The sequence below is a fragment of the Nestor notabilis genome, unplaced genomic scaffold (genome assembly GCF_000696875.1).
Source record: "Nestor notabilis isolate BGI_N333 unplaced genomic scaffold, ASM69687v1 scaffold3902, whole genome shotgun sequence".
NCBI lineage: Eukaryota > Metazoa > Chordata > Aves > Psittaciformes > Psittacidae > Nestor > Nestor notabilis.
This window is the reverse complement of record NW_009919499.1, coordinates 9774-81862: the sequence shown is the minus strand read 5'-3', so window position 1 is coordinate 81862 and position 72089 is coordinate 9774. Positions and strand designations below refer to the sequence as shown.

At 45.3% G+C, this 72089-nt stretch overlaps 2 protein-coding genes across 2 annotated transcripts; both read right to left on the bottom strand.

Annotated features, from left to right (window-relative positions):
• Positions 1-3839: 3839 nt before the first annotated feature.
• Positions 3840-7432, bottom strand: LOC104402372 (leucine-rich repeat-containing protein 32-like). Its single transcript, XM_010010242.1, has 3 exons — positions 7338-7432; positions 6482-6530; positions 3840-5792 (listed from the first exon to the last, which is right to left on the bottom strand). The coding sequence occupies exons 1-3, from the start codon at positions 7430-7432 to the stop codon at positions 3840-3842; spliced, it is 2097 nt and encodes a 698-aa protein (XP_010008544.1).
• Positions 7433-12339: 4907 nt separating this feature from the next.
• Positions 12340-40803, bottom strand: EDA (ectodysplasin A; the record flags this gene model as incomplete). The annotated part of the gene is made up of 7 exons (XM_010010241.1): positions 12340-12954; positions 14958-15088; positions 17938-17989; positions 18388-18422; positions 19682-19861; positions 23498-23527; positions 40698-40803. Coding segments are annotated over 7 exons (786 nt in total), but the record flags the coding sequence as incomplete, so codon positions are not given.
• Between the last annotated feature and the right edge of the window lie 31286 nt (positions 40804-72089).

Sequence of the window (72089 nt, the reverse complement as noted above, 5' to 3'; positions counted from 1 at the left end):
AAAGCAGCAGTGGCTCAGCCCTACAAATGGGAGGGACGCAGCGGGTGATGTCCCAGAGATGACACACTGGGACAAGCCACTGCCACCAGCCCTCTGTCCCATCGCAAAGCTGCAGAGCAACTGCTGTATTAGCCAGGAGCACGTAAAAGGTACCCTGCCATGGGGAGCCAAGCTGTGGTTAAGAGGACAGTGGTTTATAAGATCAACCACGTTTGGGAACACATATTGTAGCAATATCAGCAAAAACTAAATGAAACAGTACTTTCAGGAGCTGTTCTGTGTCTATGCATGGAGTTGGACTTACCTGAGCTCTTTGGTTGGTGAAACACAGGGCAGGAGCTGTTGGGCAGAGGGAGGGAAACAGCATTCTCTGCTACAGTGATTTCATGCCCTGCAACAGCACAAGCACATTATCTTGCATTATCTTATAAGAGAGTTGGGGAGTTTTAGGCTAACCTGTGCTCCTTCTAAACACAGAGGATGAGAAGTGCTTTTCCTGCTTGAGAAGCAATACCTGCCAGCCAGAAACCAGGAAATACTTCAGCTCTTGAAGCTGATGAAGCTCCAGCTCTATCTCCATGGAAAGGGAAAAATGAAAAAAAGTGCCCCTGAATAGAAGTTAGTTGCAGACAAGGTAATTTCCACATGAGTTAGCAGAACAGCTGGTTGGAAATTTTTGATAAAATCTGTTTTTTCTTTGAAAATGCAGATCCAGTGAAATGTGGAGGCTTTCCACTGGAAAGAATGAGTTTGGCTGGATTTCTCAACTAGTGTTCCCTAGAAAATTTGTAAATGGTCACAATATTTTAACCACCACTGATGTTTTTTTCAGACCAGAATTTATACTCCTACTGCCTTACAGCTGTACATGAAAATGCATCATTTTTGGCATCATCACTTTATTTGTTTGAACTTCAATATTCTACAGATCTTTTGTCCTCATTTTAGGTCAAGAAAAAGCTCAAGATGCCAAGACATCCCTGGGATAAGTCAACCATTTCCTGTAAACCATGGGAAGCTCAGCCTGAGGAGCAGTGTACAACACAGGACATACTCCCTGTACCACCAGCCAGGACCCCAGCCGCGTCTTCCTTGACCTTGTGGGTAACTTGTGCTGGTTTCTGCTGACGCAAATGCAGGGGCAGGGTCTGGCCAGCCCAGTCACATCTCTTTGTCCCCTCTGCCAGCCAAGCCCTGGGTGCTCACCCTGTGCCCTGCTCCTGGCCAAGCTGGAAGCATGACGCTTTTCCTGTTGGTGGGAGAAGGGTACATTGTCCTTGGAGCTGACGTAGATTCAGTTCTTGTAGTACCTGTGAGATCACAACCTGGAATCATGTTTTTCTTTGAATTGGGAAAGCACATGGAAATCAATAAAGATAATAACCCAACATGCCATTTCCTTGGCTCAGTTCCTGTACCTTCACAACCCTTCTTTGGCCTTGGGGATTGTCCAGGTTTTCTTGTCAAAAGAAACTTATCTCCCCTTCCCTTGCACTCTGGCAGCCTCCCTGTCCCTCAGCAAGGCCAGCATCTCTGTTCTACCTCTCTTTCCCTAAACTTTATGTATCTTTGGGAGCCCTCCCTACAGGGTAAAACCAGTACCAGAATACTTTCTCATTTTTAGTGTGTGCTTTAAAAGATGCTCTAAAACCTGGAGAAAACTTTAGGCACCAGCAGCCCATTGTCCCTTCATGGGTCAACTACCAGCTGCTGCTGGTCCACAGGGACACAGCACAGCCTTGTGTCAACAGTGCTGGATAAACACGGCTCTGGAGCGTTTGGGAAGCCCAAGGCAGTGCCTGGCACTGACTGAGCACCCAGTGGCATGCAGTGTCCCTGAACACCCACCTCTGTGTGACTGCAAGGCTCCAAATCTCTGCAAGTCTTAATGCAAGGACGATGCTGGTGGGAGCCGGTGAAGCAGCAGCACAAAGGGCAGGACATCCTATGGTGACATGCATGGAAAGTACAGCCTGGGAGGGGGTTTAAATGAGGAACAGGCCACACAAAATGTACCAGAAACACCCACCGAAGGCAACCAGCATCTTGGGTTCTGTCCAGGCAGCCCTGGAGAGTGTCCCTGTAATGTCCCCAAGCGCCTGGGCTGGAGAAGGGGGCTGGCACAGCTTTAGGGACTGGCCGAAGCTGCACTGGACTCACTTGGTGGGCACGCAGGAAAGCCTGCCCAATTTAGAGGTTCTTGCAGGGTGGTGACATGCAATGCCAGGCTTCCCAGGGATGCCCCAGACACTGGCATGGCCAGTCACTTGCCATAATGAGGTGCAGAGAGTCAGATCAAAGGGAAACTGAGGCAATAATAGAAATATGGGGCCATCAAAGGTGCTGGGAGTCCCTTGGGAGCCGGATACCCATCAAAGGCCAGGAAGCTGCAGCCCCAGCAGCAATATGGGCAGCATGGGGAAGGCATATGTTTTACAGCAAAAATGCCCTTTGCTTCACAGTAAAACCACGATAAGCTTGAAAGAAAAAAAAAAAAAAAAGGAAAGAAGTAATTGGGATTTTAAGTGACTTCCAACCCTTTTTGCACTCACAGCCTCTAACCCACCAGGTATGTGGAGAAGTAGGTGGCCTTGGCCAGCTGGGGACTTTCAAGGTGGAACAAAAGAGATGTGAAACATAAAAGGTTTTGTTGCAGCCTTATTTTTATCCCTCCACAGAGCTGGCCCCAGCCATTGAGGTGCTCCTGTCATGGGGGGTGCAGCACCACTCTGCTCTGGGACGCTGGACATTCACACCTGGGACAGACAGACAGACACCGTGTGCGGACTGGGAGCATCACCATGACAACAGCCATCCCACATCACCGTTACAGCTCACCATCCCGCTTAGCACCTTCTCCTGCTGCCCTCCCTAGCGGAGGTCCTAGTGTCGTCCCCCCCCCAGTATTAAACACTATTGATATGTGGATGAGATGCTCAGAGGGTGTCAGATGCACTAAGGACCACGGCTCTGCCAGCACTTACCCCTGTGATGGGGACTGAGCTGCTATCACTGACTTGGGAGTCCAGTCACTGAGGATCGGCACATCCTGCACCCCCCTTGGAGAGGCAGTGCCCCACCATCCACCACAAGACTGCTTTTCTCTCATTCTCACTATCTCAATGGGTGAGGACAGGGCAGATTTCCTTCCTGCACACGCAGCAGTGCCTTGGGTCATTTTAAGCCCTGCCAATGCCACAGCACTGTTCAGGAGACAGCTTGGCTGGAAAAGGCACGAGAGGGGCGTGTAGGATCCTGCAGAAACCCCCTCCACACACCAGCATGCGGACCTACCACCACACCATTCCCTGCCACTGCCCACTCCTCACTGCTGGGCTGGGGAATGCTTTTGGGAGCAGGAGCAGGAGCAGGTATTTAGCCAAGCAATTTAAACCTACTTAAAAGGCAAATAGTGGCTGCTGGGAGAGCTGTAAAACACTCAGGTGGCACCAATGGAGACAATAACCTTTCCACAAGCAGAGTGTGCTGGGTTCAGTGGGGGCAGATGAAACCAACCAGCCCAGGCTCTGGCTTCTTGTCCTGGGTGATGAAAATGTACAATGGCAGGGCAGAAAACTCACCCACAATTGCTTGTAGTGTGTTTTATTTCCTGCAGGGAACAGAGCAGATGGGGGCACCTTCCTTCTCAAGAAGGAGAGGTGGTCCAGAGACTACCTCTGCCCAGCCCAGAGCTCAGCACCAACCATGCTCCCTTTATTTGGTTTGCAAAACATGCAGGATACCGGTGACAAGACCTAAAATACAATAACATTATTAATATTATCAGTAATAATTAGAGTTCTGACTGATTGCAACAGGTCCTGCTCCCCAGGGCTGAGCTACACTTTGGTGACACTGTCTGCTGGCCTTGCCTCGGCTGGCTCCTCTCTTTTGGGATGGTGGGGCAAGACCCCCACACTGTTGCTCTGGAGTCCAGCAAACCCTGGTGACTTCTGCCCTTTCTTCAGAAGGCAGCAAGCCCCACAACTGAGAAAGAAAAGGCTCATCATGACCACGAGCAGAGCCAGAGAGCTGGTGTCATTGGGGTGTGGACAAAGCCACTGAGGGCTGCTGGCTATCTTGGCTGAGAAGTTGCTGCTCTCGTCCTGGTAGATGCAGAGAGCTTCATCCAGGTCCAGCACACCCACACCAGCAGCCTGTAGCATGTCCAGCCAGGCCAGAGAGCAGCAGCTAAAGGGGTTTCCAGTGATGGACACGTCCTTCAGGCTGCGGGACCAGCTCATGAGCGCCGGCTTTTCCAACATCAGCAGCTGGTTATTGCGAACATCCAGGCTTTCCAGTGGGGAGCAGAAAAGACCTGTGGGCAGAAAGCTCAGATTGTTGCCTGAGAGGTCCAAGACTTTGAGCGTGCCCAGGCAGGGGAGCTCTGCCTTGCTGTTGTCCATCTGGTTGCCCCTCAGAGAGAGTTTCTGCAGGGAGAACTCCAACCCCCCCAGGGCTTCCTTAGGCATGAACAAGTCCTTGTTCCCCGACAGGTCTAGGGAGAGTAGTGAGGTCTGGTTGAAGGCGTAAGGGTGCAGCCTGGTGATGTTGTTCTTGTAAAGACTCAGATGCTTCAAGTGAGGCACGTTGTAGAAGGGGGTGCAGGTGCCTCCCAAATTCCCCCCCTGGCTCTCACAAGGCTGGAGGCTGTTGGAGCCCAGGTCGATCATTTCCAGCTGAGGTAGAGCACTAAAGAACCAGGGTGGCAGCATGCGGAAGGCATTGCCATGGAGGTCCAGCGAGTGCACAGACAAGGCAGCGTGCTCTGGTGGTGCTGGTGTGTGGTCGCTGGGCTCCATGCTGCTGGTAAGCGACTCCCTGGCTACATCCTGGAGACAGTTCATAGCCATGCTGAGGTGGTGCAGAGAGCCCAGGCTGTGGAAGAAGGTAAATGGGAAAAGCTGTAGCCGATTATTGCTGAGATCCAAGTCAGCCATATGTGTCAGAGCAGACACAGTATGCAAGGTCCTGTTAAACCTCGCCATCTCCTTGTAGTGCAGTACAAACTCCCCCGGGTGGTGTGAGCCTGGGAGCAGGGAAGCAATAAGGTTGTTGGAGAGATTTAAGTGTGTGAGATAATGGACTTTGGGGAGCTCTGGAAAGTAGAGTAGTCTGTTATGGCTCAAGTCAAGCACTTGAAGCAGGTAGGGAGCAGCTGCTCCCTCCTCCGAGGTGAACAGCTCCAGGGCGTTGTGGCTAAGATTTAAAACTCGCAGCTGTGTGAGGCTGAAGCCAGAGATACAGTGGAGGGAATTCAAAGCCAAGTTCACCACCTCCAGCTCTTCCAGAGCCTCAAAGACTCCCTCCTCGATTTCCATGATGTAGTTATTGCTGAGGTGGAGCTCGCGCAGCCATGGCGTGCTCTGGAAGATCCCTGCCAGCAGCTTGGTCATCTTGTTCCTGGAGAGGTCCAGCACCCTCAGCCTGGTGAGGTTGTGGATGTACCAGCCTGCCATGTGGCTGTCCAGGTTGTTTGCTGACAGGTCCAGGACCTCTACATTCCTGAGCAGACGAAAGGCTTGTCCATTAGCGAGGTAATTGCGGTCGAGGTGGTTCGATCCCAGGAGGAGAGAGCGCAGCTGAGGCAGCTGAGCCAAGGCTGTGGTTGACACAGCTTCCAGCTGGTTGAAGCACATGTCCAGGTACTCGAGCTGCTCAAACCCTGTCATGGAGCTGCCCGACAGGTTTTGGATGAAGTTGTTGGAGAGCTCAAGGAACTTCACTCCTTGGCCAAGCTCCTTTGGAAGCTTGAGCAGGCCAACTCCTTTGCAAGACACCTTTGTGGGGCTCTATGGAGGGACAGGAGAAGCCATCAGCATGAGAGGGTCTGCAAACCACAGCCCCAGCCAAGCCAGCTGCTGTCCAAGGTGGACATGAGCAACACAGACATGAGCACAGCTCCCTTTCCCAAGCCCAGGATGGGAACAGACCACCTAAAGCTACTGCTTAGAGACAAGAAGCTTGTCCCCAGGGCTAAGGTGTGCTTTGTAAGACACTGTTGAGTTGTCTGGGATGGTGCAAAAGGAACGTCAGCCTTGGGTCCTGCAGGCTGCCCTCCCATGCATCCCGGCAAGCAAGATGAGTAAAAATGCAGTGTAAGCTCTGAAGATGCATCAGGCTGGTGGGGCAAACTCAGCCTCTGGAGGGCACTGGGACAGCCCAAGGGCTAGTCCAGAGCACCCCTGTCCTGTCTGGACAGAGGAGGAGCTGACACCCCTATGGCAGGGATTGCTGGAAGGTGCCACTGGCATGGCAGGGACATGGGAGCAGCTGGGGGCCAGGAACCAGCTCAGAGACGGGAAAGCAGAGAAGATATCAAAGGTAGGAAGGTTAGAGATGGAAGTTGGAGGGAGGTGAGCGCCATAAGGAGGAGATGCACCCTGTGCTGCTGCATAGAGGGATGCTTCCAGCCCCGCTCGGACCCAGCAGTGCTGCTGGGACCATCCCAGCCCAGGGGCTCCTTGGAAAGCAGCCTTACCTGCTGGCACAGTGCAGATCTGAGCTTCACCTCCTCGCTAGACTGGGCTCTGAGAACGGATGGCAGCAACCAGAGCAGCAAGCATCCTCTTTCAGCTAGCCGGTGTTCAAACAAGAGCATGTTGGGCTGCGGGCACTGCCAGCCCTGTCCCACTCCTCCAGTGCTCTCTGGCAAGCTGGGCAGGAGCTGGGCTCTGTATAAATAGGTTTCAGGATGGGATGGGGGAAGGAGATAATGCATGTGGGTGTTTGTAGCTACGGAAGTGGGAAAAGAAAGACATAAGATTGCAGAGGGGGAAAAACAGTGCAGAAAGCCACAAGGAAGGGAAATTGGAGGAGGCAGGGCTGCTCTGGTGCTCAGGTGATCTGCTGGACCAGCCACTGGTATCAAATACCAGGAGGCAGAGGTGGTACTTGGGACAGCTGAGAGGGTTTGGAGGAGTTCCGCTGCATGGACCTGGTTCTTCCTCCATCTTCCTCTGTCCTATGCCAGGAGCAAGCTGTGCTCTGTACCAGCTAATCCAGGGCAGCTGGTGAGACCTGCCCAACCATGCCGAGCTGGGAATCAAGCTGCAGGCTGCAGCCACCAGGGATCACTGTGGAAATCCCAGCACCTCGGGGCTGCAGGTGAGCTCACCACAGGGAGGCAGAGAAGGTTCCTCTCCCTGTGCTGCTGAGGGGACTCTCCTGCAGCATCCCGGGATTTACCACCCATTCCCAGCAGGATGTATAAAGCTGGCACACCCCCTCCCCCTGCCTTCCTCCCCAGGAGTCCACTATGCTGCCAGTGCTGTCCTTCTCACTGCCACATTCCCATTACTCACCATGCCTAGAGGATGGCTTCTGTGTTATCTCACCTAGGGAAGGAACCAGACAGGGACTTTCCCTCTGGCAGCTCCAGGTGGTATTCGGGCTCCCAGAGGGATCCCACAGGGATTTTTCTGTGGTACATGTCCCTGTGCCACCTGGTGCTGACATGCTTCCCAGGGACAAGCTCCGTGCAAGGTTCATGTGGGATTTTTGCTCACTGTGGCCAATTTCCTTCCCATCTGAAGGAGCATCTCCAGGCTGCTGCATGGTTGCCCAAGGATGTGTTTTACTGTAGTTTCAGCTGTAGAGCTGTTGCTGTAGTCCTAGATGTATCTGTCAGGAAAAAATTATATATATTGATACACACACACACACACATAAGTATACATCTGGAGGATGAAGCAGTCTGGCTTCTGCTGCTGTTACTCCTCACTCTCCTCACAGCTGATGTGGTGGGGAGCACTTTGTCACCTCCAGGATATGGTTCAGCCTTGAGTGAGACCAACGTCACCAGTGAGCAAGGGCACATGAGGCAGTGACAGCGCCCGAGCTCAGCCCGGAGGTCAGGGCTGATGGTTTGGGGTGATGCTACTGTGGACCTGGGCTCTGACAGCAGCTGGGGCCAGGGGCAGCTCTGAGCAAACAGCCCAGTGCTGTGTTTGGAGGCGTGGTGAGGACAGCACATCTGTGCAGATACGGAATGTGCAGGCTCTGGCAAAGGAATCACTGACCTCTGGATGAACCTTTGCCTCCAGCATCCCTCATCTCCCATCAGCAGCCAAGCGTGGAGCCCCAAAAGCAGAAGGTGACGCAGGAGAGGAACCACGCAATGCAAGTGGTGCAGCCCCCAGCGTCTGGGGATCCCCGGCCCTCTCCTCCCTGCATCCTAACCTGCTGGGCATGGCTCTGCATGGTGGGCATGGCCCATGAAATCAGCTGAAAAGTCCCCATTTTTGAACAGGGACTTCTGTGGAGAATCCCTAGGCACTGGCATCCCAAGGCTGTGAACTCCCTTTGCAGGAGCACCCAGCAGAGCGAGTCGGGTGCGGATCTAGAGCTGTCCGAGGCACCCTGCAAATGCCAATTGGCTTTTCATGGATCATGCCAAAGGTAGAGCCAACCACACAGCATGAACAGGAGGGATTTGCTCCTGCAAATCACAGGGCATCCCATGCTTCTGGCCACTCCTGGCCTCCCGGCTAGCTCCCAGGGCTCCAGAGTGGTTTGTTAGAGAGATTGATGCTCCTGCTCCCCCACCAGACTTTCACGTCAGAGGTCTGCAAAGGAGGGAGGAATGAGCAGCAGGACAGAGGCTTGGTAGAAGAAGGGATAAAGACACTTGCCAAACATCACCAGCTGCACTGTGGGGTGACAGATGCTCATTCCCAGCCTGAGCATTATGGAGGCAGAAGGGTATCAGGTTATTTAGGTACATCGTCTATACTTCTTTCCCAGTAAGTCGTGAGAGCAATGCTGTTTTCTGCACATTCCCCTGACTCCAGAGAGCAGCAGGGAGTTGGGAAAGCAAATGCTGAGCAGGCAGCAATGAGGGGACCACTACCTCTCACATCAAGTGGTGGTGGTGGCCACAGCAGCTGCATATCAAATACTCCCCAAAGGATGGAGATGCTTTGCCTTTCAGCTGTGTCCCATTGCACAAGTGCAGTCAGCACACTTTGCGGTAGTAAAGCTTTTCCACAGAAACGCCTAGTTTGGCTGGGGAAGGACGTGCCTGCGAGTACACTGAGATCAGGAAAAAGCTTTATTTGCAAAGAAAATATTGACAATTTACATAAACTTACATCCTAATTTATATACATTATGTATATTTTATATACAGATAGTGTCTTGAATAAAGATGTCAAAGCACAAAACAGCATCAGTACATCACTGTGCAGCTCTAAGAGGTAACAGGAGAGTCGTGTCTTTCTGCCCACAACTCCTCTCTCATTACGCTTTTGCTGGGGAGTTGGAGATGTGATGAACGTGGTGGTGGGGAAGCTCAGGCTTGTGACTGGGGGCAGCCACAAAGCGCAGCTACAGTTGTCCCTTCCCCTGTCCCCCAAAGCCTGTGCCAGTACTGCCTCAGGCCAGTGCCACCAGCCTGCAGCGAGTGGGAAGGACTCCCTGCACTCCACCAGCTACTGGGAAGAGGGGAAGAAACATGGACCAGTGGGTGCACTGCGCTCATCTCCCTCCCAGCACAGCTTGGGTGCCCTTTTCTAAGCACCCAACTTTGCTCGCTCAGTGGAAGGACAGTGCCAAGTCTCCTGATGCGGACAATGAGTGGCAGGGAGACTGCAACTGCTTACCTGCATTAGAAAGGCACTGGAGAGAAGCAGGGACAGTTTTGGGCAGGGAGCCATGACCTAAAGACTTTACTGAAGGGAATCCTTTTTTCAAAAGGGGCCCTGAACACAACAGCCTCCCTAGGAATTGTCTCTGTAGAAAGGAGCTTGGGAGAGAGAAGGGTTTCAGATCTGTGTTAAATACCGATTAGCTGCTCGCCACATTTATGCAGCTGGAATCCAGCTGAAAGGTTGGCAGCAGAGCTAAGGCACGTAGGTAAAAGCAGAGCCACTGGAGAGGAGGGCTGGCACACGGGTAGCTAGTGGTGACTGGTTTTGTGTGCACCGTCTCAAATACGCAGGTGTTTGTCTACAGATGAAGTGCTTCCTTCCCTACCAGATTAGGAGCTGAGATAGGTACATCAAAATTCAAAGGCATCAGATGGAAAGATGGAGCAAGGCCCTGTTCTTGATGGAGTTTGTTAGAACCTGCCATAACCATCCTTCTCACACTCCCCTGAGGAGCTGAGCTTGCTTCCAAGCCTGCTGGGCTCCAGTTAAGAGGAAAAGGCACCAAAGATGGTGGGGCACCATCTGGAGAAGCATCATATAGAAGAATCTATACTACAGCCTAGGTAACCTGCACTGTAATACTTCATTAATGAGAACTTGTTGCTAGAGAAGCCAAAGGATTTCAAGCACAAGGACTCTCCATGGCTGCTACAGGATTGGTGGTCTGCCTGCTCATCCCAGGGACGAACATGTCTCTTGGTACCAAGGCCACCTGCAGGCAAGTATTCTCTGCTCTCCAACACCGTGTCTCCAACTTGGCTACAATGAGCTCATGCTTTGGTGTAACATGAGCACAAGAAAAAGCCTGTTAACACCTTCCATGGACGGAACCTTTCAGCTCCTCTCCCTCATCCCAGGCACACGCCAGAGAAGGAACTTGCAAGTGATGCATGGGGCCTTTAGAGAGAGAGAAAGGATTCTCCCTCTGCCTCCTCCTGCCCACAGCCATAGTCAGGAGCAAATCAGAGACCCTGCCAGTGGGGGACAAGGAATGCAAACTCCATCCATTGCATTTTCCCAAGTCACTGTGTTACTTAAGCTTGCCACTAATACTTGCTGTTCAGGCTGTATTCTAAAGCAATTCTGTTTACGATTTGCTTAATTTTCTCACTATACACAGTTGTCCCAATTCATCCTTGTCAAAGAAACATGTCCTTCTTAACCCATGTTAAAGGAAATAAACCACAAACACTGGTTAAGTGCCCCGAAGGCTCTTGTTAGTCCAACACGTTGAGGCTAGAAAGGAGAACATACTGAAGAAGAAATAGCAGGCAATTTTTCATGCAGTTATTTTACAAACTGCATGCCTCCTGTGAATAGCAAGGCTGTAGCCAAAGCTGGGTGCCCCCAAGAAATAGTTATCTCCCAATGACTGCAATACTTGGCAAGTGAGATCACTCACTACGGATGGGGAAAAGTGAACGGAGCCAAGAATGCTTCAGCCAGGGTGGACTCTCTGTGGTTAGATCAGCACAGTGCTGAGACACGTCTGCTCCCATGTCCCTGCAGGTGACTGTGGCTGAACCACCTCTGCTTGGAGATGGAGGCCATCACCAAAATGTCGGTTCAGGACTCTGTTTGCTACATAGGCTGAAACTTCACTACCCTCTTCAGTTTTTAAAGAAAAAACATGCTCTGAAAAGAAATCCAGTAAAAAAACCCCCAAACAACACAACACAACCAAGCACAAGCCAAAGCACAACACAAAAGAGCAATTAGCGCTTCAGCCTCTTCCTCAGCTCGAACACATCTTATAGCTTTAGGTCTCCCCAGTTGAGGGGAGGTAACGGGAGAGAGTTGCTCAAGAAGCCAAAAGAAACAATAGTGTCCCAGCTCTTCTATTAGTCACCAGAAATCGAGTTATGACTAGACTCAGCAGGGCTCAGAGAAAAGAAAAAGTGGTGACTTCATCCTGGACCAGACTTTTTAAATACTACTTTTTTTTTTTTTTTTGGCTTGCTAGAGACTCCATCACCACTTAGAGCATTTTAGGTAGAAGGGTGCCAAAAGGAAAGGGGTGGGGGCAGAAAGGATAAAAACCACATCTAAAAGCAGGACAGTTGCTATTAAAACAGAAAAAAAATCCTGTTTGAATATTTTATTCTTAAACATGACAAACTTATTCAAAGTGTTTTCACAAGTACTTGTGTCTGCTCTACATGGCTCAGTGAAGCCTGTAGAAATGTGTTCTCATTTGAAAAATATTAATTAAAAACACCAAAAAAATCCCCCAAACCAAAACCCCAACCAAACACAAATTGCTGTAACAGCAGCAGTACTTTAAGGCAGTCCCCGTTAGGGCAAGGTATACCTCTGGGGTAATGGTAGGAGCTGAAAGTAGCAGAGGCACTGGAACCAGTTATCAGCATTTTCTTTGGGACTTGGTGATTTCTGGAATGTGGAGGCAGTTTCCTATCTGCTAAGCCTGCTTTATTAAGTATTCCTCTTCCTTTCACATGTACTTGTTTTTGCAGCCTGCTTCTAGGCAGAGGCACTTCGCCCTCTTTGCTCACGCTCCTGAGGATGAATGTAAACACCACTGACCCTGTCTTATTCACCTCCCTTTGCACCCTCTGGCCACTCCAGTCTGAACTGGGAAGGCAGAAAACCAGAAATGCCCTTTCCTTCTTTTTGTTAGCGTGCAGAAGCAGGAGTGCCTGGATAGGACAATTTGGACATTAGTCTGTCTTCTCCCGCTACTGCCTGGGATGCTCTTGCTAGTGCAACATAAAAGCAGAGACCCACACAACTCTCAACAAGCCTCATGTGAAGATCACAGAGCAGAGTATCAGTGCAGTAATACTTGAAATACTGAGACAAGGCAGACACGACAGCCTTTCTTCCTCACAATGCTTTTTCAACTAGCTTTTTGACCCAAGTCTCCATGCAAGTCACAGAAGACAATTGTGCTTCCTGCATTCACACACAGGAATAAATAGCTCTGGATCAGTTTTCTTTATGGCTGGATTACAGAACCCCCTGAAATACTGATACGCTTATGAACAGCAGCACTGTGCAGTTCTGTGAGTATCCTTGGGCATGCCAAGTTCATCTAGGATGCTGGTGCATCTCCTAGGCGTATGGCTCCAAAGAAAGTTGTGTGCTTGCTCATGTTGATGGAGATGTCAGCATGGACCATTTTCACAGCAATCTTCTGCCTGGCTTTGAGGAGGCAGACCCCAGCTGTATAGCAGGTATTGAAGTTGGTCTTGCCGGTCTCAATACTCCGAGTGCATTGCAGAAAGGGCTTTTCATCCACCACCACCTCATAGCTGGCAAAATCTGTGAAGTTTATGTAGTATACCTGATGTGAAGCAGGAAGAAGAAGGGTGTTAGGGAGTTATTTGTGCACACAGAACAAGTCCACATTCCTTTCCATGGGTACACGTATGTTCCAGAGGGAACGTAATAATCCCTTCCTTGGCCGCAGGACACCTGTACTCATGGGAGATTGACTTGTTTGAGGCAGAAAGAACACCAAGTCAACCAAACATGAGGAAACTTCCACTTCATGCTAACACTAGCATGCAAGAATCTGTGAATCCATGTATCTAAGGCTGAGCTATGAATACTCGCTTTAGACCCTGCTTATTACAGGAAAAATTACAAACCTGCACAGGCCTAGTTACAAAAATGTGTGGACAACCCTATCTGCTACAAACAGCTTTTCATCCAACAAACAAACAGAAATATTTTAACTGAAATCCTCTTGCACTTACCTGGCCAGTGCTGCTTTCTGGGTCCCATGAGCCTCCTTAGTGTTGACATCAAAAATGCCCTAAGATGTACTGAGAGTTGCCTTCTTTGTAATTGGACTTTAAGTGCTTTCAAAGGCATAAGCTACTACAGGGAAGACACCCTCCCAAACTGCACAGCTTGGAAGCAAATGACCTTGTAGTGTTTCTACTGATTTAATTCTTAGACCTAGTGCCTAAGTCCCTGTGACACCATTAGTCGTTACTTAACCATCTCCCACACACTGATTCTGAAGAACTGTGAGACGCATGAGACCTGTCTAAGGAATTCAGTCCCAGGGAGCTGCTTCTTCCTCATAGAAGAAAACCAGCATCTGCTGGATGCATCTGCTAATTCTTCTTAGCCTAAACCCTGCAACCTCAGAAGCTACCCAAGACTGCTTTTCCCTTGATGGACTACAAAGGAAGCACAAAATTGTGGCCAACAATTAGCATTAAGCTAATTTTGCTCAGGAAACAATTATACTTTGGCCCTATACTAACATAGTTTCCTATCCCCATCCAAACTAGACATGTAACCAGTTCCATAGAAGAGCACCTGACACCCACAGCCCACCTTATCACACTTGGTACAGTCCCCAGTGGGGCTGCCAATCAAACAGAGGCAAATCATGAGCAAGAGGTAGTATTGGAAACCTGGAGCAAGATGGAAGCTGCTTAATTGTGGTTGTCACACAGAAACCCTCTTGTCTTGCTAAAAATCTGCCCCAGAACCTGAACATGTTTTTCAGCCCACAGCTGGGAGGACACCCTGTATTTCTGGAAGGGAGGAGCCCACACTCCACACAGCTCAGCAATTCTGTTCAGAGATTTGCAAGACATTGGGAGCAGTGCATTACGTGACAGTCCATGTCCTGCAGTTTACTTGAACGGGGAGAGGAAATTACATTTTAATTAGCCGATTACTACATCATAATGCAATAATTTATTACTTTGTTTAGCCCTTCTTACAGAAGCAGCGCTGTACATCTGTTGTCAGTACCAACTAAAGCAGAGCTGAGCCATCCCACTGCACAATGTAGTGTATCGTGTGAGTCTGCAGCTACACAAAGTAGGTGGAGACAAAATGGAGTTACCTGAGCTGGAGTTTGGCCAAGCCAAGTGGGCTGAGAGTCCTATGCTTACAAAGAGTGACATGGCTTCAAAATGATCATGAGTTGTCAGGGTTTTGGTCTTACATCTATTTTAAAGCACAGAGCCTCGCATCCTGCTGGGACCCTTGTTCTACAGGGAGGTTTAGATGGGCTGGTGAATGACTGTGCAAACAATATGGAAGATTAAAAAAAGGCATTGGTGGCATATGGGGACTGGCTGGGTGTTTGCACATGGGTTTTGGTAACTAATCTCTTGTGGCTTGTGTAAGGGCGAAACATGTGACCTGGCACTTCAAAAGTCTTAGCATCTTTCTCCTACACACACCTCCTAGAGCACGAAGTGGTAAGAAGTACATACAAGTTCTTGGCATCTGCTAGTTGTCTGGAGCCCTCTCGTGGTTCATGCAAGGCTTCCATTGGAACACAAAAATAGGAGTTAGGCCTAGGACCGTACTCACTTCTACCTGACTATAGATGAAGTATGTGCCGTCCACCAGTACCTCCAGCTCCCCACTGCGGGCATGCAGCTTAAACACCTTGGGGTTCATAGTGATGCGAGACCAGTCATTGAGGACTCCACCTGAAAGATCTCAGTATGAGAAAATGGCAGTCACTCAGTACCCGTCAATGAAAAGCGCAGGAGCACAGAAATACAGTGACATTGCAAGGTTTCATACACAACAGCTGCCACAGACTCAAAGTTGAAAAGTCAAGTAACACGGTAAGAAAATCCCAGAATTAAAGACCATGGTGTGTTAGTTTGGACTCCCCTCTCTAGCTCTAATGTCATCATCACTTGCTGACACCCATTTCGTTCAGTGCCCCAGCACAACTGATTTACATCTCTGCTTGTCCTTGACAAGAGTGATTCTCTTCATCCTTGAAAATTCAGTGTATGGCTTTTTCTGCTACACTGTGTTCATCCCCTTGCCTCCTCCTGACGCTAAGTTGAGCTTATGATATTTGAATGTTTTGCAGGCCTGAAAACATGTTTTCAGTATCATCCCCACTCTAAAGATACTCCAGAACATTCAAATCAATCCCGCTACTGTAAGGTTGTTTGCTAAGTTTTCTTAATTCACCTGAGAGGCCAGGGGCTGATTCTTCACACTATTTTTGCATGTTCGGCCACTGATCCCAAATGACTTGTGGCAGCTGTGATTAAAACAGCACTTCTTCAGGTGCCTCCTGAAGAGCATCTGTTCATGGTCCTTGTGAAAGCTTTGTTACTGGTGACTTCTCCGATATCATGGAAGAAACTCTGCAGCAGAGATATGACCAGGATCCAATTCTCCAAGAAAGACCCTCGACTGACATCATCCACCCTTGAGACGATTAAATCTCTTCCTCTACTTTCCATTTTATTCCCCTTCCCACACCTCTCTACCCAGCTTCCACACCAAAAAAAAGCAGAGCTTCAGCAGACAGTGTGCTGAAAACCACATCAACAGACATGCCCTTGAGGACTGCAGCAAGGCTAGGATGACAACAGTGATTCCTCATGGGAGTGGGACTACATATGGACAATCTCTGAGTGTTGCTGGGCTGGAAGATGTTCTCAGCAGAATTGCCATGACACAGCCTTCACCCTCACTTTAAGCCTGGGCTTCATCCCTAGAAGAAAACTAGTCCTTGCAGCAAAAGAGGCAATAGTGTTACGGGGAAAATTGTGTGCAACTATGGGACTGCACTATCTCTCAGGACACATCTGTGCATGGAGGCCAACTTAGGGTTACACAATTGATTTTAATTCTGGTATTCCTTGACTTCAACATTCTTGACTTTGTAACTAGCATTACTTTAACAAATGCTTTGTCATTACATTTCCTAGGTTTTTAAAAGCCACAGCAACAACAAAGAACAAAATTGCATTATGTCACACCACATAAACCCTTAACTGGGGTCCTCACTCAACATGGTCAGGGATTTACTGATCTACCACCCAGTCATCTGGCATTGCAGCTGATGGACTAACTCACAATATGAGTAGACCTCTGTCCTCTGGACAGGCCAACAAGCAGATCCAGAGGACACACTTTGCTACAAGCCCTGAACAGAGCCACTCTGTAGGTGCCTTGTTTTATCAAATGCAACTCTCTTCCTCCCAGTCTTTATCTGCTTTTCGCTCCCTGCCCCCAGTCACACACCAGCCAGGCTGTCAGCTGGACAGCATTAATGGCTCACAGCATCAGATTGTTCCCAAGCAGCAGGGAAGGACACTCACAGGGCAATTTCCACTCTTGAAGAGTAGCATACTCTGTAAACATACTGGCTTCTCATTAATAAAGGGATAATTTTTGAATGTAAGCAAAACAGCATCTTTTCCCTTGTATTGTTCTTGGGAACGGTTGGTTTCCTTTTTGTTTTGGGGAGCTTTTCTCCACCCCGCTGTATGCATACTTCCATAACCATAAGAAATTTCAGCTCTCTCAGCAAATATCTGCTGAAAGAGAGAAACTGCCTTTCAACGGAAGCAGTGTCCAGCCCTCATCATCCCATGCATGGGGCAAAAGCTGGCAGACAGGGGGTCCTACAGTCCTCTCTCTGCTGCCCCAACCCTTGGGAGCTGCAGCCCTCCAGGTCTGGCATGGGGGTACATGCCCCAGGGCTCCTGCCCACACTCCCTGGGAAGCTGCACATGGTGACTTAAGCAGGGGACAACAGAGCCAGCTCCTCTCCCGCACAGCCAGACATTTTGAGCAGGGAAGCAGCAGCTAATGAATGAGACCCAGCTGTTGGCAAGAAGAGCAGGAACTTGAGCAGAAATTGGATAGGGATCTGGGAAGGAAAGAGGAGAGAAAGGAGCTGCCTGTGGACATGAAATGGCTTGGCAGGACTTGAGCTTAAAGGCTTAAAATGTTGTTGTTGGGGGTAGAGATGTACAAAGGGCCATGGAGGCTGCATGTGTGCATGCTTGAAGCATAACGCAGGTGAAGCCAGCGGCTGTGCACCTCTGTGTTCTCAAACTACAACTGTGCCTTCCTCTGCCAGAAATTACTGTGAAAATGTGAGAAAAAACACAGGCTGATGGGGCTAAGACAGGAAAAGGATACACTGGAGGCTTTGAATAGAATAGAGTGAAAAAGAAGGCTGGCCATCGAGGGCCTGAGCAAAATTAATGATATGACAGCAGGTTGAAGGATGCACAACATCTGTCTGGAGGTCAAGGAGAAGAGAGATTCAGTGAGACAGAATTACTGGGATGTACAAGGTAGAGGTCATCTGGGAGATAAACATGAAAGCAGGTGAAATGGGGACAGAGACTCAACAGAAGACTCCTCTAAAGGGTTTGGGTAGGGGAAACAGATTGTCTCATGGGGAGGCCAACAGCAGGGATAATCAGGGAATGGTGCTGTAGGATGGACACAGACCCAGGTATGTGGCTATGGGTGTAGGATGGGCTCTTCTCAATAACTGCTAATATCATGAGATCCTTACCATTCTTCACTTGGATTGCTGAGCCTTGGCCTTGAAGATGGACCACAGCTGGCTGCAAACAAGAGCACAGGGATTTAAAATTAATAGGAAACTGCATCATTTTACAGTCATTCAACACACCTCCACAGCCCTGGTGACCAGTACAGAGGTATGATAGTACCCTGAGATCATGCTTTTCATAAATGAAAACAAAAGCTCAGAGCAGCTGACAACAACATGTTTAAGTACTGGAGAAGAGGTGAGAAGCCCAAGACGGATTAACATGGCTTTCTTTCGAGCAATGAAATGGGTGAGCTCAGCCACTCTATGTAACTCTGATTTTGCACATGCAGGAAGGAGTGTTTTTTTTCAGAGCTGTACCACGGACCATAACATTAGCAAACATAGGTAGGTATGGTCACAAAAATCCAGCCAAAGCTGAGTTTTTCCTTTGAAAGAAGACAAACCAACCTGGATGTCTCTGGAGCCAGCCTTGTCTGTGGCACCTACAAAATACAATTTCACATTATTAAAGAGGAAGCTTGAAAGAGCTGCAGTAAACACTCCTATAAATAAAACTTCTCTTACCCCATAACAACCATGAAAACACCATTTTTAACAGGAGGACAACAGCAGTATGGGGTGCAGCTTAATGTTAAAAAGCACATAAACAAGAAAGAGTCATTTTACTTTTTCCTATTTATTCCTGCATTTCTGTCTACCATCATCAAAATTCCTGAATGTTATTCAACCAGTTTCCACTAGAAGGAAAAATTGCACAACCCTTTTCCTGATCAGCAGTGGCAATAAAGCCTCTTGGCTGCAAAGATTACAAGTTTCACTCTGCTGTAACTCAGGTCATTCACTGCACTCATGCTACATGCTGAAATCTCTTTTCTCCGAAAGCCAAATCTCTATTAAAGAGAAGATGTTTGTGGGCAGCACTCTGGAGTGCTAAGGACCTCATGCTGCTCCTGGCTGCTGATTTGACAATTCTGAGATATAAACTGAGAAGGCAACCAAGTTTTCCCTTGAGAGCCATGTGAGCTATAGGGTAATAGTCTGGATTTCCCTGAAGATACATTTTTTAATACTAGACAATTCACATATATACAACAAACAACACCAATGTGAACTTCTACTACTCTGCATTTTAAAGAGTTATTAAATTCAGGGAATTTAGCAAAATAATTGGCTCATGACTCCTCGGAGAAACAGTATGGCGCAGATACAAAGAAACAAAGAAAAAAGAAACCAAGAACTGCAGGAAAAAACCCATATTTTCATCTGGCTGGTGTGGGAGTCAAGCTGTCTCAGTTCATGTGGCTCCAGGGCTGGCTTAATGGCTTGGTGAAGTGTCAGCCTTCCTGGTTGCAATGCAAAGCAAGGCTTTGTGTTAGAGGATTCCCGCTGGGAAGAGCCACCTAGCAGCCAGGACATTGATCACTGGCCGACTTCACTAGGATGTTTAAAAAGTAACTGAGGCTCTGCAGGTCTTAGCTGCTCTTTCTCTGCATCCTCATTCGACGGGCATGCCCTTGCCCATGGCATCGCGCCCTAAACCACTGCTGCCAGGCTCCTCCTCTCAATTCCCCAAGGACAAGCCCAGGAACACCTGAGTCCTACGCAAGGACACTGCACCATCGCATGCAAATACTCTGCTGTCCTCAGATGGAAACCTGGAGCTCTGATTTATTTGTACAGCACTGGCACCTCCTGCATGCCCCCCACGTGCTCCAAGCAGAAAAGGGGACAAGCTGGTTACCTGAGGGGCCCTGCAGTCCAGGTGGTCCCTGAGGGCCCGGCGGGCCAGGGGGGCCAGGTGGTCCCATGACAGTTGTGCCGGGAATCCCAGGGATGCCGGGAATGCCAGGCGGACCCTGGGGCCCAGGAGGACCTGGTGGCCCTTGAGGTCCATTGGGCCCTGGAGGACCAGCCTTCTTACCTAAAACATAGAAGGTGAAATGTTAGCTTCTCAGCATGCCAAGGGTGGGATGGTCTTTTACCTACAAGAAAGCCCCAAGAACAAAGGAGGCATAAGATTGGGAATGGCTCATTGCTGGCTGGAGGGCAGGGACAAAGAGTAGCACCCAAGTGGCCAGGGTGGGGGTCCCATGGCTCTGCACCATGAGGACAATGCTGCCAGCAGGGCAGAAGCAGGTCACTGCCTTGCAGATTCCTTCCAGTGTATGTAAGTACATTTAAATGAGGCACCTGCACTCTCCAAGGCCTCCCAGGAGATGGAAACTCGGATGGTCTCTGCCCCAAAGCTCTGGCCACAGGGGTTCCCTGGGCATCCTGCTCTTCGCACAGGGCTGGGGGCATCCAGCAGCCCTCAGTCAAGGTTAAGACAGTCCCTTTAGACCAACTGCACACCACAGTGCGCCACGGCAAAAGGCAGAGTATTGACAGTGGAGATGAGCCACTCTGCGGTTTCTCAGTTTTCCATTTATTTTGATGACAAACAGTTGCAATCTTTTCTACCTGCTGCATATGTGTGCATTAGCATACCACCCCCATGGCTTGGTCTCCTGAGGGAGAGAGGTGCCTCCAGAGGGCAGTTCAGAGCTGAACTTCAGCTGCTGAGCGCCCAGGGTGATGCAGGAGGCATCCTCACACTGCTCCAGGATGAAGTGGCACCTCTCTATGGTGTAATGAGGAGGCACTTAATGTGCACGAAGTTGATGCTACTATGCATCAAAATCATCAAATGTGCATTTTTGGCTTTGGATGGAGGGGTAAGGGAAGCACTAATCCAACAAGAAGGATGAAAGCACCGACAAATTGCCGCAGTCCTCAAACACATCTCACCACATGGTCCCAGAGGGGGAAACAGCACAATCATGCAAATGAAGACTCTTAATACAACTTTCAATCCACATAGGGGACTGAAATAAGGTTTGGATGGAAAGCCTGACCTGTGGTCTCCAGATGTTCCAGATCCCTGATAGAAATCATATTATTTCGATGTAGCTTTAAAAATGCAACTTTAACAGCTTTTATGCCAAAAAGCTTTATTAATTTAGCAAAATTGCTCCAATTGCTGCAACAAAGTCCACTGTAAGACAGAATGAAATACTTTTTTTGATGACAGCAGCAGTTAGGATATGAAATAATGATTATTGCAATGGTTTCTGAGTACATTTATGTACTTGTTTCTCTAGTAAATATTCATCTTTGTCATGGAACAAAACAAGGAAAACCCCATCTATTTTAGTTAGCACAGAAACGGAGATCTCCAGATGGCTACTAGCCATGAACAAGGACACATGGAAATCAGCTTAGGACAACCATGTGGCTTAGTTTCACTGTGCAGAAAACTAAGTTAAAGTAAGCACAGACGATTAAAATAATGCTGGTATCCTACAAAGATGGGTTTCTTACCTGCGACAAATCGTTTGCAGCAATATTTCTGCCCAGGTTAGTAGCTGTGCCTTCAAATCTGAGCTGGCAACAGGCCAGCTTTCCTCTAATCCAGAAATTCTCCTCCTCCTTGGGTTAACAACACACTTTGGAAACTATCACCCTGAATCAAACCCCTTACCTATTTCCCCTAAAGCACACTTGCTAAATTCTTCTCATTCACATTCCCTCAGATACAGGCCATTGCCATGAAGGATTCACATGCAGCAAGTCAGAAATCCTGCTGCTGTCACTCCTTGCTTTCCTTCTCAGGAGGGATACACATTACAACTGGTTTAACTAATCTGTCTCAGAAATTGGATCTGCTACTAAATGGGCTGCTAGCTTACTAGTAAAAACAACTGCACATAACTCTGATGCTGCACAGGGACACTTCCTGTGAATCCCCGTTCCTTCAAGTAATTCCAATCACTTTTATGCATTAATGGAACCTGACTTATTAAAGTCACAAGGCAAAAAATAGATATTCAGTGAGTATAAAGCTCTTGATTCATCTTCTACCTGAGGGGACCCCAGCCCCACAGGGGGTCTGCAGAATCGAAGTTCCAGTGTGCCACATCTCCCGCTTTACACACATGCACTAAGCAGGCTCCCAAATTTAAAGCGGGCAGAACCAATAATTTTTCCTTAACTATCGTTTGCCAAACAATAAGCTCTAACTCTAAAAAAATTTAATACGACAATACCATAAAATTAAATGATTTTATACAGTGCTACAGCCGTATATAATACAGCTTTACAAGATCCTCCTGCTACACCAGAATTGCTACAAAGACCACAGTCACCATTTGTTATTAGTTCGGCTGAGTCAACATGGGTTTAGAGTTACAGGGCTTTGTTACAACAAACTTCTCAAACATAAAGTTTTATGATGCTTTTGAGAGTAAATATAAACTAAGTTCCTAACTGCGGCCTGTCTCAACCTTTCAACTGTAAATTTGGAGTTTGTATCCAAGGATTAAAAGCAATAATCCAAGTTTGTATCCAAGGATAAAAGCAATTTGATGTGCTGTTAAAGTAGCACAGACACGCAAAGCTCAGCTGCTCATGCTGCCACAGGTCATGGTGGTGGGCTGGACTGGGAAGGTCTCTTGAGGGATGCAACAAAGTGCTGACCAGTTAACACTCCTGTTAATTACATATACATTAGGTGCAATAGGTAGTAAGCAGGGAGTTGACATGGCACATGTCAACTATGCTTTGCTGTATAGGCTTGGTCGTGAGCATGCAATGCATGTTGATACCTCTGCGAGCCCCTCAGTGGATTGAGCTGCAGAAGCAGCACAGCCCCAAGCCACACACAGCTTCTGCACTTCTCATAACCTACAACCTGTTGTGATCACACACCATGTACATACGGTGACAAGGAGCAGAAAGGGGTAATCTGACTGTGTTTCCCTGGAAGAAGCAAGACTGCAGCATATTTGTGTTTACAAAGCAACTCAGATTCTCTAACTCACTCAAGTTCCTGGTAGCAAGTAAGTGTATGACCATAAGCATTCACCAGGAGTCCTACACAAAGAAGGACACAACCAGACACCCCATGGAAATACGGGGCTGCCTCCTGAATAGCCAAAGTCACAACAAGTCATTGATAGGCATTTTAAAAACTACCCAACTACATTGCAAAAACAGGTTGAGGAAAATAAGGAAGTCAGAAAAAGTATCTCTGGCTGACCAACACTCAGAACAGACATATAAAATAATACTTGTGAGGTTAATACACAACCAGAAGTGAGATGCAGAGGTTATCTACGCTGACCTGGGTGGGTCTGAAGGAGACCCCAACCTGCAGCAAGATGAATGGCAGGATAGGGACGAAAGCTAAAGCTATTTCATTAGAGACAGCCTGGCAAACAGCAAGTGACTCCTGATAGCTGGTATCTTCATACTTACTTCAATACAAGGTAATTAACTTCCTTTAGTTTTTAAGGAAGACTCTAATGAGGCCTGTGCTCTGGTTGTACAGCCCTGCCACAGCAATGCAGGTGCACGAGAGCAGCTCATGGTCTGTACTGTGGGATCACACACCACATTACTCCCTGTCCTTCCCACAGAGGGAACCTGCTGTTGGTTTCTCCTTTGTGTTGGCTAAAGAGGACTCAAAGCTGGGTAATACGGGCACAAAAAGGAAAATTAAATCAAAACTCAGACTTACCCTTTTTCTTGTTTTTCACTGAACTTGGACCTACAAAAAACAACAACAAAAAAAACCAAACTAGTGAAATTCAGTTATCATTTCATTTTAGAAGATCCCCCCGCCACCAACACCCACTGATCCAGAGGGTGTCTCTCCAGAGCTGGAACAAAATTCACAACAAAACCAGTAAGCCAAAGATGTAGTCTTCTGTGTTTTACAAATCATTGCTGGGAAGGTATGATGATATTACTGGTACCAAGATCTTTACCCTCTCTCAAACTAGCTACCTGTGGTTGGTATAATGCAAGTGAGTGAGTTTGGATGGGCACCTCTTCCGCGTATCGCAAAGATGAGTTAAACCACTTGACTGTGGCTAACAGCAAAGCTCCGGTGACAGATGCTTTTCAGCCTTAAGCCAGAGCTTTACTCTCAGATACCAGCTTAGTTCCAGCTCTGCTGAACACTGCTCAGAGTTTTTCCCAGAGACCTGCTGTATGTATCCCCCTTACACTGCTGATAGAAGCGCAAGCACCTCAAACCTTCACACAGCAGAAATCCTGAGACTCAGCAGAAACCATTCAAAAACACAGTCCCTAAATAGCAGATTATTTTTCAAGTGGACAATGGATGCATTTGCAGTCTATGCAGCCATACATGAATTGTCTCTCTTGGCTTGAAATCACCAAGCTTAACACTTAAAGCTCACATGCTTTCTGATGAGGGCAGGTAAGAAGAAAGTTAGCATGACACAGCTCTCAAAGCAGTAACCCAAATACTTGCAAGCCAAGATGTTTAAAAATAATAAAATACTTATAAAAACAAAAGCAAAGAATTAGCATGAAATGGCTTTTTAAAACAATGAGAATACAAGACTCTCTAGCAAGAAGTGAAAATATTTATAGTGAAGCTGAGAAACTACATTACTTTTTGAGCAGAAGGTGAAGTGTGAAACACGTCCCATTGCTTCCTCAAAAATTAATCATGGATGGGAATGAACTGTAAAAATCCCCAAATATTCCCTTGCTGTTCATCAGTGAAATCCCTCTAAAACCTGGGTTTAAACACACATCGAAGATGGAAATCACCTTTAACTGAGATAGACTTGTAACGAATGGAAGGTAACAAGGTTGCTTCGAGTCTGCAGTGGTAGAGAAAGACAAATTACCAGTTAGTACAGAAGTGCCACATTCTGTGGCTAGTTAGAGGAAAGAGAAGGACCAGAGAAATACCCAGTAACCTTACCAATGCCTCCTCAACAGGAAGATTAATTTGCCTACATTCTGCTGCTGCGTCATGGGAAAATTACTACAGAATCATGAGGGTTGGAAGGGACCTCTGCAGATCATCTAGTCCAACACCCAGAGCAGGTTACACAGGAACATGTCCAGGTGGGTTTGGAACATCTGCAGAGAGGGAGGCTCCACAACCCTCCTGGGTGCTCTGCCACCCTCAGCATAAAGTTTTTCCTCATGTTGAGGTGAAACTTCTTGTGGTTTAGTTTATGGGCATTGCTCCTTGTCCTGTTGCTGGGCACCACTGAAAAGAGTCTGGCACGCTCCTCCTGGTCCTGTCCTTTGAGATATTTATATACATTAATGAGATCCCCTCTCAGTTGTCTCTTCTTGAGACTAACCAGGCAGAGCCCCTGCAATGTCGCACCAGAGAGATGCTCCAGACCCCTGCTCATCCTTGTGGCCTCTGCTGGACCCTCTCCAGTCGCTCCTTGTCTTTCTTGTATTGAGGAGCCCAGAACTGGACATAGTACTCCAGATGTGGCCTCACCAGGGCTGAGTAGAGGAGAACGATCACCTCCCTCGACGGCTGGCCACACTCCTCCTGATGCACTCCAGAATGCTCTTGTCCCTCCTGGCTGCAAGGGCACACTGCCAGCTCATGTTCAACTTATCATCCACCAATACTCCCAGGTCCTTTCTCAGCTGAACTGCTCTTTAGTAAGTCAGTCCCCAACCTGTGCTGAATCTTGGAATTCTTCCTCTTCAGGGGCAGTATTCTATACTTGCCCTTATTAAACCTCATTAGGTTTCTCTGTGCCCAATTATCCAGTCTATCAAGGTCCTGCTGATTGGCAGCACAGCTTCAGGTGTATCAGCCACTGCTCCCTGCTCTGTATCATCAGCAAACTTGCTGAGGGAACACTCTAGCCCTTCTTCCAGGTCACTGATAAACAAGTTGAATAAGACCAGACCCAGTACTGATCCCTGGGGAACACCACTGACTACAGGCAGTAGTCAACTGGATTCTACTCTGCTGATTGTAACCCTCTTAACTCTGCCATTCAGCCAGTTTTTGATCCACCTCACTCTCCATTCTAACCCACGCTTCCTAAGCTTACCTATGAGGACGTTATGGGAGACAGTGTCTCTCTTCCATTAGATGGTATTATTTAATTTATTACTTCTGTTAATTTACTTTTTTCTTTTGCTACTCCATATCTTCACAGTATTAAACCACACAGACAAGACAACTCACAAGTTCATAACAATGCCAGTCCCAGTATCTTGCTAAGGAGCAATACCGGAGCCAGACAGCAGGTCCAGCACCAGCAGATGAGTTGCAAACCCTTTCATACTTGACAAACACTGACAGGCTCCTTTTTTTGCATTTTCTGAGCTTCTGTGCTTCTGAATGAGCCACAATCACCCCAGGCATCTCCTGATCCTCATCTTAGGCACCACCTAGTTGATAACATTCTCAGTGGAGAGAAAAAAAACTGTCTGGGGGACATAATTTTAAAAAGCCCAACCCAGCAAGCAAAATGCAAGTACTGTGTATGTGTCTCTTCAGACCTCGGAGTCACGAGAGTTTATTTCATGTTATATATATCACACCATTAGCGCTATAACCAGAGTGAAAGTACAAATAGCTGTGGCGAGCCAAACACATTTGAAATGGATGGAACCAATTAGCTTCAAAGATGAATGGGAGGAATGAGAACCACATGCGATGTCAATGTTCACAGTCTATATTACAACACACGCATCTGTTCCAGGCACGGCAGAGAGAGATGTTACGGCTGTGCAAGTGAATCTTTCGACAAACACAAAAATACTTCTGACATGAAAAAAACACAGCATTATTAGCCTTGGGAGCTTCTGAGTCTCTGGGGTTTGCATCTGTTCATCTCCCAATAGGAGGGGGGTGGATAATTTGATTGTAGCAGGGAGCCATAAGGCTCATCTGATACACCAGAAGACTGAATTTTCCTCATTTTTGCTCCAAACGGTAAACTCATCAGCTTTCTCAATTTAGTCTAAAATGGTAACAAAGTCTCTTACTGAGTTTGAGAAGCAGAGTGCCACCAAAATACCAGGTCTATATTCCCCTCACTACAAAAGGTGCTGAGGCATAAGGCTTGAAAACTTTACTTGACATACGTTGTCCCAACACCTGTGTGCACGGGAGAAAACAAAAATCTTTTCTGCCATGCTTTTCTGAGGCCACCCCCCAATATTTAAGCAACAAAGCTTGTTAAATGCTGCAGTGGTTGAACACATCTGACCCATTGGTTATCTGTTAATTGGTGGAGCAGGTTAAATACCTACAAGTTAATCAAGCGTCTTTCCTACATCTTCTACACTGTTGATCCCACCTTGCCACTCCATTCCTGTGGAGAGGCTCCCAGTCTCAAAGCCTTCTACAAGACCCAGGATTATTTATTCACAGAAGCCATTAGATGACTTGATACCAAGGAAGTTCTGTGAGAATACATGTTTTTTTCCACTCCAAGATGCAGATCATAGACTTACACACTGTGTTCCTTTGCGGTATCAAAAGCCTTATAGCAAAACAAGTTTCAGGATACCTACTGCTGGTGTAGAGCCCCCAGGATCTGCCATCTTCTCGCAGAAAGAAATAGGTTTGACTTGAATATTTCTCCACTGATCAATGCTGCCTGCTCCTGCTCTCATCGCTGCTTTTAGGGGCTTCACTCCAGTGCATTTGAGGGTTTATTCCAGTCCCGAGGGGATCTGACAGCAGCCCAACCAGTCAGCTGTTCCCCAGCACCTCTTTTCCCTTCTTTATAAAAATAACCTCAAGTTTGCTTTTCTGGACTTTTCCTGCATCACCTCTGTTCCTTGTGATTTCCTTTAAGTCTCTGTTATGAATGTGCTAGAGATCAAGGTCTTGGTCTTGACTGCTGGTATTAAACATGACAGCTACCCAAGCATAGCTATTTTTCTCCATATGTGCCTGTGCTTGCCTTTTGTGCTTTCTCCTACTAATCCCACCTATTTCCCACCTCCTTTCCACATGCTGTCTGCTCATGTCTGAGGTCAAAGCAGACCCCAGACCTAGGGAAGTCCATCCCCTTTCTACATTTCCTGGCTTTCATCTGAAATTAAATTTATGCTTATGCTCTAATCCCTCCTTGAAGAAGCTGTCAGCTCTATTCAACTCTTCATTTTAACTTAGCTTTGCAGAGGAAGGAAAGTTGACAAGAACTGTTAATACAGAAGAGGACTGGGATATCAGAGAGGAGAGGCTGAATGGCTTTGAAGAATAATAAGCAGGGAATGACATTCAGTCATACAAAATGCATAGTCCTATAAATTATATATACACAGGGAATAATAAACTTTTCTGCTGGATGGTGGAGCTCCTCAGATGGAGCTGCAGAGGACAATGCCAGCAGGTGCTGAGTTGCAGGAAAAGCAGAAATACAACCCTAAAACAGATCAGTGGAAATACCTTCGGCAGGCATGGGGCAATACTAATGACTCTCAGTAGGCAGGGGTGAAAATCCTGGGAATAATGCAGTCAGTCCTACCATCTACATACGGAAAGATGTACCTACAATTTCACAGGAGGGCTTCTGGGAAGGTCAAGAAGAGCTCACCTGATCGACCATCAGTGCTAGGAAAAGGATGACAGCACCACTGGGAAAAGAGCTCCAAGCAATGCCAGGTCACTTCCAGCAGAAGCACTATGGCCATGGGTTTTAACAATGAGCCAGTTTGGATGCAAACTTCTCATTTGAGCTGAAGAGAACGTTTGCAATAGATGAGTTTCTGTTGTGTAAAACCACAGTTGTGGCCCAGCAGAAGACATTCAACTGTGCTTCAGGGAGCAGGTTCTAGCCCTCAGCTCTGGCAGCCCTAGCATCTGCTGGATCATTTCCAAGGGCTTCATAAAAAACCCCAACAGATGGTGAAGCAACTCGAAGATATTACATATGACATATTTTCTCTGAAAAAGATTAATAGAGTTTACTTCCCCCCTCCCCGTGATTTTTCTTTCTGCATGCTACTCGCTGCTATGATTTATTGTAAATACAAAAATATCAAAAACTTCTATACAGCATATGCTGATATAAATAGTATATTAAACCCCCCATGCTTTCACTTATTAGTTATCTGTCTGGATTAACATGAAATAGTTTAAATTCCTGCAAAACTGTTCAAATTGGTTTTATTGACTGGAACAGATCTTTGTAATTACGCTTACCTTATATAAAACCAGTAGAAGGTTGACCATTTTAGAAATCAGTCAAACAAAGGACGAGTACCTAGGAAGGCTGCTGAACTGTCTCAAATTCTCAGTTGCCAAGAGCAGAACACAGTCAAGGGGTGTCACTTACTGTATTCCAGCAGCATCCACATTCAATACAGTACAAAGACATCTCAAGGAGTTCAACCAGTTTTGGAAAGGTACACTGCAGCAACCACCATGTCCATTTTTAACATTAACTGGTTGCTCCTAGAATTATTAATCATCCCTTTTCTATTTTCCTAGCACTAGGTTAATATGGTATATCATCAATCTTCTTCCCTAAACATGATTCTAGTTTGGGGAATATGTAAGACCAGGTAATACAACTAAGCCACCTCCATATTACCATTACCTTTTTGCCCCTGAAAGATGAGAAGATGGAGGTACTCAGAAGTTATCCTCATTCCATGTTACAAACAGAATCAGAGACAAAATCTTGATAATTAATGAGATATTAGTGTCTTCCAGAAAAGCCACATCACTTCTCACTTATTCATAAAATAAGCATGAGGTGGCCTGAAATCATTAAGTCAACAGCTACTTTCAAGATGAACATCTAATTTTGAAGATGAAAACAGAAATGGGGAGCTCTGTATGACTTATCTAATACACACATTTTCAAAACTATGTTGTCAAAGCTTTGTGCAATCAAAAAAAAAAAAAAAGCAGCTTTTTCTTTGAAATATGAGCTTCTGGCTATAGTTGGAAGAAGAGTATTAGGTTTAATGATCACTGTACTCAACAGCTATGGAAATTTGTGTAAAGTATTTTTCCAAACCCTGCTAACCATCTGGTTTAACAAAGAGACCACTTGCTAAATCTCAGACAAAGCTCTGAATACTGCCCAAATCCATCAGCAACTTCTGGAGAATAGATAGCTAACTGAATCTGAAATAAGTTCCTGGACATTGGTTGGGATACCATTATTAATGAGGAAGAAACAGAAGCCGAGCTACAACCACCAGGCTGTGTAGTAGAGCAGATGAGTATCCCAGAACTCAGGTCCTGCTAATCATTCAATCCATCAACACAGGGTGTCCCACCTCTCATAGGAAGCTCTGATCACCAAATGCCCTCCTGCTGTGAAAGTTTCCACCTCTCCAGGAAGGAAGTTCTCTGCAACTTGGGGCTTCCTAAGAAAAAGAGGGGCAAAGCAGCTAATAAAACATTGCCATTCCTGAACCATGCCTGGGAATTAACCAGTCCTGTCAACTTTCACAGACATTAAGACCAGAAAAAACCATTATGATGATCGAGTATTAAAGAAGTCCACCCGTTAAGCCTCCCATCAATCCCTCTATCTCTATTTGACCAATACTAAAGGTGGAAGGGGTGGAAAGAAAAGCCAAGTGTTAACTGAGATTTCAAGTGATGAAGAATCTATCAATCACCTTCGTTGATGTAATTTGTCCCAATGAATAAGATAAAAACCTTCCATTTTAATCAAACCTTCAAAACTCAGTTGTTTCACTTACAAACTAGTGTAATGATATTTGCTTCATTCACACGGTATGAGATATGTAAGGCTTTTCAAATATTTAAGTGCGGTGTTATTAATGCCAGACCATGGCGGAGTTGGAGAAAGAAGGATGTTAGCTCCCAAACACATGCTTAATCTAGAACATGTGGGTTTGGGGGAAGTTTGGAACCAATATGTTTTCAACATTTTCAGGAAATTTGGTCTATCCAGATGAAAGCTTCTTGGACCCTACTGAAATATCAGTCAGCTATACAAACACTGAAACAAGATGATATTTTTTCCCCTTCCCTGAAAAAGAAAGTGCTTTTTCACCAATTCCAGAGAAAAAGGTAACAGATCTTGAAGAGCAGCTTTGGTCTTATTACTCCAGAATATTTAGAAAGAATGGTAAATTATAGATCTAGGAAAATATCCCAGAAGTAAAACATATCGTGTGCTACTTAAAGCTTCTGGCCTGCCTTGCCAGTGTGGGTTTTTTTGGAGGGTGGAAAGAAGAAGGGAGGTCTTCTGCTAAGTGTGGAGGAACGATGCTGCCCACATTTACAGGCAAATAGAATGTGATGTCCCCTAAAGTCAACAAATCTGAATATAATGAGTATGCTACATCACAGAATGGGATGCTCATTGTCAAAAGCAGTGGAAAGATGAAACAGTGCTACTTTACATATGAGGATGTAAGGCAAAGCCTGAGGCCATTCCATTTGTCCTCAACCACCATTGTTGCTTTTCTCTCTCCTTTTGTTTCAATTTTGTTTTAAAATTGAAAATTCATGTGTGAACAGAGTCACCTTTAATTGCCTTTTTCTGGTTACATCTTAAATTGAGATGCTTCATGATGACATCCCATAAAATAGTGTTCCCTCCTTGTCCTTCACCTGACAGCATCTTCCTTCTACAGCAATACAAGAGTCACACCTGGAGGACAATCCCAACCTGTGGCTCTACCTTTACTGCACTTAAACTCTGAACAGTAGAAACACAAGCCCTAAATTTCAGAAGTCTTTATTTAGTGGTAGCCCTCGTATTCTAGCCAGTCATATTCTGGAGTTATAGGCTGCTAAGTCCCCGTGACTGGCTTGGAACCAGTTTATAGCTGATGCTTCTGATACCCCACCCCTATGCTGAATTAAACAGCTCAAAGCCAGTCTCCTCCAGCCTAAGAGATCAAGAAGAGTTTGCAGCTCATCTTGGACTCTTTTGAGGCACTCCCTTGGCTACACCCACTTTTTGAGGCTATTCTTCATCTCTCTTATGGACTTTTTGCATATCTCCATGTGTCTCCAGGGGATGTATCCCACATTGAGGTCTCCCTGTCACTTGTGGGGCATGACACAGCTTGGCCAGAGGTCTGAGAAGAGCTTGTGCATCAACACCAAAGGCTGAGAATCATTTCTCTTGTGGTGAGTTAGGTATGAGAGTGGCCTTCTGCTGCCTCACTGCTCTTCTTTGAGCAATGTGTCAAAGGACGAGCCTACATCCATGTGTCATCCAGATGATCTGTTGCTGCTCTAGGATCAGTTGCTGCTCCATGGATCAGTAGCTTGCTCCCTCCCTATTCCTCTGATCCCATACACCAGACCTCAGTTCAAGCTTATCGGTCTGAAAACAAATGAAGAGAAGTCACAGCTCACCCCTACCCCATCTCTTGAGTCCCTGGAGTGACACTAGGTGGCAGAGAGCCACAACCTCTCTCTTCTGCAGACAGCTTCAGATGATGTAAGATCTCGTCACGTAACAGGTTTGGTTTGGTTTTGTTGGTTTTTTTTTTTTTGTGGGGGGTTTTTTTTGGGTATTTTTTTTGTTTGTTTGTTGTTTCTGAGTGTTTTTTTCTCCTGCCAACACTCGGAGACATTTTTTGTCTGGTTTGACAATTAAAAAACAGGACTCTTCACATCAGGGAATAACTTGGCCAAGCTCATAAGGAATGGGAGGACAGTTAAATGCAAATATGCAGAGATAACGGCTAACAGCAACAGTAGGTTGTGATGTACTTTATACAAATCTTCAATAATATTAAAGAGAAAACAATCTTTAGTTGCTGCAGTTTGAGATTATCAGAACTGAAGTGTGAGCAAGAAAGACAGACCTAAGAGAGCATCACTCACCACTGTTTCACTGATGAAAGGTGCCCTGTTGAGCAACCACCCTCTGCCACAGCTGGAAAGGAGGGAAAGACTAGGGTAAATGTAACAGTTCTCCTTCATTCACCAGGGTTTTCCACCTTGAAAAGGGTGCTGTGACTCACAGATCATCAGCTGCTGTTTGAAGAGACCCGTGCTGGAGCAGGTAGAGACCCACCAGCCCTGCATATCTCCTACAGGCTTTTTGCATGAGTAACAACATAGGCACAGGGTTGTAGAAGAACCAGGCTGGAACAGCAACTTTCGAAGTCTGACACCTCTGCTGTCATCACCTCTGTTGGTCCTGCTTTGGGGGAGAGGGCTGGGTCTAGTCACCTCACAGGGTCCCCTCCACCCTATGTTACTCCCCAACCTCAGCTCTGCTTTTCCAACAGCCAGAGCTCTGCTGAAAATCACTGCTCACTGCTTTCTCAAGTAAGGCAGAGGTACCCTTGTTCACTAACACAGAAGTTTCCATCACTTTACACTACATAAAGAACAATCAAATTGATTTATCTCCTCAATCCCATCCAGGTCCACTTTGGGATTGGTGGCCAGGTAGCCTGACAAAGGCTTTAAAAAAAAAATATCTATTCTCCACTGACTAGGTGCAAGCACACCACAGAGCAAATGTGTTCATGAACAAAGAGAAAATCCTGCTCTCAATTAACTACAGAGCCACTGTTGCTGGCAAAATATTATTGCACTGCCTTCTCAAAAACAAAAATCCTCAATCAAACAAAAATCTCCGCCTTTCTTAGCTCCACTCCCACATAATCAGTTCCAGCCAAGTTCCTGGGGCTCACACCAGAACCTGTGGCCATCATATTTCATTTTCCACACTCTCACTGGCTATGGAAGAAGAATATGATGCGCTTTTTGTTTTCCTTCAGGCATTTAGGTTGCATTCCAAATGCTGGATCTTTACAGCAGAGCTGACAAACAACATTACTATTACTAATTCAAGTATCTGAAGGCTTTTTTTGGCTTGCTGGCTGGGCTCACAAGGCTTATTTTCTATACACCACTGCACCCTATTGCTTACTTTATCAATACCACATATTTGAATTCAACAATTTAAAGCGTAGTATTACAGCTGTGTTTTTATTTTGTTTGTTTTATTCAGTTGTTGCTTAACACAAAACATTCTGACATTTTAAGTCATATCCCACTAAGATAAACAACTAACATATGTCATGAATTCCAGTAGAAATGATTCCCAAGTGGTGCTGCAGCAAGGTTTTAACCAAGCATACGAATAGCTCTCTTAAATTATTCGCTGGATGTTTTAAATGCACTCTTCCCCCCCACTGCTATCCATAAGGAATCAAGGGCAAGTGGGAGGAAATCTCTTTGACTATCTCATCCGTGCAGAACTTCTTTTCTTCCTCCTGTATGTAATTTTGCCTAATTGGATTGAAAACCTCTGTAGTGTTGAACGGCTGTCTGTAAAGTGATGGTTTAATTACATGGAATAGCATGGGATCTATATCCAAAGATATATCTGTGCACATGTACATGTATTTGTATGAATCTGAAAAGGGGCCTGAAGGAGATGTAAGTGACCCCGCCACACTTCGGGAAGCCAAACTCAAATCCTCCCAGTAGTCATGGCACAGTGAAGTGTTCCCTGGCTCAGCCAACTCTTCAGTTTATCCATTCATAGGATTTCAAACAGATTAATGGACTTCACCAAACCCTGCTCATGTTAACGAGATCAGTTATGAACCCAACAATGTTGCTATACATCATGGCCAACAAAGCCCTAATGAAAACATGCAACTACCATGCCTCATTCACAACTTTTTCCCCAAAGTGCTTCTCAGTGCCACAGTGTTCTACAGCTTTGTGTGGCAGAACTTTTCTTATGGCTAATGTATCCGATCTACTATAACACAATGTATTTTTAATGAATGCCCAGAGAGGCCACAACTGAAGACAACTTCACAATTCCCATCACCAGCACAGAAGCTCTGGGTTTGGCTATTCAGTCCCACCCCAGCTCCCACAGACAGAAAAATAAAGCTTATTCAGCTGGAGATCTGCAGAAGGTGCAGTCACTGCAGCAGGACTCTGAGCCTGGACCTGGCCATTCGGAAAGGTGCACATCATCCAGCTCAACACCAGTTCCTCAGTTTTTGTACTAGAGCTGATCCGCAACCAGATGGACTTGGAGCATGTGCTAAGCAAACTTGTGTCTGCCTGCAAAATACTCTGTGGATGTGGCCAGAGAGCCAGTTTATTCACAGAAATGAAAGCTCAGCTGCAAATACTTCAGCAAGAAAGACAATAGATCCTCTCATACTGTGGGAAAGAAAATCACCAGCTACTAGTTGAGTTCAGCATTTACAATGCTTGATGCATGGCATCCACAGTTCAGACACACATACAGCTCAGATGCAATCACATTCCAGCCTGGCTGGAACATCTGTTCTCCTCTCCTTAGTCCTGGCCATGTTTTGTAACAGAAGAAACAGATTCCCGAACTTCAGTGTTTGACCTGAGGCATTATGAAAAGCCCCTATTTTCAGAAGTGGAATTCGTACAGAATCACCAGTCACTTCTAATAATGCTGGACCCTGCTTAACATGCAGCTGTAAAAAAAAGCTTAGAAGTTCAAGTTTCAGCAAAGCCTGCTGAAGCACACACCATAGGCTACACACTGAAGAACCAGCAGGACATGTCTTAAATACACCTCAAAAATGGAATAAGTGCAAACAGGTGAAAATGCAGCCGAGGTGCGGTTCCAACCAGAGAACTCCTTCTCAAGCCTTCTGAATATCCTTGGTATCTCAAAATCTTCCAGCAGGCATCCCACTACCTTATCCTAACCAGCTACCAGGGAAGTACAAACACACAGCAAAGCAGCTCTACAGATGGAACAAATCAACAGCACCTCATCACAGCTTTATAAATATTAATAACAACAAAGAAGACCTTCTTTTGGAACAATCCAGATCACAACTGGAAGGGCTGGTGAAGAAGACAAGAGGCAAATGGAGGTTGTGAATACACTGGGACACATTGACCGTTACACTGTGATCTGGAACAATTTCTCATCATGGACACCACACAAATAGGCTTCTCCCTCTCCCAGCAAGTTAATTGCTTTTAATATTTAACATCCAACTAGGACAGCAACATACCAGAGTTCAATGAAGAATTTTGGACTCCATCAATTTTCACTTCTTGCTGGCTGATGCAGCACATCCTCATGGAAATATCACCCTCAATGCAGACTGCAGGAATGAGCCTCACCACTTGGGCTTTCAGCATCATGCTCTTTCTAGGTACAAGAAGTGACTCCAACATCTTTGAGCTGAACTAGCATATTGGCTCAGGCCCAGATGTTAGCATCTCTACTTTCCCAAAGAGCTCAGGCTATGTGGAGCTTCCCTCAATTTATGTCAGCAAACTGACTGCAGTTTCCCAAAACAGTCTTCAGCAAAGATTGTTAATGGACACTGCAGTGAACTTGACCTCAAAGTAATTTCAGTATTAAAAAATTACTTCACAGTAGCTCGAACCAAGGACACACCAAAAAAGTTTCAGCTGTCTAAAAATGTATTCTCTTAAAAGATATACTGAGAGCAAGAAGACCCCTTTTAATATCCTCTTCACCTTCACTTTCACTTTCTTCCAGAAATGATGTGGTATTCATCCATCACTGCTGTAACAGCTGAAACCAGGACATCATTCTGGGGTTTTAGCCAGTTGCTAAGCTTCTCTGGACCTGTGGGAACGTTCGTTAGAAATAAGCACAGACACAAGACCATGATCTGAAATAACTTACCTATATATTTATCACTGTATCTTCCTGATGAAAAGCACCTGAGGTGTAAGACCTTATACAGATACCTGCCTTATTATCATAAGCTTAGGTATGAGGTGCAGGTAAGGATCTGTAAATGAGCTGTAGTCCTAATTTTACTCTTGCAATAAGAAGTACTGAGAGCAACGCCATAAGGAAGGGATGGAGATTGTCCATGAAGATTCAAACACCATCCTAATTCCCCCTTCTCCCATTTTGGGGGAAATCACAGAGAAATTCTAGGGGAAAACAGAATTTTGCAAGCACTTTGTGGTGAGCCTTTCTTTTGTGACCATCTCCTGCACTCCAGTATCCAGGAAATGTTCTGTATTTACTGAATGCACGGGGAATTGCACGGGGCTGACACAAAGGCACTGATTGTTCTGGAGGCAGAGGGACAAACCTGCCCTTGGCAAAGGAGAGGAAGCCAGCAAGAAAAGTCTCTATTGTGATTATTGCATGGTCAGTGCTGCCAGTGAAGGGGGGATGGCCGAGACACGGCACCTGCAGGACCGGGAGCTACCTGGGGATGAAGGGATCCAGGCATCCCCAGCCAGGCTCTGGCATCAGCTACCTGCTAAACCATCCTAAAACCACCGAGCAAATACTAACAGGGTGAAACACTGAACCCACATAACTGGCACATCACTTCCCCAGCTCCAGGTAGAAGCAGAGATTGAGACGAGCTTCTGCTCTCCTAGAATTTAATTTTCATTTCAACAAAAGCAATTTGCAGTGCTGAAACCCATGAGTTCTCATCAAGGACTTTCCTTGGCAATAAGGACTGCCAAAGTAGTAGGAACCAAATTGTTGTCAGCTTAAGGACAGCCATCTGCTCAGCCTCTTCCCAGCTGCCATGCTCCAAATCAAAGAATGGATAACAATCACTTATGTTTCTCACCAAGCTCAATATGAAAAAATCTAGGAAGGGAAAAAAAAAACCCAAACCAAAAAGCAAAAACCAAACAAACCAGGAAAGCAGCACGGCAGGGATCTAACTGGGAACAGAGATGAAAGTAGGAGAAAAAGAAACTTTTTTTTTTAAAACAATGTTTTTTAAAGAGTCCAATTGACATCTGCTTTATAAATGCTCTGTCATTATTTATAACCTCAAGAGCACGGAATTGTCTCTGTAGTTACAACCATGCTACTCCCATATTTTGGCTTTGTTAGCAAAGAGCCAGCAGCATTTTTACTGGTGCTCTGGGAATAGAGATCTAACATTTCATACACAGTTTATTTAAAAGTGGACTAATTTAACATTCTTGATGGTTCCTTTTAGCACAACTGTTGCTAATTACCAGCTCCAGAATGATTTGTTAATCTGGGAGCAACAGTGGTTCCACAGCAGCATAAATACACCAAGAGGGGAAAAAAGAGAAAAATAGAAGAAAGACATTGGAGAGGGTCAAATATTAGTGAACTAAAGCAAATTAAGCGACAGGTGGAGTCAGTAACACAGAGTGGAAAGAACACCATAAAATGGAGCTGTAAAAGGGATAATCCTGGGCCTTGAGAAGTCAAAAAAAATAGTGGTGATTTTAAGGCTGTGCAAATATTGGTTTTGGAGGCATGGACAGGAAGCTGGCTTGAAAGATGATCTGTGCTCCTCAGGACTGGGATGGGCATCAGCCTCCCATTAATCCTGTCTGTCTCTGGCAGGGTGACCCATGCCAGAGCATGGCTGGGCAGACAGCGAGCGGAGAGGGGCGCCAGGCAGGCACCTTGTTCCAGGACACGACCTTGGCTTGCTTAATTGGATGCAGGGGACTGTGTGTGGAGGGACACGAACAAAACTTAAGCAAACATGATCAGAAAAATAACAAGCGGTCGGAAGCCGGAGTCCTCAAAGGAGCAGCCCTTGAAATACTGGAATCATGTCTGGAGGTGACAGGATCCAACTGATAGCTTTGCGCTATTCACACAATATTTCTTGGGGTTTTTCAGCAGGGAGCAGCTTTGCTGCTCGTGGCCTCCCATGTACTATCCCTGTGCCTAGAGCATGGAGCCATATCCATCACCTTCCCCTGGCCTCATGGGGCCAGCTCTGACCCATTTCAAACCCACCTTTATCACAGCAAAACACTTGAAAGAAAACTTTTAGGAAAGGGAATGTGTTATCTTTGATGTTTATAAATCATCAAAGCCATCCCATTGTTGGTACCAGAGCAGGACTCAAACAGCCGTGGAAAGGGGACTGAGCAGCTTCCCTCCAACCATGGCTTCCACACTTGGATCACTTTGGTCTTTCACTGCATGTGTGAAAGGACTTGAAAGTTCATAAAATTAATTCCAGACAAATATTAGTGAGGCCTCAAGTGGAAAGCACATCTCCTTCCTTCTGGAAATTTATAGTTCAGCCACTTTTATCTTCTGGAGGCTCTCCAGAGATCAAAGATTTGATTGACTTTCCTTTTGCAAAACTCATGAAGAAAACGGTGTTATCAGTACCGTGACATGATTTTTTTTATTTTTTGAATGATTCATTCCCCTTCTCTAAAAAGTAAGATTCCTTCATGTAGGTCTAAACCAAACAATCTACACAAGAAAGCTGTTCTATTTACTGGTTTTATGGCTATTATAAGGTCAATCCCCACCCTGAGAGCTTACGCTTTTTAAATACTGCCCTACCTAATAAAGCTGAGATGGCCAAATGCAAAGTAACTGCTTTCCAACATAACCACCTTGCCTACGCCACTTAGGACAATGACCTGTCTCTCCAGCCATTTCCCCCATCTCCATCACAGGGGGTCAAACCCCCTAATTTACAAAAAGCCATACAACACCAGTGTAAGTATGCTACGTTTCCGGAGGGACTCAACTCTGACACATTCAGGGAAGATAAAGGAAATCTGGGAAAGGGCTGCAAGTTATAAGTATGACATATTTTCACCCAGCCATAAGGATGATGAGAAAAGCCCTCATTAGTCCACAGATTTTCAGCATCTATTTCTCACCATGCAGTGATTCCCTATACATCTGGCAATAGAAAGGCAGCCCTTAGGCAGCGTAACAGGCTCATCTAATTCCTCCTAACATCTGCCTGCAGCGCTCCATTTACACCACTCGCATACAGTGGAAACTTGCTACTTACACAAGCAACTTGCAAAAACACTGGAATAGATTTCAAGGAGTCAGTGCAAAAGGTCTTGGATCCAGCCTGAGCCATCTGAGCATCAGAGTAACACCAGCTCTAAAGATGATGGACCATATTGAGCTGGAATCACTCTGGGAGTCTGTACCAAATGCATCACACTTGTCAGCATTTTGGGAAGGAGGAATCCAGGGACTTTCAGGAAGCTTTTTCTTGGAGTAGAGCCACAGGGAAATACTCTTCCACTGTGAAACTGCGAAAGCTTCAGGGGAGATGGGAAACTCGTGAAGCCAGGGAACTGGAGTGGAAAATGAACAGTAGCTGAGAGGTTTATAATGCAGCAAGGACTTGGCCTTAGCAAGCACCAACCCAAGCACAGACCACTAATGCAATATTTCTTTCCCTCCTCTCCCTGCCATTCAGTCCCCTTCTCTTTTCTGTATAAAAATCTACCTGTGCTTTTCTGAAGTAGGGATAGTGCTGGAGCTCTTCCAGGAGCTTGACACGGGCAGCACTCCTCATGCTGCAGTGTAGCTAGACAGTCATGAAAAGACAGCACTGGAAAGAAAATTCCTCATACTGAAATCAGGCAGGATTCAAGCTTGGGGAAGGGGCTGAAGGTGAAGTCAGTATCACACATCCTTGTTTTTATATTTATCAAATTGCATACAAATAATTCTGAGTTTTTGGTACCTTTCTGCTCTTTTCATACAAGCTTTGTACAACTTTGACTTCCCTTCATGAGGGCTTTGAACCCATCTGAGGCTCCACTGCACTGCAAAACCCTGTTAGAGCAGTTACCATTTTATATTGCAGATGTTCACAGCTGTTTGTTGGACTACAAATAGCTACTTGATGATTTTAAGCAGACAGAGGTGTACAGAACAACAAATATGTAAACAAGTACAAATTATACTATAAATAAACATATAGCCTTACCATTAGAGAAGAAGAGTCAAGGACAAAATTACTAAATGGCATTAGTTTAGTAGAGTTGCAGAAATCACAGCTTTTGGCATTCCTTATGTGGAAAGGCAATTAAAATCAGATAGAAACTATTAAAAGCCACAGATGCCATCTTTTTTCCCCCCATATACACAATTCTGTACCATGATCAGAAACATGAACTGAAAAAGTGTCAGTCTTCTGCTCATCTGTGCAAAGACAAGAAGTGCAGCAGCAAGGAATGAAGCAGGACTCACCGTCTGGCCCTTCGCTGCCTTTACTCCTTTTATTCCGACGGACACGTCTACCTTCTTCTCCAATGTGCAGCTTTTCTTCAGGGTGAAAGAAGTTCAGCCAGGCCAGCTGGAAGAAGAAGGACAAGTTTATGCATTTCTGGCAAGGATGACTTAGCCAAGTAGAGAGATCAGCGCTTGAACACCAAATCCTTTCCACCAGGGATAGCTCTGCTGAGCTGAGCAGGAGAGCCACGGGAGATGCGAGATGGCTGCTCACAGATGCTCAGCTCATCCCAAGGGAAACCACAGGGAGCTGTGTCCCCTTGGAAACAGTCTAAGACTTGAGAAAACTCAACCTGAAGGGTTTCAGCAGGGAGAAGCATCCCCCCGAGGCACAGGAGGTACAGGGACAGGGATGCAGGCAGAGTCAGGAGAGATCTGTCGCTGGAAATAATCAAACACCCCACATGCCGATGCAATCATTTCTAATTATTCTCTGCAAAACTTGCTCAATCCTGGAGCTCTTTCACCAGTATTACTCACTGCCAGTAAGTTTTTCCTCTCTCAAGCTCTCTTCTGCAAGCCTTATTAGCTACTAAGATTCACAGGTCTTCAGGGACCTTTAAATCCAATTCCGTATACCACACAAATTAACACTTTAAACCTAGAGCAAGTACATCTTTATAACACGATTTTTGCCAAGAGGAAAAAATTTTACGTAGCGACCTCTTATTCATGAAAAAATAGTTGCTGCATTAAAAACTCTTTGACAGTTACTAAATAAACACCCCTACCGAGAAACTGGGATTTCAGTTTAGAAACTTCACTAGTCCTCCCAGCTACCCCAGGGTGCAGCAGCTCATCACCAGCAGCATTTTCCCCAGCTATTTCCACTTCCTAAAATTAGCAATTTCACAACAGACTAATTAGGGGCCAAACACCTTGTTCTGCCTGTTACCACACCTGCCAACAACCAGGGCTGCTCTGACCAGGATGGGGGTTTCTTTACACTGAGGAAACCCCATCACAGTTATTTAAACCATAAACACACAGGCAAGCTAAATACAGCCTAAAATAAGAACAAAGAGGCTTCAAAAAAGCAGCGAAGGTTATCAAGTGCATTACTGTTCCAAGACAAAACCTGTGGCATCAAAAGCATGTTTGAAATAGCAGAGAAGAATCAACTCCTTCCCTGAATTGCTAGTTAAAAGAGTGGCTCCTTAAGCTACAGGCCATAAAACTTCCTATTAAAAATAATAATCTCTAAAGTGTCTTTCCTTTTGACAGACCCTGGAACTCTCACCTTCCCTCTTCTACCTCTCTGCTCCACACACAAACACCTATTCCTGAGTTCTTTGCCATGCACACACTCTTCCAGGCAAAGAGCATCCCATTCCTGCCTCCTAAGGAGAAGCTGGATTTTACATTTGCATCTTGCTTTACTCCAACAAAAGCCATGCAATCTTATGAATGAAACTTGGGAGACCAAAGCCAGCACTTACCTACCTAAAGAAGGACCCAACACAGAGTTGTATGGAGAGATGAAGGCTGAGTTACAATGAGTCCTAGTAAATGGAGAGAACAGGGCACAGCTCTCCGCTGACCATCTTCCCTAATCTCCCACATCCCACCACACTGACCCAGACACAGAGCACCAGAGCAGGATGCTTCTGCAGGCACTGCCAGTACTTTCCGCTATACAACTGATCAGGGCAAGGGATGAGCAAAAAGTAAAAGAGCTTTTTTAAACCACTTCTTTAAATCAAGTTGAAACACTGTAGAACTGAGGAACAAACTGCATTATCATTCAGGTTAAAACTTCAATGAAACCATCAGTGCTGCTTTTGAATGCTGTTATTACTTGGCTTTCTTATTTGAGCTTTACAAAAGATGATTAAATAAAAGCCTTGAAAACAAAGCGGTGGGGAACCAGCCTGTGAAGAAGCACAGCTTCCCACCCCAAACCACCCTGCTGCCTGTGGCCAAGTGGCACACGAGCTACTCCCAGCGCTAAGGCCAAACCCGACATTTTTCATCCTAAGAAGATTTTGCAATGGCACAACCCTCATTGTGTCAAAACAAACAGGTTTCCTTTCCCTGCTATTACAAATACAATTTTAACCCAACAGAAAAGCTGCAGCATAATTTTAAGCTCAGCCCATGCCACCTCCTTCTCCACATCTGGGCACTGACATAGAGATTAGTGGTAAATACTGATTTATTTTCCTGCCAGGTAAAAGCTGGATCCTCACATGCTATCCTCCCTTCCATGCTGCAAAGAAACAGAGCTACTAGTGGGCTTGCAATAATTCAGAGAAGAGTTTGACCTGGAAAAACATAAGGATTTGGAATGGATGAAACACTCTGATTTCTCATTTGATTGGTGGATTTTGTCATTTTCAGTAAAACAATGAAAATTTCTTAAGAGACTTGAAAGCTGTTCAAACCTGAACAAAACCATTTAAGTTTAGTCTCAGAAGGGGAAGTACATGAGGTTGACATAATATGTTCATTTTCCTGGATAAAATAACCTTTCTATTCACAAATCTCATGGGGCCCTAAGCATGCTTTGGTCAGCACTAACAGTAATGTGAAAATTTAGATTAAAAAAAAAAGGTGAATAAAACACAAACTCAAACTACAGCTACCAAAGCACATCACCCAGTCAGACCTTCCTCCTCCTCCACTTCCAGGGATGGGGCAGCCACAGCTTCTCTGGGCAACCTGCGCCAATGCCTCACCACTCTCATCATAAAAGGTTTCTTCTTTACATCCAGTCTAACCCTACTTTCTCATAGTTTAAAACTCTTGCCCCTTGTCCTTTCACCACAGGCCGTGGTAAAAAGTCCCTCTTCATCTTTCTTATAAGCCCCTTTACATATTGAAAGGCTGCTCTAAGGTTTCCCTGGATCCTCTTCTTCTCAAGGCTGAACAACCCCAATTCTGTCAACTCTGTTCTCACCCAGGTTTTGTTCTTATATCATACTTATCACTCAGAAAAATACTAAATATTGGCTAAAAGCATCTACCTATTAAATTCTGGCATTCTAATTAAACCAAGTCAGAAAGAGAAGTGACAGTGAAGGTGAATGATTTAAACATACCTTTTACTTAGAAAAGACTACAATAAAAATAGCTTGTGACAGCAATTGTGACCATGCGGACAATGAGCACACACTGCTTTGGGACAAAGCCCCTTGAAAACAAGCTTTGCTGAAGAAGTTACATATCAGTACTCCATGCTTGGTAACGGACACAACTGGTGCGAGCAAGATGAGAGTAGTTCATCCTAGGGACTACTTCCATAGCACTCTATGCCAAGTAACAGCATTTAAACCATGGTGCCAGCGTACAGGGGTTCAAGGAAGTCTACCTCAGATGGAGGGAGCTGTTACTTCTTGTGTTCGCAACAAGGAAGAGGATTTGCAGAGCAGAATGAACAGATGTTTGCCACCCATCTAGCAAAATACAATGCAGCCACATAGATGCAAAAGGAGAAATAACCTTCAGTGACATGCTGCTGGCTGGATACTAGTGCAGCATTATGACACAAAGCTGGCTGAAAGCAACACTTCAGAAACTCATCTCGTTTGTAAGGATGGATGCTCACACTCTAGAGAAGTAAGAATAGAGATGTGTGTCTGTATGCATATGATGATTATTTTTTTAAGGTACCATAAAATAGGAAGGAGTCTGTGAAACCCAAATGTATGAGAGTTATGGCTGGATATACAAACCATGTGCAGTAAGAAAAACAATGCTGGGGTGCTGAAATAACTGTTAAGGCTTGTGTATTTAATTGCATCCCTCTGCAAATGCCTTAACGCACATCCCTTAGAAACACTTTATAGGATTGAAGGTCCACTGGGCACCAAAGGAATGTATTTCCAACGGTCAAACAGCTTGAAAATGAGAGAAGTGGAAAAATACAATCCAACCAACGCAATTATGCACAAAAGGCTTTTTTTTTTTTTTTCCTTAGGCAGAGCCAAGTTGGTTGGAAGAACTAGTGTCTTCTTCCTGAAGAGCAGCAGAATTGGGAAAAGCACGCAAGCATTCAGGTGCATGAGCCCTTTTCAGGGAGAAGTGCATTCTTTCAAAGTCTTTCAGAACATATTTATCACTAACAAAACCCCCAAAGAATTCCCTGCATGCAACTATTACAAAGTCGGCTTCCAATTAGTCATGAGAAAGCTTAGACCAGCCAGCTTTAGATCTAATCAATAAACCCCACACTCTCCTACAGCACAATGTCTTAAAGCACCAGAGGAAAAAAGGCATGAAATCATCCTCTTTCACTATTGTTTAATGGTATTGTTAAAGTCAAATTCCCTCATCATTTACAATTTTGGAGATCATCAGTGTGAGAAGTCTAATAACAAGCCTAAGCTCTGTAGAAGCATTCTTTGCAAGCAATACTGTTGTTTTTCTGGTGCTCTGAAGTTCGGCCATCGGAGGTTGCGGTTGACAGCAACAGCTACTTGAATATCACCCCCATTGTCCTCCATCAGAAATTTGCCTCTGGTAACACGTGGTGCAAAAGAAAAATTAAGTAGATTATTTATTTTCAAACAGACTAGAAAGAAGCTGGGGGAGTAGTTTTGCTTCATTGGGAAAAAAAAACCTCAAACCCCATTCAACATATTTTAAGTCTTGTTTTTGTCATCATTACTTGTCCTCATAAAAATGCAAGAAGAGTAAACAATTCCGATTTCAACATGCCAAAAACTTATACACGATGTCTTGTCTGCAAGACAAGCCACAGCCCTGAATGCAAAGCTCTTGTAACATGATATATAACATGAGCCAGAACTTGGTCAGAAGTACTGATGGAGAAAGTAGGTATATACTTTCTCTAAGCTGGAATTCTCATAACACATCTTCCTCCCCCAGATCTAGTGGTTTCAGCCCAGCTCGGCTGCATGCACCCCTTCCAGTGCTCTGGAGGTTACATACCATCCTCTGCAAACCCCTCCACCAGCTTGTCTATTTTCCTCTGTGAAAGCTCAAGTATGGTCCTCTCCTTCACAACTGCCCATAACTCTTTGTGCCCCTATTGCTTCATCTCTCACATCGCTCCCAGTCATCCTTCCTCTCATCCCAACACCAGCCACATCCCTGCTCTTGCCAGCTATTCACCCTGGAGCCCAAGGTCCCAGGGGCACAAACCATCAGCTTTCAGTTGATATGAAACCCACCACAACTCCCTCTCATTCTGATCTGCACACAAGCATCCTCACTGAGGACTTTCAGACCCACCAGCAGTGATCTTTAAAAGTTTTTTCCACCCAAAGCTATCAGGCAAAACAATTATATAATCATGAGAATAAAAGCACCAGCGATGCTTATCCAAAGTCAGGTGGGAAGACTGGGTGGCAGGAGGGACTGAGCTATTCCTCCGGGTGGGAGATGTAACAGCTCCCAGTCCCAGTACTCACAAGGTGCTTCATACGAAGTGACCATCAACGAGCCAAGCAAGTATTTGACCATTAGAAAACAGAAATGACCTTAGTCACATGGATGGAGGTGGACAGTTTAATGCCATGGACCAGTGCCACTGCACCAGATACTGACACCACCGCTTTTGCAAAGTGGGTTTGAGATGCTTTCGATCTGCTGAGCTTTTCTGCCCTTGGATTGAAAAGCCTTTCCAAAGAGGACTGCGCAATCCCAGTTTTCAGAAGGACAGTGAGTCATGCTCCCGGGTCTTCTAGGCACTGCGGTAACAGAAAATCATTAGAGAACAATAAAAGAGGAGGGAGCATATTTTCCTAAGTTTTTATTGGTATTTTAATTTCATTACCCAGGAAAGCCACTGTATTTTTCAGTACAGAATATTAAATCTGACTGCCAGTTATCAGTTCAAGCCTCATTACAAAGAAACAAAGACTGTGAATTAATTGCCATTGAAGAGTATATCACAGCTCTTACACTTCCCTTCAGAACTGAACCCGTCCCAGAAACTTTCCTCTTCCTTCCGCCTTTTCATATGTTACAGAGCTTTAAGTAGTACTCCTAGGCTTATGACACCAGCCATCATTTAGCTTACAGTTACAGCTACCAAGCTTTTGCTGCCAAAATCAATAACCGGTCCCCACAAAGGGAAACCAGAACAGATTAAATATTTTAAAATTTCATTTCAACTTCAGTAGTAAAACAACAAGCTCAAACTAACCCACCAAATGCCACAGCATTTCCCAGAAACAAGCCTGCCTTTAAAACAAAAGCTTTTTTCCTTCCCTCCCCTACAAAAAGATCCTAAAAATCAGGAGCAGGTCACTCTCTTAACAGTCCAAATCCCTGGGTTACATGTACATCACAACTATAACCAACTTTATAGGAGTACCTACATAGTTAAATCTGATACTAAGCCAGCAGTATCTCAAGCCTGAAAAGACTGTGATTTGTTCTACAAGGCTCTTTGCCCAAATGCTTGTCTTGAGACACACTTCTGCGGAGCCGCCTTGGTCTGGAGGCGAGCTGATGCCTCCCATGGGGACAGTGGATGGAGGTGCAATGCTGCCAGCACCTCAGGCAGACACAACCTCAGCTATGCACAGCGCAGAGCAAGGGCTGAGGTTTCCAATGTAATACACCTGTTGGCATGGAAAGAGAAAGCTAAAAACACAACACAGATGTGAGGCAGAACAAGGTCAAAGCCAAGTTTAACACCATATATGAAGACACCTGCAGTAAATTTTTTAATGGTAGCAAGAGTAAGAGATTCCTGCTGCTGGCTGCCCTGACTGGGCACAGCAGACCTGCAGGAACTGAGCACTTCCCTGGGAACACACTAGTCAAAACGCTGAAAAGTATCAATGTCAGCACAAGGTAAGGAACTTAAATCAGTTCCTTTTGTCTCCCAAGGAAATCAAATTTAGCTGTGAACCAGCACCAGATATCTGCTGTCTATTAGTATGAATTCTCAGGTTTTCACATTTTAATTAGCCTTCACAGTCTTTTTCAGTCCCATTTTCAGCCAGCTGGGCTACGTCCCCCTCTATTTGGAGGTCATGGTTTCTTCTCCTGTATACCAACAGCAATTCTTTTTGTATTTTAGCATCTATAGTATCAAAGTATTTGTCCCTTCTAAAAGGTGCTGGGCACACTTGCTTTGGGGGGAAACCCTGTAAGCTTAAGTGATTCGATATCAGCTGTAATTTTCTCCTTTTGCCCATTTCTCCATCTGTGCTTTCACTTGTGCTTTCTCATGATCTGGATCTTCTCCAGTACATCCAGGACAGCATGAGGTCAATAGCACAATCCTCCTTGAAGCCATAATGGCTCTTAAAAAAAAAATAAACCCTAAATCAGGCACTGCTCCAGCAAAGAAAGAGTTTTAGGGCTCTGCTGCTCTACTTGGAGCACCTCCGCTACCCTGTGAAATGAAGAACTGGGTTCTCTCCAGCCTGCAAGGGCTCGCCTTCAACCATCGTTGGGTCTCCTCCTTAAGAGAGTTTCCTTTCATGTTTGAAAACACTTAAGAATGCCTGGCATGTTCTATTAGACATGACAGAAACACTGATCTCATCTGGCTTCCACAACTGCTATTAACATGAACCATAATGAGATGGAGAGACCATTCTCAGTAGATGCCATTGGGCCACTCTCCATCGAGTGTGCTTCTCTTCTACCCAATGCCTTCAACTTGTACCATTTTCAAATGTTTCTTATCAGACAGGAGCCCTGAAGTCCCAACATCCAAGACAGCTGAGAAGAACAGCTTCTTGAACAAACTGATCTCTTTCTTGAACCCTGTCTCCAAAGCAGACATACACTCAAGGTGATAAAGCCACCTCTTCTACCAAGAGATGACCAACCAGCAGAAGAGACACACCAGTTCTTGCTCTGGAGTTTTCCATAGGGAATACGCCTGCAATACCTCAATTTAGGACATTTTTTGGTTCTCTGGTATTTATCCTTCTATCTTTCAAAGTTCACCATTGCTTGAGATGGGACTAGTTGCAGCAAAGAATGGGTTTTGATTCACTCACTGAAATGATCTCTGCAGTAGAAAGTCAAAGGAGAACATCTGTCAGATGCTGGAACTGATGAACTTAATTCTATCAGACATCCACTCCTCCCCTTTTATTTAAATCTTCAAAAGCCTTCATGATTTTGAAATCTTTTTGCTAGAAACTTTTCAGATAAAGTTTTAAAAACATTTTTTCTTGCTCCATAACAAAACAAAGACTTCCTGTTAGAATGCATTTCTCCTTTCAGCACATGGGGTTTAAAATCCTATTTTCTAAATCTGGATGTTAAAATTGGCCTTCAGCTATGATTAATTTTTATGACATTTTATTGGAAGGAGAAAAATGGAAGGAAAGGAAACAGGAGGAGGGAATCAAGTAGTCCAAATCAAACAGTATTACCATTAGAATTAAAATAAGTCCACTGTAAATGTAACATCCATGACACAATGCATCCAATATAAGCATTAAAAAGTCCACTCTGGCAACTGGGAAACAATCTCAATTAAATTATTACCAATGCACTTAAAATAGTTTCCATACTTGAGCCCTTACTGAAAAAGCCAGAAACCCAAGAATAAATGAATTGCCCCCTTTTTGTTGCCAACTCCCATCGTGCAAGCAGAGCATCCCTAATCGCAGGGGTCAGGCAGCCGTGCTGTGTCCAGACCTGCCAAGCTGGCACCAGACAGTTCACAACCTTGGACTTGAATTGTTTTTATAAAGACATCCACTTAGACCATGAAGGCTTTAGTGCCGATTCCCGGACCTGCAAGAACACACGATACTGTGGTGGGAGATGGCATCTGCCAGTTTAATTCCATAAAATTAATCTGTTCAAATAAATTATGCTCTGTTACCTAATTAATCAGATCCACTGCAATTAATGTCAAAAGTGACTATGAGCTCATACAAACGGGATTAAGAACTCTGGAAGTGCTCGTTTTGTTTCAGGGCATGGCAATACAAACAAGTCACCGCAAGGCACAGCCAGGGTGCGGTGTCGGGGCGTGCCAGAGATGTGCCTTCCTTGTGGGATTTGCAAAACACCATAACCCTCAAGGAAAGCCATGCAAACCAGGACTTGTTGGAAGCAAAAAAGCCACCATCACTTCACAGGTGGCACCTTAAAGAAGTAAAGCCTATGGCAGCCTGGCCTTGTCTGCTGACTGTGCCATCTCCCCATCCTTCCAAATGGGCAGCTGAGGGAGCAAGAGGTGGCACACAGGAACTGCGACGGCTCTGCAAAAGCAGAAGCTGTGCTTGGGATGGCAGCCGGCAGTGCCTGCTAAAGCATTGTGGGGACTGACTAGGTGAATAGCGCTGGGTCTGCCCCAGGATTCCAGAAACCACCATTTCACAGGCAGTAGAACAGTAGACAAGTGAGCTTTGAAGGAGCTAATGGTGCCTGGCTGATCTGAACAAGAAACACCAGGATACGCTGCAGAAATGGAAACTAGCAAAAAAAGTGCCAGGAGGAATTCAGGAGTCTGAATTTTCCATAAGGCACTATCTCACACAGTTGAATACCAGCAATGCACACATCCGCAGCCATACTCTAGACTGAGCTTTAAGGCTGCCAAATAACCCAGCTCCACTTGCTGCTGTAAGGACCAGACAGATTCATAATCAGAAAAACATTCCCCATTTACTCTCTCCATGGAAGCACGACTGCTTTTAATAGAAATAAAGCTACACCAAACCACCCCATCATCTGAGCAGCCATCCATGAATTCAGAGGTGCAGCTGGCAGAGTACTGCAAGTGCATTCCAAAGCTGTGCAAAGGAATTACATTATCTTTTCGGCAAATGAATCCCAATTACACCACTCAGTCCCCAGCTGTAGGCAACAGACACAGCAGCACTAGACAAGAAAGGAGAGGTGATAGTTTTGTGCAAGCCAAGCCTTTCTGCTTGAGACTTTGATGTTATGAACTAGAGAGCATGTCTTTCAAACAGCCGAGAGCAGCAACAGCAAGATGCTGCACACAGCAGCAGTCAGCACAGCATCTCATGCCGCGAGGGTCCATACGTTGTCAGACCATCCAGATGTTTCCATCCAGCAAGCCAGGCCAGCTGCTATGCAGCTGCCTCAAGTCTCTTGTGCGAGAGCAGTGCTGGAAAAGTGCTTGCTTGTGGCTCGCTTACAGGTTCTTGCTTTCTGACAGAAGCAAAATGCTGTTGTATAGTCCTACTGGTTTGTCAAGACAGGTTAAAGTATTTCAGTATTATTTTAAGCTGGTAGATAATGCTTGTGCCACTGCAGCAGCTGCTTTTCCCATTGTATGGACACTACAAAGCAAGGCACTGAAAGATGAAGTGGCTTTCTGAAGGTTAAAAAGAGCTGGGGAAAAAATTTCATGAACGGTTTTGTCCATGCCCTATTCCTGAAATGAGGACTAAGCTGGCTTGTAAGATTTGCTAGCTGGCTCTCAAGCCTTTCTGAAATACCACTTACCCTCAGCTTACTTCCATTCTTAAAGTTTAACATCCAATTGTAAGCATACGCATAAGCGCATGAAGGTATTCCTGACCTGCTCCTCTGAGGTGGACCCTGATGATTCCTCCCTAGGAAAATCTAATCTTGTCACTCTATATTTTTTACAATCATTCATTTTATCATTGTCGTCTTCTTTTTACCCAGGAAACTGCTGAGTACCAGATATGGAAGAGGCAAGCCTTCCTGCATCCCATGTCCTGCTGGCAGTAAGGCTTCAAAGACAGATATATATATATATATACACACACGTATTTTTATATACACACATATCAGGAACCTCCAGCTCTGAACCCTGGAGCTGGCCGGAAGCTTTTGCCCAACATGACTGGGAAACAAGCAACACATCCGGCAGCAGAGGACGAAGAATTTGCTACCATGTCCCACAGATCTCCAGCACACACCTTGGTGTGGCACACGTATGGGGCGTCTTATCCAGGCACTCTGCATGCTCGCACTTAACGGGAACACTGCTGTAGTAAAGGAAAATTAGGAAAACAAGCCACTGCTGCAGCCAGGGAGTATTTTCCTACTTTTCTGGGTGAGACGAACAACTACATGGCTTGGGGCTTAGTATAAGAGAGAAAAAAAAAAAAAGAACTGTTTACAGACAGAATTTTGCAACTTCTCCAAATGTCACCCCAGGTCATATTTGGTCTGTGATGGGGACACAAAACCTGAGTAAAACTCCAAAGCCTGTTCAGCCCCATGCGTGCCCAGCCTACAGCACTGTCAGCATGCGAGCATGGACAAGGACACACAGTAACACGTGCTAAAGAAGGACCTGTAAACCTTCTGAAGGCTTGAAACTGAAGAAGGATGGAAACTGTCTAAGTTTTGCCAGGAAACAGTATCAAATATATCCTCACTGGATTCTTCAGACAGTTTGGTTTGAGTTTGTTTGCTGAATTTTTATTTTTTTCTAGAGCTGAAACTGGCTTTCTAAATCATCCTAGACAGACAAATAGGGACATCACACTGATTCAATACCCAAACAAAAGTTATTCCACTGGCCAGGTTTTGCTACAAATTAAGTGTACCAAAGCTTTTATTTTTCCCCTCATACACACTGAATCTGCTAAAAACTGGTTATGGGTGCAGTCAGCTACTCCGTCTGCAAAGCCCAAGGCAGGCCAAGGGCTGGATCTGGCCAAAATCCCATTCCTGAGGACCAACAGCATCGGTGATCAGCTGGAACCACCACTGCTTGGGTCACTCCAGGCTCTCGGATTGATTGTGGTGTCATAATGTTTTATTCCCCTGACCCAAGGCTCCCACACACCCTGAATGGAAGGGACATTCTACCATAACCTTAAATAAACAAAAAGCAGAGGAGACAAGAGTCTGCCAGGAACTACAAAGGGCAATTGTAAACACATCAGCAGATAAAGCAGATGGATGTTTTAAACAATCATTTGCACTGGAGAACAACACATGGGATATGTCCCCAAGCCCATGGGGAATGAATTTAATGCAGCCAGAAACCACATAATGCAGTCAAATTTCAATTTATGAGCATTACCTGCTTACCCTGACAAAGTCCACAAACAAAACCCAGGTCAGTAGAAATGAGTAATACTGCAATGAGAAAACACAAATGACTGAGGATCCCACATGGAGACAAGGATGCTGGAAATCCTCATGCAGAGATCTTAAGGTCCCCAAAAGTGAGAGATGCTTTTGGTGTTTTTAATAATGGTAATGATCTGACACCCAGCACCCAAAAGGAGATGGAGATGCTTGATTTGAATCACATTCAGACTTGGTTCTGGCCTTCCCTAGCTTTTCATGCAGACAGAACACTTTGATGCCTTATTAGAAGACTGGAGAAGTACAAAGTTGAGATGGACAGCAGAGTCACCACAGCCAGCATGAAAAACCAGCCTCTTGTGCTACATCTTATTGTCCCGACTGAAAAAAGAAAAGCCCCATAAACAGAAAGTAGCAAAGAACAGAAGCTACCCATAAAACAGCCTTATAAAATGGATTATTTTGGAATTACACCATCATTTAGATGATGGTGTTTTGGTAGCAGCCATCCATGGGATTTGTGCCCCTCAAGAAGGTTGCTCCTGCTCACCCCTGAGCTTCACCCACAGCTCAGCAGCTGAATTTTTACTTTCAAAAAATAAAAGTGCTGTATATTCGACAAGGCTCAGGCTGCTGTCTTGTCCCTCACTCCCAGATTCCTCCCTGGGATCAATGAAACCCATCTGCCAACCACGCTGAACCAGCACCCCAGCATCAAACACCAGCACCTCCGGTGAGGCCAGAGCTGCCGCATACATCTGAAACAGGCACAGAGGGAGCCCAAGCCTTCACTCACCACCTCCATTCCCGCAGCAACCCCTTGAGCTCAGTGTAAAGGGAACATGAAGAACATCCTAATGCTAACACTAGTGTCATGAGCAATACCAATGACATACAGCAGCCTACCAGAACTCCCAAGGCATGCCCAGGAAGGCGGGAGACCGCATTACTTCAGATCATAGGTGAACTCAGACAACAGATGAACAGATTGGACTACTTCAGATCCACTTAGCAACACCAGAATACGCTAGACCCCCCCAAAATGACACTTCTGCCACTGTGCTTTGCTTTGCTCAGAGGGGAAGCTCAGCCTATAGCCTTACACACTGTGGCTCTGCACGAAGGGCTGGGTCTGACATGGGAACACTTGGCCAGTCCAGCAATGCTGGGAAGAAATCCTGAAGTACATGCGTGATCTTATTTTATGGAAATTCAGAAAAACTAATGATCAACCCCTCCTTGTTACCAGATGCTCACATATATCACTTAGCAGGGAGAGCAGAAAGCCAGACAACTTCATGCAGCAAGGTCAACATTTAAAAGGAGAAGAAACCCAAGCCCTCTTTCAACTTTTAGAGTCGAGAAAAAAAAAAGAGAAAAGGAGAAAGAGCATCTGAAAGGGATGAAATATGTACAGCACCCCAGAAGCACAAAATGTAAACCCCCCCTCCCAAAAAAAAGTCAGCTAACTCGGCTAAGAAAACAGTTACACTTTGACTGAACGTGCAAACCACTCTGCACCTCCTGAACTTGCTTTCTTCTGGGATGCTGTCAGTTTTCCATTAACAAAAGAGAGGAGGGATTTATAAAACAGCTGTTTCTGTGCAAACACGATATCTATCAGCATGTCCCAACACCTACCCCTTCAGTCCTGCTTTATCGTCTCACCCACACCCCTTAAGTGGCTCTTTGTCAGACACCGGAGTGTTGACATATCCTGTTCTGCAGAATTATCCAAAATGGAAAGCAACGAAAGATTGGGCTGTGCATGTTTCTGTGGATTAGCTGCTATCATCCTTCTAGCCAGAAGCAGTACTTGTACTGTGTATTTATCAAGCTAATTCCCTTACACACGCACTAAGCAGAATACACAATAAAAGTTAGCAACAGTTTAAAGCACCATGATAGTCACTGCTCTTGTGCTACCTGGTGATCTAGGAGATGTACAGGTTTTCATCACAGACCCTCCCAAGAGTGCCTTGCTTCAAGTGAGAAAGCCAGCAACTATCACTTGCTGCATGCAGGGTGCTGAGTGATTTAGGGCAGGGGAACATGTGAGCAGGCAACGGTGGAAGCTGCTCTGCCATTTTTTCCTGGTATAGCATCTCCAAGTCAGCTTCCAGTGTATCTCATAGAGCTGCAGCTCTGCTGCAGTTAAAGGTTCATGGTCCAGCATCCCTTCTTGACACCAGTGCCAGACCGTATCTTTTAAGAGTGAAGGCAAGGAAGGGGATTCTCCTAGCTCTACTCTGCTCTTGTAAGACTGTACCTACAGCCCCAAATCCAGCCCAACATAAGGAGGATGTGGACCTGTTGGAGCAAGTCCAGAGGAGGCCACAGAATCACAGACTGATTTAGGTTGGAAGGGACCTTAAAGATCATCCAGTTCCAACACCTTGCCACAGGCAGGGACACCTTCCACTAGACCAGGTAAAAGCGCTCCTTTGCTTAAACACAATCAGATTTGAGGACCCTGTATTCACAGACCAGGTTATGATTAGCAACGGGGTTATGACTGAAGTCAGGATAATACCCTTAATAGCTGCTCTACTCCCCATCTCACTCCTGCCATCTGCCTGGGCAGGCACTGAGGCATGAGCTGCTCACAGCAGGCTGCTGAGCACAGATTCCAGCTGCAAACATCTTGGGCCACAGTCACCATGGGGCACATCAGCTGTGAGGCTGACTAGGGCTCCTCAGCCGAAAACTTGATCTCCATTGTGTGAGCCAAAAAAACCCCCATCCCAATGCTCCCAAACTCTAACAACATTGTTCCTAACTTGTCATTTCTCAATAACAGTGCTGCCAGAGAAACTGACAATAAATATAGAGAAAATCTGCTCTTAAAAAACACACTATTATAAAAAACAAATTACAAACTAAAGCCCTATGTGTCTGATACATACCACTAGCTTGTCATGTTACCAAACCCCTCTAATTTTAAGTTTAAAAACCAAAACACAATTATGAAACTCTAGGCATTAAATCCTGTGCCTTCGCTCATTTCACAACTTTTCTTACCAGCTGATTAAGAGACTTAAGCTGCAAACCCCAGAATATTACACTAAAAAGCAAAACCAAACAAAATGAGAAGGGAAAAAGCTTTATTCCTGCCTCACAATCGGTAGTTTGGGAATGACAAATCCTTCTTAAAACAGAGAAGCGCTCTCTTAGCAGATACTGTCACAGCTAGCAAGGATGCTCCTTCTTTCCAGTTTATCCTAAGTCAAATAACTTGTGTAAAATTCATTCTTATTTTCTGTAGAGCAAATGCTCAGAAGCTTCATTACCCAATGGCTGAAGGGCTGGCTTTCCCCTCACAAATTGAACAAAAAACCCCAAAAGGACTTATACAAGACACAAAACACAAGCTTCTATATAGCTTGAGGTCATCTTTGTCTTTCTTCTGGTAGAGGACAATGCTCATCTCAAGTGTATTGGGTAGCTGAGGCATGCAGTTGTAATGAAAATACACACATGCGTTCAAAATGCATTTCGACAGCTTGAAGTCATATGTTGCCCGAGAGACTTTACAGTCTAATCTGGAGAAAGAGCACATAAACACAGTGCCTACATAAGCAAAGAGCCTGGGAGAGGGAGAAGCGGGGAGAAGAAAGGTTCCCAAATACCCTGGCAGGGTTTGAAAGAGATGTTGTATCAGCTGACAATCTTTCCAGATTAACACAGATAATGCACCAATACTTGAACTTTTAAAGTTATCTTTTGAAAACAGTGAGAGGCAGCCATCAGATGGAGAGGCAATAAGCTTGATCCAAAAATAAAAATACTTAAAACCACAACAAAACAACACGGAAAACTACCTGCTGCAGAGTGATAGAAACTTGAAGTAAAAAATTACCAAAATAAAAAAAAGAAAAAAAAGAAAAAAAAGTCTGGTTTGTGCATGACCTGCCCTAGAAAACATAAAAATATCATTTCCATCATTGTTCCTTGAGGCACTGGTGCATGCTAACTTTTTTTTATTTATTTATTTTTACTTGCTTTCTACCTGTAGTTGCTTTTAGTTCAGTTTTTCATGTCCTCTGTACATGCAAGTCCTTGCTGGTGGTCTTCACCTTGATACAGGAGGGAGTTTGGGAGGAAATGCCATTTTTAAGGCTATCAATCTGCCCTTGAGCAGGCAAAGACCTGAAACTTCTAATCAACTTCACCGGTACCTGAATTTCCAGCCTACAAACCGTAGGTCCACACCTCATTTTTAATTACTTGTAGCTTCTTCAAACTCAAACCTGTTGCTGAACACCCTCTACAGCAATATCCCCTCACTAACTAGGTTTTGAACAAACACCCTTTGGTTTGAGAGTGCAAACCATCCTCCAACCCCCAACTTTCCTGGGCAACTCAGCATCACAGAAGACCCAAGAAGAGACAGAGGCATGCTACACCCTACCTTCCTTACTTTTTTGACTACCATAACTTTCTGACAGACAGACTGAAGCATTCCCCAAGAGGTCTGCACACTGTAAATCACAGCAATCCTGGCCCCGGGCAACATGTACTCACCCATTAATCTCAGCAGCAGCTCAATACCAACACATGGACAACTCAGAGCCTTGGTTCCACATGCTACAAATTAGTTCTAACTATGCTATAGCTAGAACTAATCGCAGCCATAAAAAAAGAAAATCCAAAACAATAGAAGAGAATCCAAACCTTACCCAGAGACCAACTTCTTGCAATATAATTTTTTGTCAAAGCTTGCTCTATAAATCAGAGTAGAAATGGCCTCAGTTTGATGACTTCATTTGAGAATGAAGATGTCAAAGCCTCTTCTAGCATAAACCAGGATTTTTCCAGAATCACCTTACGTGCTCTGCAGCAGGAGGAGATTTAATGATTGCAGGCATGCATTCGTAGTGGTCCCCACACCACTGCTTTCAGCGCCCCAGAACAGAGGGGGCACGAGACAATTCCCATTCCCTTTTCCTCAGGCATCAGTTATCATTGGAAAGGCTGATTTTTCAAACCATATTTAATGTCTCATTGGAATGGACCTGACAGAAGGAGGATCCCTGCCCTGACAGATGACAGGCAGTGATGGAGACGGAGAAGTGGCACAGAAAAAAAAAACCCCAAAACAACCCACAGTCCTTTTCCACTGAACCTGATACAATGGTTAACCTGAAGTACCGGAGCAAAATATCCCCGTGTTCAGCCCCAGACAACGTGCTGCTGGGGTGCTGCAGCACCGCATCCACCTGAGCAGAACCATGGTGGTGTGTGGTGCTCTGTGTCAGCTCTGTTTGACCTGCTCATCTCAATGCCACCTCCACAGGATCCCAAGGCTCAGAGGAAAAGCATGACGTGGTGCTGGCACCCACTGATCGCAACGGGCAAGATCCCGCTTGAAGATCTTAACAGGGAACAAAATCTGTGCCACTCCATACAAGCCCCTCAATGCCTCCAAAACAGTTGCTAGAGGATGGAAAAATGGGACTGATGGCTCTGAAAAGCCAATCCACCATCCTGCCTGCACACATCCTGACACAGGTTTTCAGTGTATGTACCTCTCGTACCCGAAACAGTTAAGTTTTACTTTGACAGCCTTCTGCAAGTGAGAGCTCGGCTCTTCCTCAAGCTGCTCTGGCAGTTTGGGATGCCTTTTTTTCATTAAATCACTCATTCCAAGTTGAGAGCTTTCCGTAAATTTAATTTGAGCTAATCACTTTCTTGCCAAAGGAGAAAAGCAAATCAAAGGTTTATTTTAATGCTATTGAATTCAATGCCTGTAAATTTAATTTCTATCTGTACTTTTGTTTAAACATTTTACAGTGTTAATTACAAGCAATGCAAATTAGTCTTCCAGTGTAATAAAAGGCCTGTCATAGCAGATAATAAATAGCTTTGAACCATAAGCTCATTAAGATGCTGCTGAAGTGCGTGCTCTGACTCCCAGGTTAAGATCAAAATCTTCATCCTAAAACCAGGATGAGAATCTTTGCAGCAACTACAAGCTGCAAGCGCTGACGCAAAATATCGCATTCTTTCCAAAGGAAGATCCTGGAGCAAGCAGATGGTCTGAAACCGAAAACCTCGATGTCTGGACTTAGGACTCCAACTAAGCTATTTTAGACAGGTGACCATCTAAATGAGAAACTTACTGCAAATAAATGATTTATTCATTTGAATTACTGATGTCCTCCAAGCCATGCTGCCCTGATCCCCTTTTTTAGGTCTGTAGAGGAAAACAGTTCAAGTCTCAGATACATTCCTTCCTTGTAGTATCTGCAGGACAAGCTCAATGCCTTTCTGGTCTTCCACATGGATGCAGTAAGGTCCCACCTTAACCTGCTCTCAACCTGCAGCCCAAGGGAGAAACACGGACCAAGGAGAGGCAGGAGGGATGGAGAGGAGCAAGCCTTGCACGCAGTCTTCCTTGCTAGACTCCAGGCTGGCTGTGGGATAGCTACAGGATATGCAGGATTTTGAGGACATCTGGTTGATCCTCCCCTCATGATCCAAAAGCCTGAGAAAGATGAATATTGCCTGCCAACATGCTTACATGCCTGATAATAGTGTTGACATGAAGCCAGAACAGACTTACCGCTTCCAACAAGGAGCAGGTGATTTGGTGATATGAAATATAACAGTGCTGCTGCCAAGGCTTGCATGGGATCCTGGTCTATTCGAGGGAATGCCGTTTGGCAGCCCCATGCTGGGACACACAAGACACCCCCAGGTCCCACAGGGATGCATGAATGTCCTCCCACCCAGGCCAGCACATCCCAAGAGGCAGATCTGAGTCTTCAGCCCACAGAAGAGCTGTGCACCAGGACGTGGGGAGATGTGAAAAGGCAAGCACTTCGATACAGTCAGTGAGCAAGAGGAAAACCTCTTTCTCACAAGTAAGAAGCAAGACAGCAATATGAATGCAAGCACCTTGGTGGTCAGCAGCACCTAGCCCTGTTCTCTGGACCTCACCATTCTTAACCTGCACCAATCTCCAATCTGGCTGGGGCTGATGAAGCACCAGCACCTAGACACTGCCAGTGCTCCCTCTCTCCTGTCTTTCGGAAGGATCTCCAGTTCCAACGTCAGACGCAATCATCCTCCTGGTCCTCACCTCTCATGGGACCAGGCGTCCAGACTGAGCCCAAGGAACATCCTTTGGGGCAGTTCATCCAGAAGAGGAGGATGTGGATCTTCTGCTGATGGCTCCCAATAGGCTGGGCAGCAAGATCACCTTTCTACTAGATAAAGGTACGAAGGCTGTGTGTTTGCAGCACCAGCTCAGCATGAACAAATACCTATGATGCTCGTAGTTTAGTCCTAAGGGGAATTATACCCTCCTCAAAAAGTGGGAAATTAACTAGTTAAAAAAAACACAACAAAAAACAAACAAAAATGAGTCAAGGAAGTCTATCCTTAATATCATCACTGGCCATTCTATGGATTCAGGCCATGTTCTACCTATGGAAAACGATGTTTAAAGAACAATCCTATAATGAATATTATAGTACCACCTTTTGCTGAAATGACAATGTTTTGCTGACAAATGCTGATAACTGATCTCTGTTTTCCTGCCTGCTGTGGCTCAAGCATTAGCTGAAAGGAGGATTTACTGCAGAGAGACCACTCACAGTCTTTGCAGTCACCATCTCCCTGCCTCCTTTCCTCACCAAATACGAGAAATCCTGGGCAAAGCACCACCAACCACTCTGCTCTCATGCAGCCATGAAGGCGGCAGATTTTACAACCACACATCTGGCACATCAATGGCTTTCCTTGATTCCTTCTGCATGGTGCAAGTGACATCAACTCATTGATCTCATAAGTTAATATGGATTTGAAAATAAAACATGCAGGCAGGTGTTTTTCTCCACTGTTGGCCTTTTGCCTCTGTTTTAAATGCAAGAACAGTTAACAAGAGCTTTAGGGAAGGTGGTGGCATGGTGTCTTTGCACACTGGGCTGGGTTTCAGATCTGGTTTGAAAACGCTGGCTCAGCCACAAGCCTCCGGTGCAACCTTTGGCCAAGGAGGCTCCTCTGCACCAACATCTTCCACTTATGAACTAGGGTGAAAATGTCCCCAACTCAACCATCTCCTCCTGCTCTGCAGAGCTTCTGCAAGGGTGAAGTCCACCCACATCCAAGCTAGGACTCAAAACAGAAAACAAAGTCTATATTTGTAGCTAAAGAGGAAGAGCCTTGACCATATTCTCTAGGTATATAAAATAACCACAATGTGCAAGAAAGAGGAAGGAGCTGAGACTTGGGGAGAAAAAGAAAATGAGGCCAAAACCAAAGAAAAAGCAGTGTTTAAAAGCAAGGTACACAGAAAAGCATTGTGTCCTTCAGGGGCCATACAAAATGTCTGGAGAAGGTTGGGCTGGTTCAACCCAAGGGTGCTTGGAGAGGCAAGACAGCGCTAGCTCACAGTTCTGGAAACATAAGCCTCATTTATTCTTCCTGGAAAAGTATGGGCAGCTAGAGAGAGATCTGGTAGGTTTACAATGTAAAAAGAGAATGGCACAACACAGATGAGAAGGAATTTTCCATTCAAAATTAATTTGTTTTCATTAACACCCAATTCCATTGCTAACTATTAGAAGAAAAGCTCTTTTGTTAAAATTTCTAGGGGCTGAAAAGGCCAATGAAGGGCTGAAAATGCTCCTCCCCATAACAATGGATCCACTACATGAGACTGCCCACAGAAACAAGCAATATCGGGCTTCATATTCCTGATATTTCTGAGTTTACGAAGTGTAAAGAAGCCACGTAAAAGCAGAATTCGGTCTCCTCCTGCCATGAACAGCCAAGTTATTTTGTCTTCAACATAGGAAACCCACAAACCCCAGGGAAAGCTGCAGCCATATAATGATATGAGCATCTTCATTAATAAACGCCTTCCATACTTCAGGATCATTACTGGCATTGTAAAGAGAAAAGCATAACCCACCTAAGGTGCTGGAACAAGGATGGAAATCCAGCAGAATCAGTTTATTATAGATATGAACAGAAAGGAGACTCTGCCCTTCTTCCCTAAAAACTAACATTCAAAAAAGTGAACTGAAACAAATGCTGAGAATAAGAGTCACTTGTCAGGGTGCAAAAGGTGTTTTTTTGGAAACTAGTATATGTTTTACAGATGTATATGTACATTTTTTTGGAAACTAGTATATGTTTTACAGATGAGAAATTTGTGATCTCTTTTTGTGATCTCTTTCTACAGAGTTGGTGCAAAACTTTGGGAAATCCAGAATTAATTACAAATATTTACTCCTGAAAAAGATACTTGAACAAGAGAAGCAAAATTTGTCAGAGCTGGAGGATGCAGCTTAATAAAGTTCCAGAAAACCACACACAAAGTATTATAAGCCTGCCTATTTCTAGGTACCACGAACTACTTCCTTTTGGCTTCCTACACTCATTTGAAGCCCTTTCATGGTGGATATAAGAGTTTTGCAGTAATTTCTAGCCATTTCCAGTCCCTATCATGCTGAGACAGAGGGAGAAGGGACCAGGAAGGACTGGTGCCACGTAAGCACAGTGTCTCATGCCACAGTTATGGGAAAGATAATCCACATACGCGATACAAACCATTTTGTTATGACCCATGATAACAACTATGGGTGTCCCATCCCGGGCACAGGGTGTCCCATCTCGGGAAAGGCTCTCACTGCCTCTCACAGTGCAAGGGATGGAAAGCTCCATTTCCAACCCAGGCTGCAGCATCCCCCGCCCACCTTCCCCACACCACTGCCCATTCCTCACCCCTGCCCAGCATTGTTGCCTGCAGCTCAGCGCTTCCCAGAGCTCTGCTCCCAGCAGCAAGCTCAGGCAGGAGCGACAAATGAACTTTAATGGCAGCATAGGTGATAAAGGGTGAAACAGAGAAGAGTAAGGGGATGCTAACACCACTTCCCAGGTTGAACAATGCCCTGCACAAGTTAGCAGCTACCACAAGACTGCAAAACATGGGATTCAGCAACACACAGAGACTGAAGGGACTTGCCTGTGCAAAGAGCCTGAACATAACACTGGGCTGAAAGATGCAAAACCTGGACGAGGCAGCCCTTGACCCAACACTGCACCCTGCCACCCCCCTCCTGGGAGAGGCTGGAGATGCCCCTGGAATGGGGGGAGCACCAGCAGCCCTGGGAAGGTGGCTGAGAAAGGACAGGGATATATACGAACTGTTTCCTGGAGCTGCTGTGGAGACAGCTGGCTTTGCTGGAGACCATGTTTCCACATCGCCCCACAGCTACAAGCGCTCACACAGCCCAGTCACGTCTTGCAGCCCGGCGCAAGCTGGCAGCAGTGGCTGCCCCCAAACCCCACCTCGGGGGGCACCCATTGGCCCCCAAACCCATGGGACACCCCTGGAAAGCCAATGGGCACCAAGCTCCCTGCTCCACTCCCTCCGGCTTGGCAGGTCCCACATATACGTGCACTTAGCTGCTGCCCTGCTATACAGCCCAAATTCTGCTTTGTTAGAGGCTTTTGAGTTGTGGGATTTTTGGATTGGTTTTTTATTTTTTTTTTTTTTTAATACTATGTTTAAAGTTGTATATTGTTCCAAAGCTTCCTTGTTTCATGTCATTGTTTGTTACTGTGTTTGAAAGTTGGCACATATTTGTTCAATTAAAGATTTATTTGCACTATTTGTTGAATAAAGATTATTCTTGCTAAAAGCTAAATAAAGTTTCATAAAAACTCACACATCCCATAAACAAAATACAATGTCCTTTCCAAAAAATCATTGCACAAAACATTTCAAAATCACTCAATTCATTATACAATAAATCCACACACAAAATACTAAGACCCTGCCAGAATACATAATAAAATCTCATTACAACACTTTCAGACCCAAGCTTCAAAGCAGGAACACAAAGACTCCATGAACCCTTTGGCCCTGAAAAATTGCAGACAGCGTGGACAGAGAGACTCCCTGTTACCCCCAAACGTCTCCACACCTCCGACAGCACCCATGGGCGCCAGTGCCGTGCCCTTTGGCTGCTCTAACGCCGTGGGCCCCCCCAGCCAGTGGGTCCCCCTCCACCTCTGCCTCAGGCTGCTGGGCGCAGCCCATCGCCATTGTGCAGCTCCTCATGGCTGGAGCGGGGATGCTCTCTCATAGCCTGAGCATCACATAAAAGCACTCACAAACCACGGAAACAGAAGGCGAGCAGGGCTTCCAGCGGCATAAGGAGGAGTCAGCACAATTGCCACACGAGCCCCGAAAGCAGAGCCCCACTCTTCATTAAAGCAACAGGCGGAGTTTCTGAAAACCACAGATCCTTCCAGAGCCCAGCACATTAATAATCAGGTTGATGATGGTTGGTTACAGCTTTCCAAAGCCCAGCTAGTTGAGGGGAGGGGAAAAAAAAAAAGGAAAGAAAAAGAGAAGTCCTTTAAGTTTGCAGTGAGGTTGGGGGCAGAAAGACGTGTTGCAATACACTTAGGGAATCCTGGCCATGCAAAAGCATCCCTTGTGTGACCACTTGCAAAGCAAAATGGCAGCCATGGCTGGTTTGCTTCCACCCAGCCAAACCCCAACACTGAACACTGCAAATGTGCAGCAGCCCCGTGCTCCAGCACTCTAGACTTACCACAGAGGGTGACGGTGGCATTTGCTATACCCAGTTTCACCTGCCCAGGTCACAGCAAAAGTGGTTTCAACTAAACCTTCTCCAAGCCTAAAACCAAGAAGCCGTGCTGGCAGGATGCGGCCATGTCCCCAGGTCAGCCTGTGGCACATGAAGCAACCATCACCATCCCAGTGCATGGCAATACCCATCTGTGGAAAACAGCCTGGCACATTTACAACTTCATACCCCATCAATTCTCTCCCAAACCAGATTTTGGAAGTTGGTGAGGGTTGCTTTTATTCAAACCCCCTCAAGTGCCGTAAGAACAGCAACCCAGTGCACAGGTCTCCACAGAAGGGCGATTGCCATGCACCAGCTGCACCGGCCACGCTCCCTCTGGCAGAAAACTGAAGCTTTATGGATGCACTTACCTACTCCCCTCTGAGCAACAGCTGTCCATGTGGATTCAGTTATTTCAGAGCAGCTACTCCAAAACGGCACTTGTGAGAAACCCCCTGCGCAGAGAAGCCCTCAGCAAGTATCAAAGAGCACAGAAAGATAGGATGGATCACGAGAGTCAATGGTGATGCCCAAGCTGGGTGTAACAGATCTCTCTCCTTGCACATCTGAGCAAGGAAAATCTGGAATAAAGTTTAGGAAGACCCTACTGAGATGGATAAGGCTATGGAATAGCTTTCCAAGAAAGATGGAAGCAGAGGTGCCTCTGCTGCCAAAACAGTGAAGGGAAAAATTAATAACAAGTAGCAGAACGCAGACCACAGCAGCGATACCCATCTCCTGACAGTCCAGATGCTGATGGACACCTTTTCCACCTAGATAAGCTCCTTTATCAAAATAAGCTACTGGAGCTCATACCACAGGCTGGTGGATGGGGGACAAACATAGCTGAAGGACAAAGCCCCTTGAAAAGGCACTTGGTGAGAAAAGCCAAGATACACAAAGGTCATCCCCTGTCCTAAAGCAGGGGTTAAAAGCTGTGTTCCTTCCTGCCATTTCAAGCACATAACTACTTGCATTAGTTGCTAGAGACGCCTCCCTCCCAGTTCCTTGCTGAATATATTGTCTCACCAGGCAGAGGAGTATGAACTCATCGTGGTTTCCCAACCCTGACCAGGGGCTCCGCAAGCTACTGGCAATGCATATAATAAGTTATTATGCAAATAAAAACTGGACTCAGCCAAGTGAAATATGCTGGCTCTTAAAGTCCCATCTGCATCACAGCAAGGATCTCAATGAACTTTAAAATACTTATTGTCACCACAATGGGCAATATTATATTCTAGTTTGGATCTGTTCCTTCAGAGCATTAGCTCTCATTTGTAGATATTTTTAGATTTTCCTATCCCACTCCTCATTATGAAACACTGAGCTGCAGATTGATTTATTTCTTAAAAGCAAGTTGCTGTTTTCCCAATAACAGATTTAACAAATTTGTTCCACCTGCTCAGTTATGCTTCCAATGTCTTTTTTGTGGTTTCATTGAAGTTTTTTTTTAATCCAAACCTCAAAGACTCTAAACTCAGCATTAAAAGACAAGCTCAGCATCATCACTACCACTCACAATTCAAATGCTGCTCCAAATTACTGCAAGCTTTCATTTGTAAGTTGATACAGACAGCAAGATTATTAAGCTTAATGGCTGTGGGCACAAACACATGCTCTTCAGAGGGCATTCTCCTACTGTAAATCCTACCTCTGCAGCGCACAGAGGCTTGCTGCGTTATCCTTAGCATTTTCCTCCCATCACCTCAACTAACCTTAGCCATTGGTTATAAATAAAGTGCTACTTAAAAATAATAATCCTATACATATCCATCAGGGTCCCTTAAGTCCAGCATTTTTCATCGCTTTATTGAACTGGTGCAAGTCAGTCACTAGGATGGGGAGCCCTGGGAAAGGCAAGGGCATATGGGAAACCTCTCAGTTTGGAGGCAATGGTTGTGGAGCCGTTAACACCCCCTGTTTTATTCCAAGGTGCAGGGCTGTGATCCTGAGACTTGAAAGAAAATCTTGGTGCTGTGATATTTCATTAACATAATGACAAGCAGCTTTCTCACATACCCAGCTCAATGAGGAACTTTATGGGTTAATATTAACAGCAGCAGATGTATGGTCACCTTACTAGCCAGAAATTACCCTTATAGTAACTCCTCATAAGCTGGGTGATAATTAGTGTTCTTAAACCTCTATGGCCAGTCAAATTCTGAAATAGTTTGAAATAAAAGCAAGGAATGACAATGCATTCACCCTTTCACAGCAGACAAAAAAGAATATCCCAATAATCATTAACCACAATATTAATTATCTTGGGATTATATTTAAGAGTTGAATCTAGGGAGTTCTTTGCAATCAGGTATAACTAGAGTCAAGAGCCTCAAATAATTACAGGAAATACTTGCCCATTAGGTAACACGAATGCATAGAGTAACAAAAGATGGCACAAAATCAGAAAGCGATAAAAGCACTCATTCCTCAACATCCAAGAGCCATCCCAGCTGTGAAAACAAAGAAGCACATCTACCAAAAGTCAAATTATTTTGTAACTGGCCAGTTCTCTTTGCAGCTCTCCACAGACCTGCCGATCCCATCTCCATCATGCCAGCTCCCCATCCCGTCATCCCAACACCAGCATGAACCATGCTCCTCTTTACCGAGCACTGCAAACTTGGCCACGATCTTCCCTGTTTGCCTTATTATATTGCCCTCCAGGCCTGTTGGTTACACCTGGAGGTGTCTTTGGGGGAGTCTTTAAGAGAAGGTGCTCACCAAAACAAGGGTGATTTTAATGGCCACCAGTGAATGACGAGTCCCTCCTGATGGCTGAGGTTCCAGAGGGAGGGAGTCCACCGTGGCAGCAGCAGAAGGGAGACGGGGTGCTGACGACACCAGGGCACTGACGAATTTACCCATGAATTGAAGAAATGGGACTTGTCTGCTGCTCCAGAAGACCCAACAGACTACTTTCAAGAACAGTTCATTTGCTTAAACAACCACCTATTTTCATGTAGCCTTAATTCACGAACGACCATATAAGAAGCCCAAGTCTTAGAAGAATAATTTTCAGATTTCTAAAATCATTCCTCAGCAAATATTTTAGAAGCAGCATTTAACTGCAGCGATTTATTGGCAGAACATGTCAGTGCACAGGTGTGCACGAGAGTCAGCCAAAGAACTCTGCTTAATTTATGTGCAAACAGTTATGTTATGGAGATATCACAGGGAAAAAAAATAAAACTAAGAAAACTAGGATCCTGTAAGAAATAACCCAAGTCCTTTCCATCTGAAAATTTTGGCATTATGCAATGATAGCAGAAACCTGAGAATAATCTTCTTCATTCTCAGCATGAGACTGGGAGAAAGCAAAATATTTTTATTCACCAAAGGATTTTCAAATTGGAAAACATACACAGTGACAGGTTTCCAACTGGGTAGCATGAAAACTTAAAGCTTAATTCAATTTTAACCTAAAGCAATTTTTTAAAGAATATCTGAGGCTTGGAAATAACAAAGTAATACTTGAGAGGTGTGAGATCGAACCAAGGCTTGCCCTTGTGCTCCTTGAAGACCCATAATCCAACCTCCCCTGAAATAAATTTGCAAACAAAACGTTTCATTCCCCTTGCAGCTATTTACAAAGACAGACAAGTGCTCCAACAGCTAAAGCAAGGGCCCACAAACCTCGGCTGCTCTCCTTTGGCAGCACTGGTACATGGTCAGACCCTGCACGGCATCTCCTGAGGCTGTGCCTCACATCAGGTGTGGATGGTCCAGAGCAAAACTAAGTTTGGATTTTCTGCCCCCAAAAAGGGGAAAAATTGCTGAAGAGCCCTGCTGTACCAACAGAAAAAGCCTGATTTTTCACGGGAGTATGATGTAGCCTGAGGGTGAACCAAAAGCTGAGTGCAGTAAATACTGACTCCCGCTGAAAGTCATTTCATCGGGGTCTTGTAGAATGCAGGCAACAGGAGAAGAGCAGCGAAAGGGAAATCCTGCCACAGACATACACATGCACTCACTTGCTTACCCAACAATTAACGCAGGAGACGTCTCTCCCCAGCCGCCATTCGGCGTAGCCATGACTGGATGAGTGACAGCTTTACAGGCCTGAAAGCTATTTTGTGTAGGGAATCAACAGCATGACACAGCCCATGCAGTCCAGACATGAGCCCTGACTGCTGAATGGTACACAGAGCTGTCAACATACTTCACTGATATAATAAACCGAAAATGCATAGAGCTGCCTGGAAAAAACATCCACCCCACCAGATTACATGTTCCGCTGCCTCCAACTGAACAAAACCAGTTCTGAAGTGTGCCGAAGTTCACGAACTTTCAGAATACTAGTTAGTTGCTGCAAAACAGAGCCAGGCTGGCCAGAGGAGCAGTTGGTACCACCATACTGTTGATAGAAAGAAGCATGCCCACAGAAGTAAGCAAAGTATCCAAAAGATTTAACAGCTCTACCAAGAAGCCATCTGGTCTTCCTTTCTGTCTTTAAGTGCTTATTTTGAGAGCCTCAGAGCTTTCAAAACCATAGTTTGCATCAAGACTCAGCACAGGCTACTGTAGCCTCCCCTCAAAATTACCCTCTAGGCCCCTATAGAGGGCAAACCCCTCTGATGACACTGCTGGACCTCTCTCCAGTAGAGAGCTGACAAACCAACCTGTAATGCTATCATCATTCCCACCCAACACCCAATCCATTGCTTCTTGACTTATTTCAACAAGTTACTGGAAAATGCAGTAAAGTCCGACGTGGTCACTAAGCCTCCATACCAACAAAGCCCAACTCTGGTCATCTTCTGCAGATGTAACACTTGATACTTCCTAAACAGATTAACAACACTCTCTTTCCCATGGACAACAGCCCTGATAGATCATGTTGGAAAAAATCTTTTGTAGATGAAGAGCCCAAACTCAGCCCAAACCAACCATCAATTCATTATCTCTGAAACAAGTGGCACAGTTCATTGTACCTAAAGCTAAAATTGAGAACTATGCAAGACTGCTCACCCTTCTTGCAACTCAAGCTGTCAAACACATCTTCACAAGCCCTCAGTCAACCCACAGCAACACAGCTCCCTACATCAGCCCTTCTTAAGGCCTGAAAGCCATTAGTACACCAGGCCCAGCTGTCTCAACCAACCCAAGAGCCACCGCAACAGCAGCTGCCTGGGATGCAGGACCAACAGGGCATCGCTTACAACACAGACAATCTCTTCAATCTCTAAACCACTGGTAAACACCATAAAAATTTCCCCACAAAAGTCCAAGATATTAAAACCCACTGTACTGCCCTTAAAAAAACCTGAAAGCCAGAAAAAAAAAAACCCACCAAGAAATTGCCCTGGGTTTTGTTACTGTTTGTAGATCGCAGGCACCCGTCAGCCTGACACGTAGCAACCACAGGCAAACCAACAACACAAACCATGGGGCTGTCCAGCCCACCCCATATATATTCTTGCTTTCTGTCAGACCTTTCCCCGAAGCACAATTAATCTGTGTTTTTCCTTCACAACCAAGCTCTTTACTAGCATGAAGATTTAATTTGGGTAAATTTTGGTGCAAATAAAGACCAGGGAAGAAGAATTTCTGGAACAGCAATAACTCCAACTCAATCCTAGAGACATAAGGCATATTTCACGTTAAGATGTCAGTTACTAGCTTTAATGCTAACAGTGTCATTTGCCCTTCAGCTAGAAGAAAGGCATGTAAGCAACCCTAACTAAACTAAAATTTCCCCCTTGCAAAGCATTTCTGCCAGGAATCACAATTTGAGTATCATGTTTCTTATGCTCTTCCTTGTACAATAACCCTCTTAGCCCATGCTTAAACTGTGTTTTATTACCCAGTATTATACATGCTAGCCTTAGAGAGAATCCTACACATCATCTGGACCAACTTCACATCAGTACCTTTTTGTATCATAAAATAATACTGAAATAAAGGGGAGCAGCTGGATCAGAACTAATGTCACACTTTATAACCTGAACTATTATTATTGATTTTCATAGTGGAGAGCCCTATTTCTTAATAACGCAGTTTTGCTTTATTCTCTGAAGAAGCAAAAGGACAGACGGGGTGGCAGATGAACGTGTGGCATGGCAGCCCACCTCCTCCCACAGACTAAAGTTAATGCAAAAGCTTTCCATTCCAGTGGTTTTAAAACTTTGGTTTATGAACTATGTGGCCATACTTGGCCTTGCTTTAATTAACCACTAAATGCCAAGTAGTCAAACAAAGAACAAAAATCATTTGTTATCTTGAAGCTGCATCTGCTCACAAAACCTCCAGCAGATTTTTGTTGCTATTGTTCTCGAGGTTTGGGCTTTTTGAGAGCGCGTACTGAATGATAACAAAATCCCTAGGTAAATATGTCAGTGAGACCTTCCCTGTCAGCCATAGCCTTGGGGTGTGATTTCTGCTCACGACATAAAAATTTTTGCTATTTGGCAGATTTCAGATAGCAAACTTGGATCCCCTGGAAGATACCCGGCCCTGCTGTTGTACACTAGCAGCAGGCATATTTAACTGCTTGAGTACCTGATCCAGACAAATAGCTTGAAGCCAAACAGGACCATCACCAGTATCTGGCCAAAAGTTTAACTGTCCCAACTGCTCCCATTGACCACCGTTACCAGAATTACCATTTCTAAAATTGGGTTTCCAGCATGTTGAAACATGGGAAGAAGAAATGGTTTTGAGTCAGGAGGGTCCACAGGGTGGGAGGACACCAGCGTGGGGGTCTCTGGATGTTTTCTTCTGACCCCAACTGCAGCCACCTGCATGCAACTGTGCTCAGAAGCCCAAAAATCTTCATTAGAGAGCAGCAGTCTAGTTAATACTTCAGCCAAAATCCCCTCTTGAATAGTTTGGTCCAATGTTGAGGCACCTGGGGAGAAGAACTCAAGTTACTCTCAGCTTGAAATGACCCTTAGCCCTTACCTCCGCAATGGGTTTTTAGAGGGACCCCATGGCCCTCATGCAGGGGGTGCTCCTGGCTGGAGCGGGCTGTGAGGACAGAGGGAAGGGAACAGGGCTTTGCTGAGTGAGAGGAAGCATTACTAAGGCACTGAGAAGCCCTAACTTCCATACTTCCAAACAGGCTGGTTATTCTGAAAAGCAAGAGGAAAAGCAGCCTCGCAGAGTACGAAGGAAAGAATTGACAGCTATTTGCTGTATCTAAGTGTAATTTTCTTTGGCAAATCTAGCCTGTTGTTAGAAACGTGCACCAGACGCCTGGATCAGCAGAGCTGAGCCTGCAGGAGCAACGCTTTGTATTTAACACTTGAAGACCTCAACTTCCGAGAGCTCATCCTACCATTTCATACCAGCCAGCGTGCAAAGACAGCACATATGGAACTGACTAAGGCGCTCGATGCAGCGCCTATAAATTGTCCAAGCCATGCAGCCGCACATAAGAGTGCTAACAACAACTGTGCAGTACACATTTGTTTGAAGTCAGATCCTGCTTTTATTAGGGGCGTGCTGCTTTCCTCTTCAGAGCACTGCACCGGCTGCTGCTCCCCTCTACGTGACTTCACTGCTGGCTGGGATTGCAGCAAGGGATGATGCTGAGGTAGCAGGGCGCAGCCATGGATCCCAGCCCAGAGCACCAGCGGCATAGTGCAGTGGGACAGGGCTCTCCCCACCAGCTGCTGGTACTGAGCCTGAAATGAGAAGCAGCCCCCACACTGCCATGCACAGGCAATGTGTGGGGACAGAGCCCACTGTGCAGGGCTTGATGAAATACAGGGTCTCTAGGGATTAAAACTGCCAGCACCTGCATCAGCACGGAGCCTCTCTCCATCTCCTAATGAGGAAAAGCTTTGGTGTT

What these genes read in the sequence shown, in the direction of transcription:
- LOC104402372 (XM_010010242.1), bottom strand. Translation starts at nt 7,432, where the DNA reads ATGTACCACAGAAAAATCCCTGTGGGATCCCTCTGGGAGCCCGAATAC. An exon ending in CTGTCTGGTTCCTTCCCTAG is followed by an intron (nt 6,531 to 7,337) that starts GTGAGATAACAC and finishes ATCCGTTCTCAG; the next exon opens with AGCCCAGTCTAGCGAGGAGG. An exon ending in GATCTGCACTGTGCCAGCAG is followed by an intron (nt 5,793 to 6,481) that starts GTAAGGCTGCTT and finishes GTCCCTCCATAG; the next exon opens with AGCCCCACAAAGGTGTCTTG.